The 72089-nt window shown below is 46.9% G+C and overlaps 1 protein-coding gene across 1 annotated transcript; it reads right to left on the bottom strand.

Moving 5' to 3' along the window:
* Positions 1-19639: 19639 nt before the first annotated feature.
* Positions 19640-55268, bottom strand: LOC144172818 (uncharacterized). Its single transcript, XM_077701446.1, has 3 exons — positions 54948-55268; positions 34368-35662; positions 19640-19848 (listed from the first exon to the last, which is right to left on the bottom strand). The coding sequence occupies exons 1-3, from the start codon at positions 55230-55232 to the stop codon at positions 19818-19820; spliced, it is 1611 nt and encodes a 536-aa protein (XP_077557572.1). The 5' UTR covers positions 55233-55268; the 3' UTR covers positions 19640-19817.
* Positions 55269-72089: the final 16821 nt, after the last annotated feature.

The following is a 72089-nucleotide window of genomic DNA, read 5'->3' as shown; positions in this document are numbered from 1 at the left end:
GTGAGATCTTGGCACTTTTTTCTGCGTGCTGACAAATGGAACTGCGGATAGCTGTTTCATCATGTTTGCCTAACCCTGGCCATCATACTTCTCTCGTAGGCATTGTTTGGTTTTCACGATACAAGGGTGGGATTTGTGAGCCAGCTGGACAAAAGTCGCTGTGAGTTTGACAGGAACTACGATGCGCTTAGTACGGAAGAGCATGCCATCAACTGCTGTCAACTCCTTTCGGACTTCATAGTATGGAGTCAGCTTAGGTGCCCGATTCTTGCGGGGCGGCCACGATGTCTGCACGTGACGGGAAACTTCTCGGAGAGTGTTATCCTCCACTGTCGCTTGTCTCAGTTCATCTTGATGTACAGACGTCACCAGAGACTATTTCTTCAGACTCGCGTGGTTTCGTGGTGGGCGGTGACAACTTGTTTGAGTGCTGTGGATGCATTTTGGGGCCTTGTGTCAACGTTTTACTTGGTTTGTGTCAATGTTTGGCCATAGTAAGGCAGTGTAATTTTGTGCCCACAATCTGGAGACCGAAAGCTTGTACGGAATCAATACCCAGAAGTGATGTTCCACCTTGGGTAATGTGGAAGGTCACTACAGCTGTTTCCGATTTGTGCACAGTGAGGGCAGGGAACTGTCCACGCTCAGGAATTTTTCGACGTGAAAAATCCAGTAATGTTGGTTGCGATTTCTTCAGCTCAACTTGGTCTCTGAATAGGTTTCGAAAGCTTTGTTCTCCCATTATCGATACAGCTGAGCCAGTGTCCACTAAAAATTTTATGATCCGCCGGGGTGATGCCAGAGAAACAGGTTGAACCCCGACATAAAAGTAGACACCCATACGCTTATTATCAGTGTGAACAGTAAGAATGTTCATGACACTCTCAGCGTCTTCCTCTGGAACAATTTCGGCGACTCAGGCCGGGCATCTTCCACGCCCGCGACGCAAACTTCGACAGTACTGTTGAAAGTGACCTCGAGGTGGCCACACGTGAAGCAGGTTCAACCGCGGGCTACGGAGGTAGACAGTTGTCAGGTTTGTGCGCCGCAATTTCCACACGCGGCTGTGTTTCCGGAGTACGGGATGACAGCGCCACTACATAGGACACTACAGTAGTATTCTTTACAAGTTATCAAAAAGGAACCAAAGACATTGCTGGATTTGGACCCCGTCATTGCAGAAATCTGAAAGTATGTGGCCCCGCGGCATTACTTCACGTGTTTTTGATAAATTGATTTTAAAAATCCACATACACGCAGTGTTTTATTATGCCTGCTACGCTGCTGGTTCGTTGTTCCCGTCGCTAATGAAGGTGGCATCAAAGGGGCTGACTAAGGGTGTACTGATCTCAAATTGCCGTTATTTTGTTGGCAGTGTTGGATTCTGTCTGAAGTGTCGTCAGCTATTAAAGTTATTTTGGAATTGTGCAGTGCATTTCTGAGGAATGAACCCAGCAATTTATCTTTCCTTTATTTTTCTTCAGAGTTTGTAGAATGACCTTCGTGAGCAATAAAAATGTGCTTTTGAAATTGTGCTTCATAGTGATGGCTGGAGTTTCATGATTACATTTTCTTGTGCAGTTTAACAGTAGAGTATAAATTTTTCCAAAGGAGTTTACAAAGTGTATTGGCAAACAGTCAGGTGTCCAGCATACCCTTACAACCATAGAGCCATTATTCTACCAAGTGGGGCAATTTTTTCAGAGACTTTCCATAAATCTTTAGTTTGTTTAGATTCAACACCTCTTCCATACACTTGGAAGTTATTATTGTTCTAGCAACTATGACGAGTTGGAGGGGCTTCAGAGTGCTGTGTCACTGATTTTCAAGCATGCACAGTTGCATCTGATTATGCAGCTGCGGTAAGAATAGAAAATGATGCGGCATATCAGAATAGTTCAGGACCTTAGCGCTTCATGTTGCTGCATTTCAAGAATATTCTGGCTGTACAGCTGCAGTAAGAATAGGAACCAGTTGCCCAGCAGGTTGCAATGGTTTGATGTCAGTCCTTCGAGGTGCTAATGTTGCTCCTTTGCAGAGGTGGGCTGTTGCTTCTGACTAGAAGGCTACGGCAAGAATTACAGACTTATGTAGTACGCTGGAATGGATTCATGTGAGGCCCTCGGGCTGTAAAGCCGCTGCTTCTCAAGCACACCTCTTGTTTACAGCCATGAAGCCGCGATGAGAGAACATGCCAGAGACTGTGAAGTTGGTGGTTCTCATGAACACAAGTGTAATTTTTGTATAGGACCCACACCTCCACCATGACCTTTGCCAGCTCTCTCAGTATTGGCATTTTCAATGTGCGTGCACAGCCTGGACAGCTTTCATGGTGCGGAAAACACTACTCGAACACTGCGCCATGAAATAATTTTCTTTATGTTGTGCGACGGCTTATGAAGATATGGCATCACTTTCACCTTGTTTTCATCGGGCCTCTGCACTTTCGTTGTGCCTTTTAAACTTGATACGGAGGCAGTCTGCAACCGCCTTAAGCACTGGTGTCAGAAAACCCTCTGCAGAAAACCCTATGAGTCTGGCGGTCAATGTGTTCCTGGATTACGTGGACACAACTTTTCTGCAGTGCACTGCAGAAACGTAATGTGGCTATGCCTCATCAGCGATGGCTCAGAGGTACTGCACTCGCCTCATATGGGGGAAGTACTGGGTTCGAATCTGCGCACCGCCGGGCACCCTCTGGTTTCTTTAATGGGTACAGGTGTCCCTGGTCGAGTGCGGACCTTTGAAAGGATAACTCACGCCTGGAAAGCTGCCTTTACCCTTGCGAGGGGCTTCCGATTTTTGTGAATCTGGTTGGGCCTCGGCCTTCTACAACACCGCATTGCCGAAGGGAGGAAGAGTCTGGCGGAATGTCCTACCACAGGCGGTTACTGAGTAGAGTGTGCAGCGTAGCTGTGGAAGTCGCCATGTGCATTCGTGTGCCTTGGTGGTGCCGGGAACCTATTGAGAAAATAGGTACAAGCCTGGTGCTCGGCCCTTCTTACCACTAGAAGATGCTCCTGGCGTGTGACTACACTTGAAAAGTTGACCCAGCTTGTACAGGAAATCAACTCTATGCAATGAGGTGGCTGGAAAGTGCAATTTTTTTTTGGTTTGTGTTCCCACACGATTGATCAAATCAATATAAGAAAAAGGGACTGCTAGCACACATCTTCACCTCAAAAATTGCAATTAATGGGACAAAAAGTCTATGCAAATTGTAGCAAAAACTGGAAAGCGGCAATAAAGTACATAAGTAGTTTACTGAAACACTGGCACTGTCGCCAGTTACTGAAATTTTAGAAATTGGAGCTGAGCTGGTGGTAGATAGTGGCATTGGAGCTGTAGAGAATAAGTGAAAAAAGTTGTCAATGGCACCTGCATGATTTCGGTGACACAGGTTTTGGGAATTACATTCTCACATGTACGCTATAATTTATATTTTAAGCATCTGCCATGCAGCCTACTAGGAAATGGTGCTATGAGATGCCCCATACCCTACACTGTACCAACAAAATGACGTGACTCTGGTCTCTGAACCACTGTTAGATGGTACGGACAATAAACAAAACCGTTCGCAAATGACAGTCAACAGGTGCAGTTTAATTTTAACGCTCTCTTTATATACTTTTGCTGCTAACCTTCCAATTTTGACACATACGCGTTCTGGGGAAATAGATATTTCGAGAAATGTGAGCACGGCCCCTGCAAAAATGGTCCCAACTCAGATGCTGCAGTATTATTCCAATATTATTCCTGCGATTATATCACCGTTTGTTAGCTGGCTGAGAAAGAAATCGTTGAATGTACTTTCCGCCCTTGCATTTCAGATATACAATACCCAGAACTACAACTTTTTCGGAGGCTGTGTTTTTGTTCGTGAACTTGACTAAAAATAGTTACTACAGGTGCAGGATGCGCTCTTTATCAAGCGTAGACAAGGTGACGGGGATTTCGAGAAAGCCCTTGCTGGCGGAACGCCAAACAGCGTTCCCGGCTCACAACTCGCAGTGAAGGCAGTCTGTGTGCATTTTTACCATACCGCTACCGCTCACTGTTAATTAGCAAATACCCTGAATAATTACATCGCTAATTACAGGTTCGGCGACGGGCCTCGGGGCAAGCAACCGCACTGAAATGGTCCATGTGAAAAGCTTGGCATACTGCTGAAAAACAATGCGATCACAACCATCACAACCATTGTCACTCGAGAATGTAAACACAAGCAGCGCGCCATCGCCTCCTGTACGATGATCGCGCTCGCCCACTGTTTATTATTATTATTTTCTTGATAACTGCTACAAACACACAACACACCAGCAACAAATGAAGCCAGGACGTTCTCGGCCGGAGTAGGTGACGACGCTCCGAGTAAAAACAGCCCACCACGACTTCCTCACGTACAAATGACGACTTGGGAAGACACACACGGCGCAGACGACTTTAGAGCCTTATGATGCACTACATTCGTAACAGTTCCTACACAAACTTCGTGGACAAATCGCACACATCAGAAAACGCCATTGTTTCTTTTTTTTTTTTTACGGGTGCTTTCAACCACTAGTAGGCGCTCGTGGCACATCCGCCCCACTTTCGTTAATGTGTGAAACGTTTCGATGCAAATGCTTACACGCGCAGCAATATTTTTACTTTTTATGATTATCCTTATTACTACTTAATGCATAGACGGCTTCTGCGTATTTTTTTTTTGTTTTTTTATTTTTGTGTGACGTCACCGGAAGTTTTGGCGTTACAGCGTTTTGGAGACGGAAACACGCGCCGGCACCACCCAGGCGAGTTTCCATGAAGAAGGACGTTTGGACCCTTCGGACTCCATTACGTGTTTTGTTTGCGTGTGTGTTGGGGTGTTTCCAAGGTCATAGCGTCTATCGAGCGTTTTTTTTGTGGGTACGAAACTCCGACTAAAACTCATAACATGGCGGCGCCCATGAGCCGTCGCAGTGTCAAGAAATGTCACTGATTCGAACTGGCCAATGATTGTCGCGGCGGCAGGGAACAATAGGAGAAAAGAGTGCCGACACTCTAACCGTATGTAGTGACACCAGGCGTCCCATCAGGAAGGAGCTTTGCGCCGATCCTAACTCTGTTGCATGCGGAATCATGCGGACAACCATTAAAATTCGGAGTCTGATATCTCGGAGCACAGACGTGCAAGAAGAAGTCTTGGAACCTATACTGCGTATACAAAGAAACCGACTGCCTCGAACTTAGCAATACAAACATACCAACTTACTGCAGTCAACAAAATGTTATTTATTAAATTTTTGCTAATCGGGCTGCTGGCAGAGTAATAATCTCACTGAGTCTCCCCCTGGCCATCTACCTTTTTTGCACAGGTGATGTCTGCGTTCCTTCCATGCCGAATTTTAAGAAAACTATACAGCTCAATTTTGAGCACCCGTATAAATTTAAAACGCTCTGTTTATTTTTCGGCTTTACCCAAGGAGGCGGGTTCGATTCGCGGCCGCGGCGGTCGCGTTTCTCATGGATGCGAAAAGCAAAAACGCGCGTGTGTTCAAGATTTCGGCGCACGTTAAAGATCCCAATGTGGTAAAAATTAATCCGGAGCCCTCGACTACGGTGCGCCTCATCGACTGAGTCGCGTCGGCGAGTTAAAGCTCATACTGAAATAAAAAAAACTCAAATCAATCTTCCTGGTTTTTTTAGGGCGCCGTAACGCAGTCCAGATGCTTATTGGAGCATATATAGTTTCTTGAGGGCATTTCTTCTGAGTAAACTCGAGACCAAGCGCCGGCCGCCAGTCACAACTCTTCATTTCGCCGGGGTGCAAAATTCCCTAGCGAAATTAAAAATGTTAAAAAAGCCGCATGCAAGTGAATGTACAGTTGCAATCGCAGTTTGGGAAAACAGGAGGGCATGTTTAGCTTATATAACCAAGGTTCAAATATACCCGGCGGCTCTTTAACGTTAGAAATGCGCGTGTCCATTCAGTGAGGAAATACCACCATTTAAATATGAATTCACAATGGATACATAGGGTTTGGGTATGGTGCAACGGGGAATAAACTTTTGAGACATGTCTACCGGTTACATAAATCAGCAAAAGACAGTCCGATGTCTTGACCCGAACGGAAAGATAATCTTAAATCTTTGAAAACAAATTTACATCTTAGTTCCTTACGCTTGAAATTTCCAAAACCCAGCGCATAAATGAGGCAGAAAGAAAACACGACGTTTGCACAGTATAATATTGGTTCCCTCAGATCCGTAACACGCAGGTATCTGAAAAGATAGAAAAATCATTCCCTGAATCCATACACTAACGTCATTGCCTTCTGCTACTCTTCAAAAGCGGGGAAAAGCGCCGCAAGGTGGTTACACCCTTCCAAGCATAGAAAAGGGTAGTGTTGCATTTAGTGGTTTTTGGAAGGTGGTCAAAGGGCTTTGAATAAGCGTTTTGTATGTAATGTAACACATATGTCTTATTGCGCTTCGCTTCACTAGTACTTTAAGTTTTTAAGTACGGCTCAAGACTAAGAAGCTTTTGCAAATCTGCATGCTGTCATTTATATGCCAAAACTACAGGTAAATTTGCTTTTATTTTTGGCCAACCCCTCCGACTCCTGGAAGTGATTTTAGGTAATTGGCGATAAAGGCAAGAGGAGTTGACGTATTTGTAAGGTTGCTACACGCGTTATATTTTATTTGCATCCGGAACGACGTCAGTCGCGCGCAGCCGCAGAGCAGAGAGTACAACTAGGTCTACCACAGTACACCGACTAAAACTCATAACATGGCGGTGCCCATGAGCCATCGCAGTTTCAACACATGTCACTGATGCGAACTGGCCAATGATCGGCATAGAGATATGTAGCCAGGGGGCACAAAGTGAGATGATAATTATCGTTATCAGTAGCAGAATTAACTGAAATTGAATATGACTTTGTTGACTGCACTAAGTGGGTTAGAGGCAGTCGCGTTTCTACACAGTTTCAGTTGAAAAAATTCCAGCGTGTCTATGCCCCGAAATATCCGACTGCCAGTTTTATTGGTCGTTCGCATGATTACATGATTGCGCATGCAAGAGAGCTGGGATCGGCGCGAAGCTCCTCCCTGATGTCACGCGGCTGGAGCATGGCATATACTCGGTCAACCCATGCGCTTTGTTGACATGCATACTTTATTTGTGATAAAAGTAGAACTATTGTGAGTGTTGAATGAATTATATGACGGAGTCCCATTCAGCCGATCGCCACGGCAAATGTTATGCCATTCACAACGAATGTCCTGCGCTCGACTTACACCCTTTTCTTGACGCGCTGCTACACGGCCAAAAATTAAGGTCATTTGCAAATGATGGCATAGAGAAACTATTTTAGTTAGCACTTCAATATTTCCGAAAACTGAGAGAAAAGAGCTTAAACACCTTTACGGCATTTTGAGAATAGTTGCAGCAGCTTATTGAACATGATCAATAAAAACTGCTGCCGCACCAGCATCGAGTTTATAAAAGAAACCAGCGGCCACCGGATTAGGGGGCCTGGTAGTCAGACTAGCAGTTCTTTTGAACTCTGTTAGGTTAACAACATTGCCCGTAAACAACATTACCCGTACAATGTAAGCTACATTGTTATGTCAACAACATTTCCCGTAAACTGAATATCCCTGAGGTCAACACAACAGTTATAAGCCGTACACAGGCTACCCTCAAAGCCTCATTAGCGGCATAATGTGCTCGTGCAATTTTCTTCGCGTGTATCTGTTCTGTTGGTGGCGGAATTGACGGCGAATGAGCATGGGTACCAGTACGTCTGGCACAATAACGGCAGGGTCCTATTGTGTAAAAGGCAAGGCGAGCAAGTGCTTGAGACAAAGAGAGAGGATTACCTCTCAAAAATCACATAACAAGCTTGGTTGATAATTCCGTGAAATTTTGTGGCCACCGCAACCATACCATGCACATAGAATGGTTCCGATTTAGGCCGTTCTATTCTTGGTATCTTGGTAAGATGAAAGGCTTGCGGGATTTGCTGTCGCTTCTTTACCCAAACGAACGAAGCTTACGCAATAAACACGAAGAAATCGGCATATGCCTAGACCACTTGAAACATGAATTTTTAGTCCCTGCCTGTATGAAGACGTGCTTTTCGAATGAACACAGCCTAGTGTCACTTGATAGATATAACTGTGAGAGCCCGTTCCGCCATAAAAACAAGGCGACGACGGAGTAGCCTGTTACATTAAGAAATCCATCTCGCATACAATTGTTTGATAACTGTTGACTCAATGAAGACTATGAATCTCTGGCGGCTAAATGTCGTTCTTTCACTGTTGCAATAAGCTACTGCCTCCGGTTGGTTCCATGGAGCTATTTATAATTTTGGGGGGAAAGACTTTCCGACACTTGTTATCATAGAATGTGCCAGTCGTTATACTAGGAGACTTCAACATCGACATGCGGGCATCTGATACTTCTCCTGACTTTCCCGAAGTAGTATACGAGAAGGGTATATCAACGTCAATTATTTTAACGACCCGTGTAACGTCGGGCAGCCAAACCCTAATTGACCTGTGTCTCACACGTTCCTTCGACGACGTTAAGACATCTCGTGTCTTTAAAAGTGGTATAAATTATCACCTGCCCTTATTCTGTTTTGTGCCAGTTAGGATTTCGCATTGGCATGAAGATTTCCGATCCTAAATAGATATATTTTTGTTGATGGTCTAGCCCTTTTCTGCAGTTTTATTTCCAGTGTTACATGGGATGACTATCCAGTATCCGAGAGCCCCAACGAAGTGGACAATTTTAATGGGTAGCATTCTTTGCCGAGTACCCCCACAGCCAGAACCGTGTAACGCCCTGCATTTAAACAAAAATGCAGATATCGGAGAAGTTCTACCTGTAATCGCTATAGTGCCGTAAAGAGAGATAATGGGTCTCACGAAGTTTTGAAAAACTAAAAATTAAGAATATAAAATAATTTCGAAAACTGGCGAACTGTGTAACGCCCTGCATTTCTACAATAATGCAGATTTCGCAAAAGTTCCAGCTGGGAATCGTTATATTAGCGTAAATGCAGACAATTGGTTGAACGAAATTTCTAAAAACTGAAAATAAGAATATAAAATAATTACGATATCTGGCGAACCGTCTAACGCCCTGCATTTCCACAATAATTAAGATTCCGGGAAAGTTCCAACTGTAATCGTTATGGTAACCTAACTGGGGATAATTGATCAAAGGAAATTTTGAAAAACTAAAAAAGAAAATAAAACATTTACGGGAAATGTCAAAACGTATAATGCAACGCATTTTCCTAATAATGCAGATACCGCCAAAGTTTCGTGTGCAATTGTTATATTAGCGTAAATGGAGATAATTGGTAGAACAAAATTTTGAGCAAGTAGAATAAGAAAAATATAAAATAATTACGAAAACCGCCGTACCGTGTAACGCCCTGCATATCCACAATAGGCACCGGTCACTGCTCAGAGGGCGCGACGAATAAGTGCACCCAGCGCCGCCCCGCGGAAGCTTGAGCTAACTTTGGGTCGGTCAGAGGCAGACGGCGGCCGCACGTTCATATATTCGGCACCTCTCGGTTTGTTTTTGCGATTCTGCAATTGTTTTTGAAAGGTGTCTAGACCTTGAAAACTGTTCTGGCAGATAGTTTCCCCGTGCCTCAAGTGCTTCTGCGTGATTTCCGGAATATTACGGGGCTGAACTATTACTGTCGGCCTCGCGTGCGCTAGAAGTTAGAGATTGTACGTTCCCGCGCACGTGTGCGCCGTGAAAGAAATTGACGGGACAGACATCGTTACGAAGTCCCAGCCCCAGCAAGGGAAGCTTATTTACAGCGCCAATTCAGGTCAGTAGCTAGCGTACACAACGGCGGTCTACGACAGAAGCGTGTTTGTGTTATTGTTTCCTCTGTTCGCGCAACCACACTACAGATACTTTCTTGGTTGCCCTTCTGCAGATCGGTTGGTGTTGTCACTAATTAACAACGCATTCCAAACGTTATTAGCTGTTGACAAAGTAAACGCAGTTCCACACAGTTTGAAATCTGCTGCGGAGCGGCGGATGTCTTTACGAAAATTCTGTTTAGTTTCTGCTTCTATCTTGTGAGTTATGTTCGAGTCGTCTTAGCGGCTTATTGTGATACAGTTTTTTCAGGCCGTTCGGATTTCTCAAAAAACGTATTTCCTCCTCTTCCCCATACTCTGCTTAAACAATAATAACCTCAACTTCAGAGTACGAAAATGGCATTAAAGAATTCTCGCCCTATCCTGTGCTTAAATAATAATAACCTCAACTTTCAGAGTACGCAAAACGCAATAAAGAAGTCAGCGCGAGTGAATGCAACCTTGCCTTTAATAGCTTTCCACGCCCTCGCTTGGAATGCGTGGCCGAACTATGTACACTTCGGGGAACTAAGTAGGGCAGTAAGCGAGATGCGTATTGACCGCCTTGACATTGCTTTTGGCATCACCCGCGATGTGCTGGGAATGCATATTCTTGTGCCGCCGTTTAGTACCGATTCGGTGATGTGAATGTCGCTAAAACAGGTTACTGCTGATAAACCAATAGTGGCGGAAGCCGTAATACCTTGTGTTATGCAAATAGTACGACGGTATGCGATTCATCGCAGCGGGTGATGTGTATGAGCACTGAAAGCAAACGTTTTTGTTTTACGGCCCTTCGTGTCTGCGCTGCGCATAAACGGTACTAATCGTACTCACAAGTTTGCTCCTTCCACCGACAAAAAATGTCGTGACTTTCTTACTTCCTTGACTTTCTTACTGCTAAAATCATTTCTTGCGACGCGTATTCCCCCACGGCTGCCCGAGCGAGAAACCTGTACAGAACGATGGCAGGCTGCCTTTCGCGATTGTGGCTGTCCTTCGCGCAGCAGTAGCGGCGCTGCCACTAATTCTTTCCTGCAGCCTTTTGATCCTTTCGGACCCTGCAACTTGCAATTATAACTATGTTTCTTAAAAAACTTCCGCTACACAACGCCGAACCGCACCCAGCGCGTGTGTTTTTACGTGCGCTGAACGCCCGGTCGCGACATCCACCGAACCAGAGTTGCTAAGCGGTGGCGAGAGGCGGCTCTGGAGTCGTGCGCAAACTGCAGTGTCCGGTGCCTATAACGCAGACTTCGGGAAAGTTGGAGATGTAATCCTTATAATTACGGAAATTGAGATAATTGGTGGGACAAAATTAAAAAAAAAACTAAAAAATAAGAAAATATTGAAAAATTATGGAAAATAGCAAAACGTATAGTATAACGCATGGCATTTTCACAATAATGCATATTGTGCGAACGTTTCCCCTTTAATTGTTATAATAGTGTAAATGGTGACAATTTGTCGAACAATTGTGAAAAGCTAAATATTAAGACAAATATAACTTGAAATAACTCCCGAAAATCGGGAACCGTGTAAAGCCTTGCATTTCCGCGATGATGCAGATTCGAGAAAGTTCTACTTGTAGTCTTTATAATACGGTAAATGGAGATAATTGGTCGAACTAAATTTGGAACATAATAAAAACAAAATATAAAAAATACGAAAAATCGCGAAACGTTCAACACTAATTCAAATTTTCCGCGAGTTAGACCTATAATCATTATATTAGCGTAAATTAGATGATTGGTACAAAGAAATTTTGGAACACAGAATACGAAAAATAAAAATATGGAAAATTGCTAACCGTGCGAAGCCCTGCATTTCCACGATAATGTAGATTTCCCGAAAGCCCCAAACGTTAGTCGTTATAACAGCGTAAATGGAGGTAATTGGTGAAACAAAATTTTGAAGAACTAAGAAATAAGAATATTAAGCAATTACGCAAAATGGCACTCCATATAACGCCCTTGATTTCAACAATAGGCATATTTCGCGAGTGTTCCACTTGGAATCGTTAAAATAGCGTAAATTAATGTAATGGTGGGACACGATTTCGAAAAACCAAAAACTTTGACTGTAAAAACTCACACTCAAGACAAGCGGCATAACAATGATACGCATTTGTAGATAATTCTCTGAATTTCTGCAGATTTTTTTTTCTAGTTATAGATCAGGACCGCATTCCCGAATAGATTAGTACATGTATAGGGGCCGTAGGTGTTGGAAACTATAGATTACGCGAGATTCAGAAAAAATCAATAACCGAAACAAATCATTCAATGGGACCACCAAGACGAAAGATATTGCTATACTTGAATTATAAAAAACAAGCAACAAGTTAAATTCTAAACTGAAAACAACCCCTTCAAACTACTACAAAAAGGAGTTTTCCGGTCTGTAAAATTCCCTACAAAAACATGGGCATCTATGAAATCAACTTACTCTCACAAGCGTCATATATACCCTCACGAACTAGCCTGTGATGGTACCATATCTTACGGGGGTTTCTTTGGCGACGAATGTATTGGCCACTTTCTAATATTGGGAGCACCGCAGACGATTCACTGCAGCTTTCATTTCACAAACTAAGAAAAAAAGATCGAACTCGGTCTTTCTGGTATCAAGAACGCCCCAAGACATTGAAACCGTTACCAAGATACCTAAATGCGCAGGCGCAAGCGGTTATAATGACATTTCTATCCGTCCTGTGAAGGCAGTGTCGGATATCTTAAGCACTGTTCTTGCCCATAGCTAGAATTTTATTCTCTGCCACGGCCTCTTCGCGGAGAAAATAAAAATTGGACGAGCGCACGCCAACCTTAAGGGAGGTGAATGAAGAATTCTCGGAAATTATTGCCCTGTATCGACTTCAAGAGTTTTTTCAAGGATTCCTGAACACATAAACAATTGAATCTGTGGTTTTGTTGTTAAAAAAAAGCAACATAGCAAAACCACAATATGGGTTCCAAAAAGGAAAATTTGTTGAAACTGCAATAAGCTGAAAACAAATTATTTAAAATTCTAAAAATAAACTATAAACGGTTCGAATATTACTAGATTTCAAGACGACTTGATTCGATGAAACGCACCAGACTTTTCGACCAGCTGGATCGGCACAGCATCTCCGGAATACGACTTCATTTATTAAAATGTTACTGTCATAATCGTTTTTCTGTTTCTCCGGTTCAAAAACGCTAAATCAAGCTAAAAAGGAGTACTGCGAGAAACCTTTGAAGGCGAGATAACTTGGCCGAGAGATTGGTCTGAACGCACATCTGCAAAATATAAGCGGCAAATACAGCCTAGAACACATTTAAAATTGATTTTAAATGTGTACGTTGGTGGTACGTTGTGATGAGTTCCGGGTTGCATTTCCCATTCACGATCACTGCCTTGTGATCGGTGAAGTGCAGAGACAGTGGTTCTTCGAGCGAGGCTATAGATTGCAGTTGGCACAGACTAGGTCTACGCACGTTCCCCTGATGGTCGTCGGTTGTTTCCGGAACGCGCTTTTATACGCAATGCACCGCAGCGCCCTCTCGTGTAACACTCTGTAGTCACTGTAGTTTTTACTGTAATTGCAACTGCTCTTTTTTCGCGGATTATGGTTGACAGATTATGGTTTTCGCTTGTTGTGCCCATTGATATTCGCGCTCTTTGCTACTGCAGTTTGCGGCGCTCTCCCCAGATGGCGCGCGGATGGTACTACAGTCTGCGCCGCCTCCGATAGATGGCTTACAATGCTGTGCGCACAGAACACTCCAGACAATGGCACGGGCATTGCGAGGTCCTAAAGTGCTTCGCACTTAAAGGAGCCATAAAGAGAAAACACAAGTTTGGTTCACTCAAAAGATTGCCTTGTTAGAATCATACTGACACCACCGTTCATGTAAACTTCGCCCAAATAAGCTACATTATTAGGAGAAAAGGGAATGGCCATGCGACCCACTAACCTCATGTCCGGCAACAGAAGCTATGATGTCATACCAGACAACTCTGCGATTGGTCAACGCCGCGTGCGTAAACAATGCCTAACGCGTCGCCCGCTTTTCAATGGAAGCGGTAGGGACGTTTAGTTCAGGCACCCATCCGCTATGTGGCGTGCGCCGGCGGACGTCCCGCCCTACGTCACTGCTCGCGAGTGGCGAACTCTGCACCCACTTCTACGACGTGTGTCTGTCAGCTTGCCTGTAGGGTTTCAAGAGCCGTTTCGCTCACATCTTAGCCGCGAAGGGGCGCTAGTTTGGGGGCGTTCTGGGGATCTCGTTCAACGTGTCGCTCACTTCACACCTGCTGCATTTTTTGAAAGAAGACTGACAGAGGTAGAAGTGAAATAGTGTAAGAACATAATGGTCGAGTAGACAAATAGCAAACAAAAACTATATTTTGGGATGGTGCAGCCATTATCTTACAGATATTTATTTCTCTGGAGGATTTATTGATGTATAAATTGCGCGCACATCTTTTGTTGAAGCGCTCACTTCTACCATTACTATCCAAAAAAATATCCCCTGATCGTAAATTTCAGGCGATTATAGAAAACAAAAGGATGAGCAGCTGAGGATCCAGCGACGCTGTCTGGTCGCTTCTACGGTACGGTTCTCAATTTTAGAACTGTGTACCGGTGCGGAGTGCGAACAGCGTGGACCGAACAAGGCCGAAATGTGGAGGGCATAGAGGGGGATGCCCCACTCCGAAACTTTTGCGGCACGTGATCCAAGTAGGTAAGCGCGCAAAGCCGGCATCAGCCTGTGGCAGCGTAAGTGTTTTTTCCGACCGCCGTGACAAAGGCGGTTTTATCAGCGACAGACCAAGACAGACAGGCATGGTGCGAGCAAGAAAGCGCAGGAACACCGCCTGGGGAAGGCACGTAGGAAGGCACGTAGGAAGGCACATGAAGGCACGTAGGAAGGCTACGGAGCGGGAAAGGGTAGGAGAGAGCCATAGAGTTTCTCAGAAAGTATACTAGAGAGGAAACTGCGCCTCGTAAGCCATGTCATCGTGGGGGTTCATGGGAAGGCCCCTCTTTTTGACTTTGGCTTGGCATGACAATTGGATTGTTAAGCGGTTTTTGGGATTTGCTTTCTTCACTATGCATTAACACGTTTACAAGCTACAAGGAAGCCGAAATCCTCCCTGTTCTGTGGTAGCCCTGTTCGGTGAAACAGCAGGCGGTGCGTGATCGCACCTGACGTTGCTCATGCCGCAGTGGAAGAACGCATGACTGAGCGGGTAATATGCCGCCGCGAAACTTGTAGCCGACGAAAAGAAGAACAAAACGTACTTCGACAAAGACGACTTGCTGTTCCACCTCGCAAACTGCGCGCGAGGTGAGTGCCTAATTTACGACGGGCACGAGGAGGCAACCGATCGCCTGTCAATCGCGGTACAGACTTGCAAAGCATGCTGTGACGTTGTGTTCGTTCGGAACGCATCTCTGGATTGTTTTGAAGTTCAATAAAATGTATGCATCAAATTAGGGCATTCTGCTCAGGGCGTTCTGTGCGATTGCACGAAAGTAGTTCCGCGGGACTTCAACGCATTCTTTATGGAACACACAAAGGTAAGATAATATTCATATCGTGTTATGGACGTGTTGTATTCAATACTAACGGGAAAGAATTTGGTTGCACATATTTGAATAGTTGTAAAATCACCAAGCACTACAGCACTCTGCTGGCAGATCAGCCGGCAGGTCGCATCGTCTAACATTCGACACATGGCGGCGTATGCATTAGCGTGTCGCTACGGAAAACTGAAGAGACGCTCTAAAAAACCTTCTCTCGCGGTTTATACGTAGCGGGACGCGAAAATCTAGCGTTTAGCGTACGCAGAGGTAACAAACGCTGTACTAAAACTTCCTAATGGCGGTTTGATTTATCAGCGCCGTATGATGGAGTGACAAGGCAAACACAACGAGAGTTGCCGCAAGCGCAGTAAGCATTGGCTGCGACGGCCGTCATCTGCTAGGCTCTTCTGGGAGCTGGACCCAGGCCCCAGTCGTTTCCTTCGCTTATCACACTGCTTTGCATACTCGCCGTCTTTGTTCGCGAGAGGGCCCGTTGCGCCAATGCTTTATAAATGGCTAAAAACCGCACATTTCGAGATGTGCTCGTGGAATGCTTAGGGTGCTGCTATTAGTCACACTTGCCCTCTTCGCGTTGTTAGCGGATGTTCGGCAGACAGTCTGATAGGCGAAAGAAAGAATCCGAGGCAGCGTTCTGCTCTTCGAACAGCCTAGCAGACGACAGCCGCCGTGGCCAGTGCTTAGTGCGCATGCGGCAATTCTCGACGAATTTGCGGTGTCGCTCCGCTATACGGCGCGGATCCACAGATCGGTAGACGGTCCAGTGATACTGACGAAAAAAAAAATGGCGGGTGTACACCTCTGCACACCAGATACACCCTGTACACCCGATACATCTCCAGTGCGCTCGAGGTGTATCGGGTGGTCACTACTTCCTTAACACAGGCTGCTTGAAACAAGGGAGTAGCTAGAACTTGGGCCTTCTGGAATAGCACCCCTGACTTGAAACGTCATGCCTTATTTGGCATGAGCAAGGCTTGGGCGAGGCGGCTTCGCTCGCGACCACTCGCACATCCTTCAGTGAGTTTGTTCGGTGCTGGGACCAACAGCGGTCACATCAAGACTTGCTTCCGTGGAGGTTTTGGATGTTTCTGGGCTCCAGAACCCCACGAATTTCTCGCCAACTGCATGGCGGTTCGGCACTTTTTTGGCCTCCGGAGCCGTACCAGGGATCGCGCGGCGATACCCTCCTCGTGCGCGCGGGGCATTTCAATTATAAACCCAGTTTTTATTGCGTCTTAAAAATGCTTCATCGTCTGCTGTAAATACGTGTAAATAGACTTTTCTTTATCATCTAACTCGTGCGTCAGCGTCATAGGATACTTTCATCCCTTCGCGACCACCCCAGCCACCTCTACAACGAACCAAACTTTACTCTTGGCTTACACGGGCGTAGCCAAGGGGGTGCTTCGGCGTCGGGACACTCCGACATTTTGTGAGTGGCGCATCTCATCCTCTTCGAACCTTTCTTCCCGCCCACGACTTTTACCCACTTCATCTATAACATCATCACCAGCCTATCTACGCCCACTGCAGGGCAAAGGCCGCTCCCATTATTCTCCAATTACCTCGGTCCTGTGCCAACTGTAACCAATTTATCCCCGCAAACTTCTTTATCTCATCTGCCCATCTAACTTTCTGCCGCCCCCTGCAACGCTTGCCTTTTCAAGGGATCCACTCTGTTACCCTTAATCTGTTACCGTTCATCTATCAATGTAGACGAAAAACTAAAGTACGATATGGAAACAGAAACAAGATATTGTGTAGACAGAAAACATCTCTTTTAAGGTTTTTTTACCTGCGAGGTATAACACCACCAGTAACATAATACTGGCTACTCCATTCTCCGCTTGTGTCGGCGGTATAGAAAAGTACGGTAGCTCTTATTAGTTTAGCTAAACGCGATCCGTATATAGTAGTCAATAGCATGATAACGCTCGTTGGAATTGTCCGTACGTGAGGAACGGCCGGTATCACGGCCAGGACTTCTCAAACACGAGAAATGTAAACGCATCGAGACGTGCGTAGTAGCGGTCCCGCTTGGCATGGTGTCATTTGCAATTGCTACCGCTTGCGGAAGTGGAGGAGGAAACTTAAAGAAAGAAACGTTTTTCAGATGCGACGCTGAGAAGAGCATCTCTTGCCGGCGGCCCTGTCCTTCTTGCGTCGTTGTCGTCCGCGTCCGCACAGCTGCGTCTCTCCTCCGCTCGCCTCCTCTGCTCTCTCCGATAGCGCCGATAGCGAACACTCTCTCCCAACAACTGCGCGCGGCACTGCGCGCGGCGCAAGCGCGCTGTGCGCATATCCAGCGCCCTCTCTCTCCGTGGTCTCCTCTCCTTCGGGCGCGCTGCACTCCGCTACGCGCCTGAGTGCGCTGCACTCGGCAGCGCGCTGCGCTGCCGGAGTGCCGCGCTCCGGCCGGTCTCTCATTCGACGGTCGCCCGCGCTACGCTTGCTTTCTCTCTCTCTCTCTTCCTCTCTCGCATTACCCGACGATTGCTCACGCAATTCGAGTAATCGACCCAACGGAAACGCACAATGGAACCCCTTTCAGCGTCGCATCACACCAGGGTTCCCGCGACGGGAGGTGGGTGTAATTTTTTGCATTTGGTGAAAGACACACGTGTGACACGCTCTAAAACGCTGCCGTTTTGGGGGCCAATGTAAGGTTGGCAATAAACCGGCACTGGGAACAGACTCTTTAATGAAGTTCAAAGCCTTTCTGGAAAGGGTAAACAAATATTGCAGGAAACACCTCGCAGTAAGAACGTAAAAGGTGCCGACTACCTCCTTCAAAATGTTTCATGGCGGCTTCGTACTAACTTCACCAGTCCAGACAAGCCAAAAAGGTAAACGAAAACGTATTCGCGGTGGAATAACGCTTAGAAAAAGTGGATGATGCGTCACTTCATAGTTGCGCGGCGGAAAAGGAATGTCTCTTCCTTGGTTTGACAAATGCCGCTTATACAATTACCGTGAAACAATATATCCTTGTTTTGTTTTGTGCCGCGATGGGGTGTTTTCGGGGATGTTTTGCGAAGAACTGTCAAAAAGGACGTGGACATCAGCCCTTATACAATTCGGTTCTTGTCTTTTGGAGATGCTACGGGAGTGTCCTATGATATGTGATGGGATTGTATAGCTTGTGGAAGTGCAGCATGACTGACAGGCATGCGGTGGCCCTTCGCCCAATGAAGACGATTACGACGCAGTATTTCGCCTTTAGCTGCATAGCCACCCGGCACGTTGAGCTTACACTGTCCAACTTGAAGAGGCGGAATTGTGTTCGGTGGCTTGGTTTGTAGAGCATACCCATTGTTTCACGATACGACCACTATAAACCGTAACAATAAGTAGCCAGGTACAATTCCTGTGAAAAAACATGGCGAGTACGCACAGCGGTCCTGAGCCAAAACCCTTTGTCATGGGCAGTATCCTGGCGCCATCACGGAGGAATGACGGTAAATAAGGTGTTTCAGCCACGGCCGGACTGGAGGAGTGGGAAACGCGTACTTTGTGCGCTCGGCGCTCCTCCAGTCCGGCCGTGTTTCAGCTTTCTTGCAGCCCTTCTTGGCGTTCGCTTCCGTACCTGCTTTGGATACGTCATCACATACGTCACGAAACATGGATTCAACGCGGAATCAAAATGGTTGCCTTATCTTTGTAATTTTTGAGTAGACATAACATTGGTTGCTGCCCGACCAGCGCAAAAGTCTTTTTGCGGCGAAATTGTGCCGTGGTCAAAACAGCGCCAACAGGCTGTCACATGGACAGGCAGTGTTTGCGCGTCCCGAAGGTGGACGGGATGAAGGGCAGGTGTATAAAAATGGTTAGTATACGAGTGTAGCCCGGCCGTTAATCAAAAATTTGCCGAATTTCGCAACAAGAAATAAAAATGGCGATTTTAGGCGGAAAGTGGGACAGAACGCTGAAAACGAACCTGTATTTTTCAAGGCCGGCGAGAGCTGTGCGCAGACCAACTGTCACCACTATTAGCGAAGTTGTTCACACCGGAAATTGTTACAACGACACAGACAAAAAGTACGCATTTATTTTTTTCTTGCACACATTCTTTCCAACGAAAAGAAAAACAGGCAGAAAACACAAAAAACGGAACTTTTGGTTTTTGAGGAATTAGTTTTTACCCTTGTGCATCTAACCACACAAGTTTTTTCTTCCGGAACTTATTATTTTCGGACGCTTCTTAATCGCTATCTATAACTCTAGCCTCGATTAGATTTCTTCACTTAAGAGTGCCAAACTGCGGTTTTCATGTTTCAAAAAGATTCACTCTTGAGTTGTCGGCTTCGGTCTCTGAAGGCCGTCTTCATGGTTCCTAGTCAGCCGGGGGATCTTCCAGTGACAGCCTGCAAAGAAAAAAAAAAAACATGCAGCTGGTAGAATACCCATGAAGCAGCACTTGGACTAGCTACCTGTAGGAAACCGGCGGACCACAGGCTCCATGCGACCCGCTGGGCAGTACTATGCCCCTCCTACCAGATTGTCTTCAGAAGCCCTAGATATACCCCTGTCAGTTTTTATACCAGGCCGACATGCCAGTTTTTACTTTAAATGGGGTTAGGCGGCAGGCAAGAACACAGAATAGGTCGCTTCCTGTTGACATTGAACCCCATCTTCACACTAAGCCAGATTATTGACAATTTTTGTGTAATACTGCTTTCAATTTGCTGAATTTCTTTTCTCTGCCTGCATAGCCTACCCCCCCCCCCCCCTGATTTTCCTTTCGGCCCTCCTTACTGTCGGCTCCATGAAACTTGGCACTCCCCCTGAAAAGGGTACCGACCGCTGCCCGAAAGTACGGAGAAAGTTCCAGTAAGATGCAGTGGTTGGCGCTGCAGCTTCCGTAATGCTTTTTATGCGGTATTGTGTGGAAAGCCTCACATGGCCAGCAACAAAAATTCCGGCGTCGAAAGTCCGCATCTGGAACGTCTCCTACAGAACCATCACGCGGCGTTTCCCTAGTGTGAGCTGAAACACGGTAGTAGCGAGATGTCTTCCACACCAGGGCACCGAAGTTTGAGCGGAAGTACCAAGCCCAGCGAGCCCACCCTAGCACCGCTGAGCCACGGACGTGACAATTCCCCAGTCCTGTGTCCGCACCTCGTAACCTGCCAACACCAGTCGGCCTGGTGCGACCGGTACCGACGCTTACGACGTTCCCTTGCCCAGTTTCCCGACGCGTCTTCAAGAGCTTGGAATGCTCCTTCGTTGCGTCGGTGGGTGCAGTGTTGTACGGAACGGCGTTCCAAGGAACGGCGTTCCTGGAACAAGTTCCTTTATGGAAAAACGGAGTAACGCCACCGTTTCATTAAGGGTCGGTGGAACTGTGACGGTAGCTTGTTAGGTTTAAGAAGGAACGGCAGGAACGGCGTTCCTTCTGCAAACATTACGTCGCTAGGATTGGCTGTTTTAGATGCAAAGGCTCGAGGAGAAAAAGCCACAAGTCGCCACTGTGCTTCTCTTTCTATAAGCTCGCTAAATTGTCCACTTTTTAGCTTAACGTGGTTCTTCGAAGGTCAAGGTCAGAAGAATAATCACGCAGCGGCCAGTAGCTTGTGTTTACTTGCATGTCGATTTAGCTTACGGCGTGGCGTTCGACGGGTGAATATTGCTGCTGCGAGAATGCTTTTCACCTTTCATCGTCTGTCGATCTGGGGAGGCGAGGATGCGCGCCTAGCCGGTAGAATTGTTTCCTGTGGGGGGGGGGGGGGGGGAGGTTGTCTATGTCCAAGCGGCGCTGCAGGTTAATCGTGAAACCCCTGTATTTTTACATTGTCAGGGGGCAATTACCACAGAGTACGCGCGAGGCGCGGGTGCGTTGTTTTCGGGGAGTTGCGCCCGCTGTGAGGTCATTGGAAGAATCACCGACAATTCAATAGAGCCATGGGCGCCCCGCCGTACCTCGGGATGTTGTACTGCTCCAAATTAAAGATTACGCGTAGTTCGTCATGGCGCGGTCTTTCGCCCATCTGTCGCGGTCTGTCGCCGAGTGCCAGGTCCGCACGCGTCGTGTTGACAAAGGACAGGAATTTCGTCATTGTTTGGCATAATTTCGTCGCACGCCATATAAACAATACCCCATATAGCCCGCCCGAGGGTCGACAACCAGCGTTCAGAGTTACTTTACTTGGTTGGTTTCAACATCTGTTATACGTGTGCTCTGATGAATACCTGGGAGTACGAGGGAGAGTGCGGATTACGTGATTGCGTGGAAATCTTTGGGTTTTGTTGACCTGGACAATCAGCGGCCCAGTGTGTGTTTGTAGGTTTTCGAGGCGTGGTTTTGTGCAATAAAACCGAAGTGTTCGGCGTTCTTGGATAGTCAGAACGAGAGCTAGAAAAGTCAGTTTAGGGAACCTTGAGTCCGGTGATTTGACCGAACCAGAGTGAACTACGAGCCCTTCGTAAATTAGATCTGTTTACCTGAGATAATTCAAGCATTTCTGTGTCTTTATGTGAAATTAGTATATCAGGGGCGCAGTTAGACATGTCTGGAGTTTGTCCAGTGCTCCCTGAAAAAATTTGTCGGGGAGCGTTTCTTTGGATTCTTTTTATCTCCAGATAATGTGCTGCTGCCGGTCTTCATATTCCTGTAATATATCTAGTTCGCAGTGAGTCTTAATGTTTTCATTTTATTTCGCCCCAGGATTATCCGACACCATATTTTAATTTTTAGAAATAAATGTAACGTTATTGTAACGACCCGTTCCTATGTTCGAAGTGGAACTGGAACGCGTTCCTTTCGCAATAAAGGAACTTGTAACGGGAACTCGTTTCGAAATTGGGAAGGAATGAGGAACGAGCTTTCGTTCCTGTTTTAGAGGAACGTGTACAACACTGGGCGGGTGTCACTCTTCAGGGGGTGTTGTTTACCGAATTCCCCACCGTCATGCGTGCTGGCAATAACTTCCCTGTTTATTTTTATGTCATTTGGTCATCACCGCACATGTCTAATTATTGTATCCTTGATGGGCGATCGCCTCAGACGACACAGAAATGTACCAAGAAGCAAAAGAAGTGGACAGTGGCGAATAGCACCAGGTGTACTCACCAATAAAGATCTAGAAGCAGTGCATAGAACGGACACTATGCTCGTGCCCCATTGGGCGCTTGCGATACATTGCATATCTTTGTAAATACATTATAAGTAACCATACCTCCTGTCCCCTTTGTACTGCCGCCACGTACGAATATAAAAGAAAAGTTATAAAAGATTTTTCGTCAGAAGTCTTAAAAAGCATCCTGCAACCTCAACTGGAAAGGATGATGCTAATGTTGTTCCGGTGATTCTTTTCGTTTCCCACGAGACCTAGCAACGCGAAACAGACAATATGATTCAAACTTCTTCAGTAAACCGCGTTGCGGCGATAATTTTAGCGCGGATTTGACACCATGACTTGCTTCGGCGGCGAGCGAGCAACCGAAAATGGCGGCGCCAGCGTATACGTGTCTCTACTCTGTACGGCGGATGCGTGAATGAAGGTACTCTAGGCTGCAGAGCGGTCGGTTCCTGTGATGTCATTTGGGGCCACGAAAACGCACGATTGAGCGGGAGAATCAAAATTTTAACCGAAATTGCTTAATTTCTCAGTGAATAAAGCACCGTTTGTATCCGGACAAGCGCTGTGGGCACTATAAAACACGAAATCTTTCGAATAACACCAACTTGCATTTTCTCTTCATGGCTCCTTAAAAAAAAAAAGAAATGAACAAGTGTATGCCAACAATGGTAGAGGTTTCAGAAGTGTCAAAGGCAGTGGGGCTCAAGATCATCGCTAATGACATCGAGGTTTTCCAGGCTTTAGCACACCATTTGCTCTGTTCTCATTTTTCTTCCACTCAGTTTTGATGTGTATACCAACTTTCAGCCTTTTGTCCACCTGCTTGAGGGTCTAGCTTCCATCAACACCAGAAGATCAGAAAATAAACTCAAAAAATCACTCCACAAAGTGAACACCTTCTTCCAAAATGCTTATGCCGAGGCCCATACTCTATGAAAGAGAAGATGTGTCATCTCTTGTGCTACTGCACGCAGCATGCAGCCCAACACGAAACAGCGAAAAGAACTCTTGTGCGATTGCTACGAAAAAACTTTACAGAACTGAATCACTTTAGTGAACTTTGGCAGTCACGCTGACACAGTGCTAGGGACAAAGGCTCTAGATTGGTCGAGGTCCTATCCTCAGATCTGTTTTCCTACTACTGCCATTTTTTCAAATGTTCCTGATTTATTTCATTCTCCCTCTTATTTATTTTTCTACGTACTCTTTCCACGTTTTTTTTCATTTACTGTGTTCACCCCATCTCACGCAGCAAGCAATGCCATTTGTGGGGCTGTCTTCAGTATTCATTAAAGCTTTCTCTCTATCTCGAATCATTTATTTAGCATCACTATCATCATCTGGGAGGCTCCCGTGCAGTTACAGCTTTCAGCCCCATTTCATGCAGCAATGGCCTCGGTCTGCCTTGCGTGGTTCTTCCACTACACCCTGTTGCACTAAGCTCATGTGCTTGCGCTTCGTGTATAAAGTAACCGACAGGCGTCCTGAGCTTGAGAATGCCTTGATTGGGCTGTGTGTCTAGCTGCCATTCCAAGCAGCAGAAGCACAAATGAAAGGGTGTAGCACTTTTGTCTTCTGACTGGTGCCAAGCGTAGGGAGAAATGGAAAAGGGCACTAGAACGGTAGGAAGCTGACTGTTTTAGCTGATATGTTGATATTTTGACTAATTCAGTACGTCCAAGCCACTTATAACGGACTCAATTTCTGCGATGCATACATTATATGAGGGCTTGATATCTTCAATGGTAAGAATGACCTTATTGCAGACAAAGGTACATCTCGTAAACTAATTTAAACTTGAGGCTGCTGCTTAATGACATTGAAAATAGTGCTTTTTACACACGACTTCGTGTGAAGGTGCTCTAGTATACTTCCTTCAACGTAAGAGAAGTTCCACAAAAAACATTAGAGCAACCTACATACCTGACCCAGTAGCAAATGTTTGCAGCTTAGATGAATCACCTATGTTAAATGTGTCTGCCTTGTTATGTGAGGACACAATACACACCACACAGCGTGGATTACAAGTAGACGTCTCTGTACAGGCAGCGAGGTGAGTGACTACGAAGGAAAGTTTGACATCCACCTCACTGCACCTGTACGGCTACAAAGGATAGCCGTACAGCTCTCTCAGAAACTTCGCAGTTGAAGAAAAATTAGTCCTGGTCCAGAATGTGGTGTGTACCTATAGTGGTGTGTGAATATAGTGTGTGACTCACGGGAACAGGCGGCGAACCGTAGCTATCAAACAGGTAGGGAATTTGTTACTTTGTAGAGGAAATATACGGGATATTAATGCAAATGATTTCGTTGCTGGGGGTTATTGAAAAACCCTACCAGGTTTTTTGCACACGCCCACTCGTTTGAAAATGACTTGTGTGTTGCACATGCATGTTATGTACAAAGCAGCGCATTGGGCAAGTCATTGAGCTTCTGTTGAACATGGTGTTCACGTTTCTTAAGGGAGACAGACAGTCAGAACATACCAGTTCTTCCTGCCCTCTTGTGACCAACGAAAGTTGTGAAACAGGCTTAACTAGAAGCTAATAAACCAACGAGATAAAACAAGGACATTTTGAGCTACAAAAATTTAGCATATCTGTATCTTTTTTAATTGAGTATATGGTATTGTTAGTAGGTGTCAAAGTTTTTGCACGCCACAAAAACAGAGGAAGTGCAGCGCTCAACGTGGTTTAATCTGATTGTCCACTTTTCTAAGCCATTGTATTGGTGTTGAGTGCATACAATTTTTACTGAGTACAAGAACATAGTGTATGTGATGATGCTCAAATATCAATTTATAGCGTGGAAATTTGGGCTTGTTGGTTCATAACTTACAAATATGTAGCGCAGAAGACGAGAGACACAGCGCCGTGTGTATCTACTTGTCTGTATCAATTTATACTTAAGGAACCCAGAAGAAGAAAATTATGAATGGTGCAAAATGAATGGGTTCAACATGCATGGGACTACTTGATCATTATGAGTTGTGTGCCCATTGATGAGATGTCAATAAAGCGTGCTGCAGTTTAGCATCATCTAGTGCTGATCTTTTTTTTTTTTTTCAAGTCTGCATTAACTTAACTTATTGTTGTATGTAGTCTTGTTCACTTAACGTTGTGTGTTTCAAGTCTGTAATACTTAGTACGTTTGGTAGCTTTCAACAAACACGTTTTGTTGTGCTTTTACTTGCCTAACTTTGGCTGAAAGAGGCTTCATTTCAAAACAGCAGGCAGCGTTAAAGGTGGAAATTACGGAAATGAATTTGACCTTTGTATCTCATTGAGACATCACTGTTCTTAACAAAACGCAGCCATCTTTGCTAATAACTAAGCTTAATTCATGTATCTATAGATTTCTGCGGCCTGTTTGTTTTTGTACATAGCTGTCTTGTTTTCAAATAAAATTTAATCTGTGAGTGTCATTTTGTGTATGGTAAACACGTTGTGTTCTGCCGAGAGCCTTCTGCAATTAGTGCGAGACCAATTTTTCTTCAGCACCTCGAGCTGCCCTTGTCACTCATTTTTTAAATTTTTATTGAAGTGCATACTGCAAACCAGAGGCCCAAGAAGGAGGGGCATAAAGGTGTCAAGATCAGAGATACCAAGAGTTCAGGATACTACATGTGGCAGCAATGAGAAGGTTAAAATAAACTTGGTAAATATTCAAATGAATCAAGACATATGTTCAGATGTATTTTTTCAGTCTATAATACATGTGGAAAAAAAATAAACTTTAAACCGGTGTGTACAACGGGTGAAAGAATGGCAATGGTAATGAAGAATAATATTTTGGAGTATGCCGTGGTCTTGTATCGAGGCCAAGTTTGTAGGATAACAACAGCAAAAATTTAAGGCATTAAGACCCTTTTTCCCCTAGTGCTTGAATCACACCAGTTTGCATGAGCTCAGAAACAACCCGTGCGACCATATTGTGCGACTATAGCTATAAATCTGAACAGTAAAGAAATGTAAGATGTAAAAACTTTCTCTTTGACTAATATTTGAATCTCATCAGCTTACGTGATCTCACAAACAGAATTTGTGCAATTATATTTAGAATAAATAAAGTCAACAGCCTTTCTTAGAGTCTTTTCAAGCAATTCGATATTATTTCCTCTGTAGGGGTTTCAGACCATGCAGGCATACTGAAGTTTCCATCAAGTTAAAGTAGGGTACAAAAGTCGTCTAACTTTTGTTGGAGCATTGGTGAGTTTATACTTTATAAAACAGACTTCACGACAAGATGAGGAAACATTGTTTTTATATGGGACTTCAACTCAATTTGCTAGTTTATGCAATAGCTAAATAAGTACATTTCTGAGCTTCGGGCGACAGTGTTCCTGAAAAAGGGTAAACAAATGTGAGTGTATTCTTTTTGTCGACGATATGAAGGGAGATTGGATCATCCGGTTTTAATCCCGTAGCCCATTCATGACTCCAGGACGGGATATTATCAAAAATGGTGAAATTGCGTGTATATAGCCAAATCTGGATCGGCTAATTTACAGTGGAACCAATTCATTACAGAAAGTTTAAAGAAAAGACCAAGGGCGTTACCATGGGGACCATTAAAAGTAAGAGAAGGGTGTCAGCTCTATTCGCTCCAATCCAAAAAACAAGCAGCAACCCAGGCTACAAAAAGAGCGGGGAGGGTAGGAGGCAGTTTGGGAATTAATTTTTTGAAATTAATTTGGCCATACGGCAGGAACCACCAGTAAAGTGCAGGCGGTGGGTCCGACCTGCATCTGTGAGTGATTAAAAAAAATGCCATTCTATTGTATGAATCCTTCATGCGTTCAGGTATATGGCCACCATATGCAGGCGTGTACGGGCACCTTTTTTTATAAACACTGGGCCAGGTTCGAAGCCTGTGCTAATTTGCAAACAAAATATGTATTGTCGGAATCAGCATAATTAATTGTAAACAACTGTACTGGAAACATGCAGAAATTGTTAAATGCGCCTAGTTGGGTTTTCTCTGAATGTTATTTACTAATTAAAACTATTGACCTGGTTGGGAGCCTTCGTACAGTCGTCCAGAAAAGGAAATCTCGTTGTAGAACACAAAGATCAAAGCCGGCATCGCCATTAAAAAAAAAGAAAACACCGCGGCGTCGGTCGGTGTTTTTACCTGTTACTAAATAGGATCGCTGGCTGCCCGTTTTGAGGAAGTTGTGCATGTGGTTATGGGAATTTTCGGCAAAATATTCGGTAGTAGGGGAGAATGCCTGTACAGGTGAGGAGAGAGGCAGGGATTTTAGATGAGACAAGGGAAGTCGCCAGGTGAAAACCGATTTCAGCAGACAATTCAAGAAGTCGAGATAAATTTTTTTTTGTCCAAGCGTATGCCACTGCTGTGTGTTCAAGTATTTAAGTAGTAATTTCCTGGAAGGCTTTGTGTAGTCAAGGGTTTGCAGAGGTGTTGAAAGCAACACGTTTGCTTCTCTGTAGAAGTATCTCCGAATTACTTAATTAGGCAATGACCAATTGTTATACCTGAAACTCTCAAGTTTAAAGTGTATCTAAGGGCCCGTTCACAGTTGCGACGAAAGCAAGCGAAAGTGGTCCCGACCATTCGTCAAGAACTATCGACGCGTGAGAAAGCGACGGAATTCCCGTCGCTTTCGTCGCACTGTGAACGGGCTTTAATGTTGAGCGCTTTAAAGCTCAGATAGAGCGAGAGCCTTCATCAAGGCGGAGTTCTGACCAAGTGCTACAGTCGGCGCCGAGAAGAGGGACAGCGACGAAAGCGACAGAATTCACGTCGCTTTCGTCGCAGGGTGAATGGGCCTTTAGAATGATAAGCTCGGTTATTTTTGTTAGGCACTGGGTCGTATACAGCCTGACCTACGCTACGCCATGCGGCGTAGATACGCGATAAATGCGATACAGCAGTCAAAAGGAATGCGAGTTGTGCCAGGAAAGCCATCGCGCGCGGGCGGAATTCGCTGGCAATACGCTACTAAATACGAGTTAGTACCGCTTTTTTTCTTCCTATACTAGATTTGCGAGGACCACGAGCTATCCGAAACAAAATATTTGTCAAACACTTTCCAGAATGAGGAGTGATGATAAGTTTCCAACCCGAAGACGCCCTATGTGATTACCAACGAAAAATGCTGGGCAGCCATTAAAAACAACCCCCCCTCCCTTTTTTTTTACATAGCTGCTTAGCAGGCAATATTTCACCGTTCGTAATTTACATAAGTGTGCACTGTTACAGTAGTAAAACTAATCAATGTAACGTTTAGAATATACTTGTTCGTTATTTTCACAACTTCGCAAAGAGCAGTAGAGTTCGGCGGTTCTCGGTGCCGCACAGCCATGATGACTATACATACAAACACTGAAGTGTACGAACTGTCTTGAGAGGCTGTGTATGTACGTTATTTGTATACGTGTTTGCGCCTTGCTTTGTTTGTGTGGTTTGTGTTTGTATGCGGGATGTGTGCTGTCTGAAATTGCGATATTCAACCCTGGTTATGTATGCAATAAACACACTCTTGCCGTTTTTTTTTTTCTGAAAGCGCCATTTTTAAAACAATTTTAACTAAACTTTCTCTCGCTAGATGGCGATGGCTACCACCCAATTCAATTTTAACTTGACTTTTTTTGGCCAGATGGCGGTGGCTACCACGCAATTCAAGCAACTGGAAAACAAATTTATCCAGCGCTTTTGAAAGCAGTGCAGTCGTTATTAGTCCAGCAGTACTATTGCTACAAGCATAGAGATAATATACTGACTCTAGAGGGAAAGCGTGCCGCTGAGCCAAAGCTTTGGACCGTACGACACACAGTGGCAGACATTATACAACGATTTGAAGGTTTCCAGCTGAGCTTTTGATTACTAAAAACGGCGAAAGCGATGGGTTGTAATCTGGCAACGTGTTACTGTGGCGTTTCCGCGTCCGGCTAGCGAAGCATGCCGGGAATAATTGTAACATGGCGGACCGCTGGCCAAGGGGATTTTGTGTCGGCGGCGTCGACAGCATTGCGTAGTTTCATCTCCTGTGGGTAGGTAACCAACGTGTTTTCGGTTTAGCGTGTAAGTTTTATGTACTGAGACTATTTGAGCAAGATGTGGCAACGCTCACTTGCGCGCAAGCTCGAATGCGACTGATCGCATTCGCGAGGACGCCAAGGAATCAGCTGATCCGTCCTGGGGCGCACAGAAAAATGAATCTCCGTCATGATCTCCGTGCATTTTTGCGCTGTGCCGCTTTATTTGCCATTATTTGACACTGCGAGTCGCTCAATGCTTTTCAAACGAAGTGAAGTGAACTGTGGCTTTAGCTGAATGTAAAACCTTTATTGACACAAAAAAAAAACAAAAAAAACAAACAAACGTTATCGCATGGGCCAACGCTGATATTGCCGGTGAGTCGCGGCCCTTTGAAGCACAGGAACGAAACAGCGCGGTCGATCGCAGGCCAACAGAGTGGCAGAATGCATGTCAAGGGAGTATGCGGGAGTATGCGAAATAGGCAGCGGCGTGTCCCGTTTTTTTTTTTCTGTCTTTATTCGTCAAGTTCTAGCTGCTTTCCACCACTTAAAAGGAAAAGTTTTCGGGACTGAATGGGCAGTAATTTGCCGCACGGAGCGCGCGAGGAGAGAACATTGACTTGTTGACTTATTGTAAATGATTAAAAAAGAAACCGCATTTCGTTACCTATTTTTTTGTTCTACCTTCACGAACGTTTGCGCGAAAGTTCGAAGCACGGAGAGCTGTAAGAAGTTCCATGAATAAAACAGGTGGAACCGCTCGATTATAAAAGCTCCTTTTATTTCTCTTCCAACGGGAACGATCGCTGGCTGCCACTCCGTAGCCTGTAGTGAACTTGCGGTAGTCAAGGTCACATCGGAATCGCTGTTCCGGCATCAGTTCAGGGGCAATAAATAGACAGGGTGTTTAACGTGAAGAAACGAATGACAGCCTCGCAAGCGCCCGGGGAGGCACTTGCTCAGCGCGTGCATCCGAGTTGTACCAGTTGTGCAGGTTTTGCACGCACGCAGATCTAAGCTGGAGACTGCACACACACACTGCGCAAGTCAGGCGCAACAGCCTGACCACTTCTTAGCACACTTAGAGAAAATCGAAACCAAAACTGAACTACGCACTTGCTCTTTCTTCGCTAATTAGAGCTTAATTACACTAAAAGTTTTTATAGAGCTATTTTTAATTACTGAGGCAATTATTTGTAACTATTTTGCTTCAGTTCTTTGTTATAGTTAAATAATTACGGAACAACTTTTTAGAAGGCCTAATATAATTGATCTGGCAACCATGGGAATTGTATCATGTCAGCGCCCACGATTAGTACGGTCTCGGAGCTCGCTTTACCCCCCCCTGGCTACCGGCAGAAGCCACTGGAGTATTTTTTTTTTCATCCGTGCTGCCGCGGCTTGTTTCGTGCGTGTGGGTTAGGTTGGCTGTTTTGGAGAATTTAGGAGAGATCGCTTTGCTGGCTGGCTGGCAGGCTCGCTGATGGCGACTCTTGTGCGTAGCAAATGTGGTGCAGTCATGCCCAACGTTAACCATGCCGCCGAGTGGACTCGCGCGAGTGAAGTCCTGTGCAGTGTGGACGAGTGTCCGCTTAAATCCTTCCTTCTGTGCGATAACTGCAATTCATCGTCGCTTACGGCAAGTCACACCTTCTTTTAATAAAGCTCGCATGCGTGAAAAACGATCGCTGGTTTGAAAACCTTCAATATTCCCCAAGCATGCAAACGGGGTCGGTCAAGCGCGACTCAAGTCGAGAGCAATCGCGCGGTACGCCATAGACACTCGCGCTCAAACTCCCTCTCGGGATGCTGTTGCGGTGCTGATGAATCGACGTTTTAAATGCGATCCGAAGACGCGATATAGGCGTTTGACGTGTTGAACATGTAGAACGATGAAATGCTTCGCTGCTCACAATGCTCCGCTGGCCCCGCTCGCGTCCCGTCTGTCGACCGCCATATTTGTTTTGAGGGAGAGAGTTCGGTCGCTGACGGTGGCGGTTTTCCTCCCCCGCACAGGTAGCAAAGTCTCTCCCCTCGCTGTGGGAGGAAATTTCAACCCCAAAGGGCACAACATATGATACATTGCTTTTCCTCCCTCAAGGGAGGAAACGCTACTCCCTTTTTTCTTAGAGTGTAGCGCAAGATTTGACTGCAGCGCCGCTATTTCTCGCGACCGCCGTTTGGCGCACCCTCCTCCGCTGGCGGAGATGCGGAGCTCCGAAACTGTGTTTATTCTAGTTACGTTGAGCAGAACGACCTAAACGGGGCATTGTGCGCAGCCCCGACAGCGGGCCCGGCGAATCAGGCGACGCGCTTCGAAGGGTGTGTCGCCGGGGGTGTGTCTCCGGTCAAAACGCCAACTTCCGCATCCTCAGCGAAACCGCTGGACAAAAGTTATAAAGCTCTGCTTTAAAAAGAAATGAAGAGAAGTCTATCTTACTCATATGTCGCCCACCACAGGAAACAATAAATAGGCAAAAGATAAAAATAACGACACAAACACTCGTGAAAATGGATCGGCGGTGGAACGGTATGCATTCGCACAGAAACGAATTTCACATTTAATCATTCATTCGTTATAAGCGCGAAATTTAAGAAAATTGAAAAAAAGAGAAGAAATTACATTACAACAAAACAAAATAAATTTTGAGAATTACGGAGAATTACAGTACTCGCTATAGCGAATCTCGGGTGCAGGGCGAAGTGCAGTCTTCTCGGTCACGCCGCCTAGCTGCTGCATTTCAGGAAGTGATCACGTGACCGGCAAACAAATGGCGGTGCGCCCTCGTCTGTTGCAGGTTGTTGTTAATTGTATTTCAACCCCCTGAAAATATCACGTGGTTCGGATGAGCCACGCAACGAGGAGCGTATCTCACTCGGTCCCCTCACACATTCACTAAGAATCGCTGCAGACGAGCGTCTCGTGCGGGCTCATCGCACTGCCTTCTCTTCACACTATCGCCACGCTTCCTTCCGCCGTTTTCTTTGTCTTCGCTTGTTCGGTTACTACGCAGTTATCGCCGCCAAGCCACAGCAGCGACCGCCAAAGTGCTGCGCATTAAAACTCAGTGTCCTTGCACTGTTTGAAAGAGGGTGACCAGGTAAGCTAGGATCCGCCTGAGTAGCGCAGAAAAGAAAACAGCCTTGTGTTTAATTGGCGATCGAGCATACGTCGTGCTAATTGGCTAAAAGAAACTTGGAAGCACAAGGCTTTATTCCAGCGACAAACACTAAGCTGTCATTTTTCTTCCGCGTCGTGCGCATCTCATTGTGACACACCGACTCAAGCAGCTGCCTTAGAATTCCATGCTTAAATCTGCGCCAGCAGACCGCGCGTGTCACCGGTGAGTGCGAAATGGATAGCTGCGTATGTATGCTACCGACACCCTTCACCCCATGTACGTATTAATCGGAAACAACACACCGTCGAAAATGTCGCTTCGGAAAACGTCCAAGCAGGACGCAGCAAACACGGAGAAAAACGTCACACTGATCCCTTCACAAATCTAACACATAACTCTACCTCTTGTGTTCGACACACTTCCTGTCTACGATGATTTATTGTAGAATATGTAGAAACCTAGGCATATGCAGCTTCGTTGGAAGAAAGTATGACAGTGAAGCGCAACGAAATCTAAAATGTGAAAATTTTCACCGTCCACAATATAAAAATAAATAACTGAGTGTCCCCGAAAAAAAAAGAAATTTATGAGTGCGTACCAACAATGTCACGCCCTGATTTACAACAAAAATGCATAATTGGCGGAGCCAGCATATTGTATCCTTATTAACAGCTTAAATGGATGCTGTTCGTCGGATATAATATAGAAAACCGCAGCAATACAAGATATAGAAATGTTAAAGAAAAACACATAAATCTTATGCATCCCTTGTAAAAAAAAAGACTGAAACATAAAATACTTAAAAAACCACAGAAACACGAATAAAATAAGTGTAAAAGCGAAAAACCGTTCAAGAGCAGCATTTGCCGAAAAATTCCTAATTGACTAACACGTTAAATCCCTATTATCGCGGTAATGTAGGTCATTATTTGTTCTAGGACATTGCGTAATGAGTGGTTTCGTATTGAATGCTTTTGGGGGTAGAAACAAGGCCCAAATGTTTATAATTTAGATACTAAAAGAACTCCACAATATTATGGCACGTCGGACGAGAGCGGAAAAATTGTTTTGCAAGTTTTCTACGACTTTCTACGAAACTTTATATTCTACGACGCTTCTAACATTCTACGACGCTTTATATCTTGCCGAAACGGACAAATTTGCAACGTGCCTGCGTAAGATGGTCGTAATTATCAGTATAGCCCAACTGAAGAGAATTTGCAGGTTCAATATCGTTTGACCATAAAATGTATATGCGTTTTTTTAGAACTGGGAATACAAAGTTTTTTTGTGAGAAGTACTGATGCAGGAAATTTAAGAATTTTAGTCGCACCCTTACTGCTTACTTCATTCTAGATATTTGTATACCAGAAGAGAACGCAATCGTGCTTGTAGGAGGGATTTGTTTCGACAATATTGTTCAGAGGGGAAGAATGTGCTTCCGCTAAAATGGGCTTTTTGGGGAGTTATGACTATTGCTATTAATATGCGCGCGCTTGTAAGCATTACTCGTTAGCCCTCCTCCGGAAAAAAACCACCCCGTCTAAGTGAAATTGCAACAGTATATAAACTAAGAATAGACTAAGAAAAAAAGGCACTAGCATCTCTCTGGATGTGCGAATGAGCCAGCGAACAGTGAGTGAAGTGGAGAATTCACTCGAGGTGGGAGAGGCCTCACCTGAGGAGCATTCGGCCGTCCGTGGTGAAGCCCCATTCCTCCAGTTCATCTGTGTTGAAAGATGGGCTCACAGTTATAACGAAACTGTCGCTCGCTTCCAATGGTCGAGAAAAGGGGTCCTCATAATATGGAATTCTACTTGGTGTCAAACAGTACTCCAGTTTCTGGTTTGCCTCTGGGTGAAGGATGCCCAACCTGATTTGGAGATTGAACGGCCACTCGAGATAGCGATCCAGTTTCCCTGTGTGGAGTCTCAATAGCAAAATGACTTTATCGACATTAACAAAACAAACGCCTGCAGACACGCAGTAGCCTCTCAGGTGCACCGGCTCCAGCATAATCCTGGAGTAGTGTTCGGATTCTGCTCTTTGCCTTAGCGACCGATATTCCTCAAACGTCCACGTCTGCGTTGTGGCAGCTGGAATGATCGAAGGCAGGATAGCCAATGCCTTCTGGCGGTCTTCAGCTGAGCTGCTTTGCGCCCAAGCAATCTTAGACGCATCCTGCGCCAAACTATTGCTGTGCGTCTCTGCAGATTCTGCAGAGTTTCGCGCCCGTGTTTCTCGACTGCCATTGGTGCTTCGAATAAGTTCCCCCAATCGATCGTTTTGGCGATCAATAGCTTGTGCAAGTCGATCCAACTCGGCGTTAGTTTCCCGCTGTCGGTCTCCCATTGCTTCCCTGAAAGCAGCGAACTGTGTAGCGAGCTCACTCTGGTCTATTGAGGAAATCGTGTCGGTTATACTTTGCTTGAAGGCCTCAATTTTTTCCACAAAGCTGTTATAAAACGTCTCCTGTTTAGCATACGCATTCTGCGTGAACTCGTCAAGCTGATCTTTTAGCTTGGCCTCGCGAGTGCTCATTTGGCTTAGACTATCTTGGAGTAACCTTGTTTGAAAGCTTCTCTCATCCGCTTCTTCGTTCCGAGGAGTCGTAGCCGTGACGGCGATTTCCATATTGCGGCCTAGTTTTGTCATCTCGGCTTGAATCGACGACATGGCCGTTGAGATGGTGTTGTGTATCCGCTGAAAGCCATTGGAGAGGTCGGACCTTGTCGCACTGAGACTTTCTTCGTCTTCGGAAGCGTTTGTTCTCGCATGAACGGAAGCTGTACTGGGTTCCCTGGAGGCGTCACAGCGAGATTCCAGATGTGCGCATACGTCGTTGGCAAGGATTTCCGCAGAGCATTTGGGACACTTTGCCGAGTGGTGCCCGCACTCATAGTGAAAATGTCTGGAAATGTCCGCAGCAGTCGTGGCGACATTGCAGCCATTGCGGTGATTCCAGCATCGAACCTGCAGCAGAGAAAGATGAAAATGGTTAGGGCACGAGGTCTCAAGCTCCCTTCGCCATTACGTTACTCGCTACAGGTCTGAGAAATTCGTGCGTACTAAAAAATAAACAAAGCTTTGAACGCCGTGTTGAGGTTAATATGTATAGTAACAAATAAGGAAAGATTCATAACGCCTAGTGTGAACGCGTGGTACACAAATTGTACACACGCACTTTGATATTAGACGCAGACACGTGCAGAATTATCAACCTAAAAATCGGAGCGCACTTGATCTGCACGAATATTTAAGAAAACCCCGCAGCGCTTCCAGGTTCTCGGTTATTCTGAATGTTGCAGGGCCAGAGCACCCGTCGAACTCCGGGTGTGGCAGTATACCCAGGTGTGTAAGAGATACGAGAAAACTTGAGAGCGTGCAAGTTGCAACTAAACCCAGAATTGTCGGATGTCGCATTGTTTGGAACAAACCTCAGGATTAGTTTGTCGTGATGATGCACGTTCGATTTAGAAGCGAAATCCCGTTTGATATAATATGAATTGGCCTGTGACGTGATCAAAAATTTCTGGAAGGAACAATTCGTGCCTTTGTTGTAAAACTCCAAACCACCCCCCCCTAGCTCCCCCCTCTCCCCCAATGGCTGAATCAAGTAGTCGATACGCACACGAAAGTATATATCTCGCGAAAAATTTGTAGATCTTAGTCTAACCGGAAAAAAGTCCCCCACTTTAGGAGCAGTGTATAGATTGACCTGTGTTTAGTTCGCACGGAATAACAGGAACGTATGATTATGATGGCTGGGTTTTCTGGCGCAAGGCAAGCTGGGACATAGAGCGCCACTTGTCGCTCGAATAACAGAAATGTACTCTCGATCTTTGAAAACCTTGGGGCCCAGCAATGTCGGCAACGATATCACACCCTTTCCGTGTTTCCTTCACTAGCTATGTGATTTCTAGAACCCTACCCCATTTTTACGTTTGTGCTGAAACAAAATCGTGAGAATGTGATTGGCATTTGTTCGGGGCTTTTTCTGTAAAGGAACATCATTGGATAAATTAAGAGGCTAAAAAAATTCGGCCCCAATTCACGCTTTGAAGCTGGTTGGACTGCGAAACTGTAAACAAGACTCGCAACAATTACTCCTGCGACGTCACTTGAATTGACACACGTGGCTCATCAATGAGTGAAACAAAAACCGACCGAACGCAGCCGCGACGGAAGAAAGAAAACGGAGAGGAGCATCCGGCGAAGGCGGCAACATAGGGCAGCACGCGTACTTTTAGAGTCATCTCTCTCACTGCCTCCCCCTCTTGTTTCATGCGCGACCGCCAAAGAGCGCCCTCCCCATCCTGGCCTCCCCAGGCGCTATTCCCTTCGGCGGTTATCCAAACCATGTGAACGCCGTGATCATACTTTATGCAGTTTGCACTTCACGCGAAGGTTTCGAATGAGCGAGGCTTGTAGACCCACCTCTGGGCTCGTTAAGCCTACCGTCTGTCTTCCTGTCTCCTCGTGTGGGCGCAGCTAAGGGGGATTCTGTTTCAGGTTGCGCTAGCGCATGAACGCAGAATGTGATGCTCCGCCCAAAAAAGCGGGTTTGGGGGGGGGGGGGGGGCACTTCGGCCAGCGGTAACAGGATTTTCGTTCAGCATGACGAAGAGTCAAGTTCTTTTGCCGCAGTTTCCTACAGGACAGTCTGTTTTGAACATGGTGTTTCTTCACGTGGATATGCGTGCGCGTCCTAATCGCATGGAAGATTTTCGTGGTACTTCGACTCGTCTGGCGCTGCTCCCCGATGTTTTTGCATTGGGGACGTATCACATGAGTCAAGTCTGGGCTGTTTACGTCACATCAGCGGATGGCGCTGCCTCGATGTCGACACCTTTAAACCAGGAAGCCCGCAGAAACTTCACTGGCTTTTGCGGAACGTGCCGGACGACGCCGTCCGAGCTGCGCTTACGGTACACGGGCGCGTCGGCGAGGAGAGCAGGTAGTCGTGGCGGGTCGACGGCATCGAATACAAAGGTTCTACGTTGCGTTCGGGCACCGTGAAGTTAACGGCACGTGTGACGGTGGACGACTTGCTACATGAGCTTCGTGTTGAGGGCGACGTGACTCTCGCCGTAGTTGCATGCCGGGCTCCCCAGTGCTTGCGTTGCAACATGAAGGGACACATCCGTCGCGAGTGCGAAGTGTCCCGGTGTTCGTCGCGCCGATGCTTCGTTCACGAGGCCAGTGGGAGTGTCAGGTCGTACGCGACTGTCACCGGACCTGCGAGGGACGAAGAGCTCCGTAAAAACCTCATAGACGAGGCGGACACGGAGGAGATTGCAGCGGGGACCAGTGGTTAGGAGGTGAGAGAGCCTGCTCCGGTGGTACCAGTCGTGTCGAACCTCACCGTAGCGTTCCTCCAAAGGAGGTGCTTGGTCAGCCGAAGACGCCAACACCACAAGACACCTCGAGCCAGGACAGCAGTACCAAGGCGCCCAGACAGGCGAAGGGGACGAAGAAGACGACGCCAACTCCTGCAGTGTCCGTGCCAACTCACGGACATGGAGCTCGGGAGCGACGGGTCTGGCGGGGCCGAGGCAAAGCGGCAGCGTGGAGGCAACGACACCAGCTTTTGTCGCAGCGGTTGAAGCATGCGGTCAAAAGTATTTTTGAAGTGCCAATGACACAGACTACATTCTTAAACGGGAACATTTTAAAGCAGAAATAAATGGATAGCGCTGGAGATATCGTGCGTCAAAAAAGCACGACGAAGGGCAAAATAAAGGTTTGTTATGAAGTACCCTGGATGTAGTGGTAAAAAAACCACGCGGAAAAAAGATATTCAAATTTTTATAGCCCAGCTCGAAGCTCTTGATAAGGAAAGATATCGCGGTGCGCTTGTACGCACGAGAAGAGTCCAACGTATTTTTCTCGGCGAACCGCCCACCAAAAGATTTTTAAGCTCAGAAAGAAGGTGCGTTCGAAGCAATGCGATAACTGTAATAGAGAATGAAAGTGTCGTGAATAATGACCAGGGTAGCATTCGACATAGCTTGTGGGATCAATACGAAAACTTGTTCGCGCGTCATAGCGTTGATGCGGCTAAATTTAAAGATGAGTTTTTACGCTTATTGCAAAGCTTGGACAAAGAAATGTAAGAATATATTGCAAGGGATATTATTGCTGAGAGGTGACAAAATCTATCAACGAGCTGAACCCCGGAAAGACTAAGGGCCCCGATGGCATAACGGCAGTTTTCTACAAAACGTTCTAGGATGGCGTTAGTCAAGTATTGTGTAAAGTGTACATACAGTCATATTATGATGGGCTCTCCCGCCTTCATTCCTGGAGTCGCACAAGATTTTCATTCCGCAATCCGACGACGAAGCAAAACTCTCCAGGGTACCGCCCAATCAGTCTGACAAGTGTGTACTACAAAGTTCCAATTGTAAAGCGGGTTTATTGCCTTGACAGCGCAAGGAAGGAGGGGCACTGAGAAGTGGCAAACGGATCGGTCGCCCAGCCGGCAGAATGTCTCGAGCACTCCACGAGCTTCATGCCGATGACGATGCCGCTGCAGTGGCTGACCTTGTTGCCTCGTCGTCTGTACAAACCAGGTGGTCAATCCCCTCGAGCGGGCATACGCCAATCACAAGGACAATGCTGACTGTTGTGGCCGCGTAGCAAATCAGTTGTTCGTTAGTGCTCGCAAGGTGGCTGCGCGCCACTTGCTCGTCTTTCGCACTACAATTACCCCCACGACGAAGGGAGCCACCCTGGCGACCTAAGGGCACGTCACGACGGAAGGGTCGTAGTACGGCTTGAGGCGATGCACGTGTACCGTTTCGCGTCCGCGGCAGCGCAGGTCAGGCGACGGGGTGAGCGGCTCCACAACGTAATTAACGGAGAAGGTTCGTTCGAGTACGCGGTACGATCCATGGAACTTGGAAAGGAGCTTGCTAGAAAGTCCAGGTGTAGTGGAGGGTACCCAAAGCTATACGAGGGAGCCGGGAGAGAAAGTCACTTGTGGGTTGTCACCGTCACGCCGATGTTTTTGGTGGAATTGGTCTTCGGAGGTAAAACTGCGAGCAAGCTGACGACACTCCTCAGCGTGGCTGCATAGTTGAGAAACAGGCGTGTATTCGGAAGCGTCGGGCCGGTAGGGTAGAATGGTGTCGAGAGGGCAGGATGCTTCACGGCCATGGAGGAGGAAGTAGGGCGAGAACCCTGTAGTAGTCTGCGTCGCGGTGGTATACGTGTAAGTCACGAAGGGGAGAATCGCATCCCAATCGGAGTGGTCAGCAGACACACACTTGGCGAGCATATCACCAAGGGTGCGGTTAAATCTCTCCGTCAACCCATTAGTCTGGGGATGGTAGGCTGTAGTGCTGCGGTGGGTGACGTTGCATTCTTTGAGAAGAGCCTCGACCACTTCTGACAAAAAGACACGGCCCCGGTCACTGAGAAGTTCCGGTGGTGCGCCATGACGCAGGATGAAATGGTGCAAAATGAAGGTTGCCACTTCGCGCGCTGTGGCAGCCGGTAGCGCGGCAGTCTCAGCGTATCGCGTAAGGTAATCGACGGCGACAATAACCCAACGGTTGCCGGCAGCAGTCAGGGGTAGAGGGCCGTATAAGTCTATCCCGACCCGGTCGAAAGGGCGCGCGGGGCAGGGCAAAGGCTGTAACGGTGCGGTTGGTGACTGCGGCGGAGACTTGCGACGTTGGAATTCGCGGCATGATTTGATAAACTTTGTTACAAAGGAATACATTCCTCGCCAAAAGTAGCGCAGCCTCAACCGCTGGTGGGTCTTAAAGACTCCTGCGTGGGCGAATTGCGCATTCGTGGGAAAATTAGCACATATTGTAGAGCGCAGGTGACGAGGGATCACCAACAACCACTTGCGGCCTTCGGGGAGGTAATTCCTGCGATACAGAAGCCCATCACGAATGGAAAAATGCACGGCCTGACGTCGCAGTGCCCGCGAGGCGCAACGTTCCGTAGGGTTCGAAATCATGTCAAAAATGGAAGATACCCAAGGGTCCTTGCGTTGCTGCCCTGCCATGTCCTAAAGTGGTTCAGATGCCTGTGTGTAATCAATGGCTGTAATCTCGGGCGCATTAATGAATAAAGGTGAACGAGATAAAGCATCTGCGTCGCTGTGCTTGCGTCCAGACCGATATATCACTCTAATGTCATACTCCTGAAGGCGAAGAGACCAGCGTGCCAGGCGACCGGAGGGATCCTTCAGCGACGATAGCCAACAAAGGGCATGGTGGTCTGTGACCACATCGAAAGCTCGACCGTAGAGGTAAGGTCTGAACTTTGAAATAGCCCACACGATGGCCAAACACTCTTTCTCTGTGACAGAGTAATTAGATTCCGCCTTTGTGAGAGTGCGGCTCGCGTATGCGACGACGTACTCGTCGAATACCGCCTTCCTTTGGGCAAGCACTGTTCCCAGACCTAAACCGCTTGCGTCGGTATGGAGCTCGGTGGGCGCGGAAGGGTCAAAATGACGCAAAATGGGAGGTGACGTAAGTAAGCGGCGTAGGGTTACAAAGGCTTCATCGCAATCAGGGGACCAGGTCAACAAGTCGTGACTTCCGCTGAGCAACTTCGTCAGAGGCGCAATGACGGACGCAAAGTTGGGCACGAAGCGTCGGAAGTAGGAACAGAGTCCGACGAAACTGCGCAGAGCTTTCACGGTAGTCGGTTTCGGGAAGTCGGCAACAGCTTGGAGTTTAGCAGGGTCGGGAAGAACGCCGTCCTTTGAAACAACATGGCCCAAAATTGTCAGTTTGCGGGCAGCAAAATGAGACTTTTTAACATTCAGCTGCAGCCCAGCGTCGGTAAGGCACTGCAGGACTTGTTCCAGGCGTCTGAGATGGGTGTCAAAATCAGGCGCAAATACAACGATGTCATCTAAGTAGCATAAACAGGTTTTCCACTTGAGGCCACGCAGAATGTCGTCCATCATGCGCTCAAAAGTGGCAGGCGCATTACATAACCCGAACGGCATCACGTTGAATTCGTATAACCCGTCGGGAGTAACGAACGCGGTCTTAGGCCGGTCTTCATCTGCCATCGGCACCTGCCAGTAACCCGAGCGGAGGTCTAAGGAAGAGAACTCGGCGCCTTGCCGATAATCTAATGCGTCGTCGATGCGTGGCAACGGGTAAACATCTTTCCGGGTGATCTTGTTCAGTCGCCGATAATCGACACAAAAGCGAACAGACCCATCTTTCTTGCCAACAAGAACGACCGGTGAAGCCCACGGGCTGTTAGACGGCCTAATGACACCACGCTGAAGCATTTCATCAACGTGCGCTTCGATCACGGAACGTTCTTTGGCTGATACGCGGTATGGTCGCTGCCTCAAAGGTGGATGAGAGCCAGTGTCAATGCGATGTGTGACTGTCTGCGTGCGGCCCAGGGAAGTGCGCTGGCAGTCGAAGGTGGATCGGAAACGGTGAAGAAGAGTGAGCAGCTGGTTGCGCTGGACAGAGTCGAGGTTGTCGTCTACGGAGTGAACGAAGGTGGCCGAATCAGATGCACGGGGAAGAGGCGGGCTTAGCGAGCTGAGCGACAGAACGTTGGATGCATCCGGGAAATCGTTTATGAGGCGAGCGTCAATAGCTTCGACGCGTCCAAGGGACTCGCCACGATGCACGGTTAAGGGTGAAGAGGAGGTATTGCAGATGGAGATCATGCTAGCACCATTTTCGATTTCAAGATTGGCATAGGGGAGAGGGGCGCCCTGGTGACGCATAAACAGATTAGAGGGGGTAAACACAACAGTTGCGTCTAACACCATATCACAGATTACCGGCACAATAACTGCAGAGGCTGGAGGGATTGTGGAGTCTTCTGCGGCGCACAGCTTGAATGTAGTGGTTACATTGTGCACTGCAGTACCACACAGCGGAAATAGGAAGATCTCGGCAGGGGCACAGTCAATAACAGCGTGGTGACGCGACAGGAAGTCCCACCCCAAGATAATGTCGTGGGAGCACGAGGAAAGAACGACGAATTCGATTACATACATCGCGTTTTGTACAAAGACACGGCTTGTGCAAACGGCTGAAGGCTCGACGTTATGCGCCGTAGCTGTGCGGAGACGGAAACCGCATATTGGGGTCGTCACTTTTCGTAATTTGCGGCAAAGTTTGGCGGCTATAACGGAGATGGCTGCTCCCGTGTCTACAAGGGCGTATGTGGTGATTCCATCAATAACGACTTCAATCGCATTCGTAACAGACAGGCCAGGGCTTTGGTATTTCGACGGCGCCGCAGTTCGTGCCTCCGGAACTGCGGCGATTAGTTTTCCTCCTGGGCATTCGGACGACGGCGCAGCGGCGAAATGGAACAACGACGTGGGGAGAACGACCGACGGGCATCGGGAGCTTCGCGAGGGGGCAAGCGATAGGGCGGCTCGACAGGGGCATTGTTGGACGAACGCGGAGAAGTGTACACGTCAGCAGCAAAAACTGGCCTCCGGTAAGCGTCTCCGGGCGGCGTAACTCGACGTCGGCAATAACGCGCTACGTGACCAGAAACTCCACAGAAATAGCATATCGGCCGGTTATCGGGCGTGCGCCATGGGTTGCTGTGGAGCGGAGCCGGAGGTGTCGGCAAAGCCGGAGGAAGGTAAGGCGGTGGCTGCGGGCGGCGTAAAGGCACGTAAGCGGTAGGCGGAGCTTGCCGTGCCGCAACTTCAGCGTATAACGGCGCCGCTACAGGCAACGGCTGCGGAGCAGCTGGCGTGGTCGGTAGGGCTTCAGCTACTTCTTCCCTAATAATTCGACGAAGGGGCGACGACAAGCAAGGATCTGGTACCGGTGACGATGGCAGGGATGTACAAGGCAGGAGAGAGATGTGCCGCGCCACCTCTTCACGAAAAAGCTCCTTGAAGCGGTTCAGTAGCGACAGATTTTCACCAACTCCCAGCTCACAGAGCGGCTCCTCACGCTCCAAAGGGCAGCGACGAGTGAGGCGACGCTGCCTGCGCAACTCGTGATAATTTTGTAACAAGCTGATGCCGTCTCGGACGCTCTGAGGGTTTTTCGCCAGCAGCATCTGGAACGCGTCCTCATCTATTCCCTTGAGTATATGCTTGATGGTGTCTTGGTCAGGCATGGAAGGATCCACGCGCCTGCAAAGGTCGACCACATCCTCGATGTAGCTGGAAAAGTTCTCGCCGGCCGCTTGAGCTCGCTCTCTCAAAAGCTGCTCCGCGCGAAGCTTGCGAACCGCTGGCCGGTCACATACCGCCTAAAAGTTCGTTTTGAATGCGTCCCAGGTTTCGCGATCAGATGGGTGGTTGAGAAACCATTTTTCGGCAAGTCCCCTCAAGGAGAAACTGACGTTATTCAGCTTCATGACATCGTCCCACTTATTGTGTGCGCTTACCCTCTCATAAGACGAGAGCCATTCTTCGACGTCCTGGTCGTCTGCGCCAGTGAACATCGCCGGCTCACGCTCACGGATCACCCCGGAGCAGATGACAGCCGATGGCGAAGGCGGCGTCGTGTTTCGGGCGTTAGTAGTCATGGCTGACTCAGCGGTAGAGGGCAGGGTGCGACTCCAGAGCTCCAGGCTTGCGGGAACACTTGCGGGGGGAAGCTGAAGAGCAGGACGAGGACGGAATCCGCACACTCCACCAAATTGTAAGGCGGGTTTATTGCCTTGACAGCGGAAGGAAGGATGGGCACTCAGAAGTGGCAAACGGATCGGTGGCCCAGCCGGCAGAATGTCTCGAGCACTCCACGAGCTTCATGCCGATGACGATGCCGCTGCAGTGGCTGACCTGGTTGCCTCGTCGTCGTCTGTACAAACCAGGTGGTCAATCTTCTTGAGCGGGCATACGCCAATCACAAGGACGATGCTGACTGTTGTGGCCGGGTAGCAAATCAGTTGTTCGTTAGTGCTCGCAAGGTGGCTGCGCGCCACTTGCTCGTCTTTCGCACTACAATTAAACGTACTGGCTTCCCGCCTGCAGGCTGTCACTGAAGATATTGTGGGGCCGAAAAAACATGCGGAATAAAAGAAATGTCGATAGTAACCAATGTTCACACAGCTAGACGCGTTTTAAAGTGTTGCGACAGCATTCGGGGTGCGTTAGCCATGCTCAAAGTCAACCTGGCAAAGGTGTTTGATCAGGTGTCGCGCAAAACTTCTTTTAGACGTGTTAGAACATGATAATGTAGGGTCCGCTCTTCTTGAAGGTGTGCGCATGGACTCTACCGGGGGCGTGACTGCGCTTATTGCCAGCAAAACAATCGGCAAACTCATCCCGGTTCAAGGCTCAGTGCGTCAGGTTTGGTTGCCCCTTGTCGCCGTCGCTTTTCTGTGTCTATATTGAAGCATTTTGTTTGATCATTATTAAAAGTCAAAGACCAGTGGCTTTCGATCAGAGCAATTCGATATCCGTGTTCTTGCCTATGCTGACGATATTGCTCTTGCGTCGATAGGAGGAGCATACGTGTTGCTCTAAATATGTTAGCCTTTCCGTAAGTATAGTGCCAGTGGCGCAAACTCGCAAAATGTTTGAGTATTTGGCTTGGCCACCGGGGTAGTACTCCAAGAGTGGTTTAGTGCATCAGTGGGCAGACAATTCCAGCGAAATACTTGGGAGTGCGTTTGTAAATTATCCGGACAGTGCTCCTCATTGGCGCAGGCGGGCTGTTGAACTGCGCAAAAGAACCGAGAAATTGAAAGGCACTGCTATTTCAATATTTGCGAGGGCGGCAGTGCGTAATTTGTTTTTAATGAGTAAATTATGGTACGTGCTCCTAGTAGTGCACTGGTCGCGTACAAATGTACAGAATCTGGACCGCATATGTGCAGTGTTTATTTGGGAATTACATGGGAGAAGACGAGCTGGGTGCACCTGTTTCGGCGAGTGCGTCTCGGGTTTTTTATTTAACCAATGTATTACTGCAATAAGCGGTTAATCGTTTTTTTTTCTTTGTGAAGTAAAAGGTCCTTTTCTACGGACTTCCCGTCCGATGAAGTTGTCTACGGCACTTCCTGACTTTGTAGTTGCGCCTGCGTGTTTTTATGTTGTAGAACATAGAGGTTATTTCAGTAAGGTGGTACAGGCCACCAAGTTATTACGCGCCTGCGTCACGCTAGAGAACTTGTCTAGCATCACGCGGAAAAGATTGTATCACGACCTTGCTGAGAGGGTATTGACTGTTTTGCTGCACAGATCAGGGTATCTGTGCACAAGATTTTCTGGACAAGATGTTCTGAAAAGAGCTAAAAAAATGGCGGTTCCGCCGCGGGTGAAGACGTTGTCTTCAAACTTCGCGCGGTCGTCTTACCCGTGAAAACTTGGAAAAAAAGAAGTGTCTATACCTCCCATGGGGTGTTGACTGCTTCCTGTGTGAAAAAACCATAAACTGTTGAACGCGTGTTCCTAGAGTGTTCGGATGGTTTTTTTTGTTTTTTGTAGCGTGAGTTACACTGCCCGAGGTTGAGCAGTTTTGCGTGGCCCCTGGAGAGTCGTACTGCGCATGCTCGAGGAGCAGTGACGTCACACTGCGCACAAAAAGTTAGTCGCTGCCCGACGTCTCTCACACACCCCACGCACCCAGGGTCTTCGCTGACCTCTGTTCCGCACGTGGCGGCGGTCCATTTGGTGATCATGCGAGGGGTGGCCGGGTGTGGTACCGATGGCTCGTGCATCGCAGCAACACCGGCGTGCGCCTGTGGAACCACCTTAGCTCCGGGGTGATTGGTGACGCTGCGCCGGAGCCACTTGATAAATGTACATGTGTCACATAATGTGTATACCGTGTGCGTGTGTCATCGAAGCAAGAGTAAGCATGATAATCAAGATAATCCGAGACAGTCAGGAATGCTAAGAATAACCCGGTGAACCTTAGCTCACCCGTCGTATATCCTGGCGTAGCCAAGCTAAGCCGCTGCTAATTTTTTTCGGGGAACTGCTTCAGTGGACCTTGAAGAAAGATTTTCCTCTGGATGCACATGACATCCGGTTCATATCCATCGAGAGCGATGACGGGGTGTCATATGACATTGTGATGGCTGTGGCCCTGCATGACATTTGGAAGTCACGTGTTGCTATACGCATCGAGATGTTGATGCAAAGCGTTCTAAGGGACATTTTTCAGCTTTCGTGAGATTGAGGATTGAAGTGTGGAGGGCTCAGCCTGTACCTCCAAAGTGGCTGTCCGCCAGGGAGGCAGACAAAGCTTAAGCAGTTTTAGCCGCTTTCTGCTAGCAAGGTTTAGGCACGCCGATGTTACTCTTTTCAGTTTCGGCTGTACTATTCCACTTCTCAACGTAGCGGCCCAGGCAAACACTCCTGTCACTTTTTCTCTCTCCTCCTCTCCCCGGTGTGTCTGGGGGCGCGCATGCTTGATAACCATCTTCTATGGCGATAACTGTTGCCGGTGCATCCGGTGCTGTAAGGCATAGCGAACGCGTGCGTCTCATGTTGTGGAAGGTTTCTCGTGCGTTCTTTCTCGGACACTACGGTGCAGAAAAAGAGACGCCAAGAACACCAGGAAATAACGCAACAAGAAGTCTTTTTGCATCCTCTAGAGAAAGGCGAGCAACTCGTTCGTATGCCGTGAAGCTCAACTGAAGACTAGGGCTTGTGTGAATCCGAGGTTACCTTTAACTAATTCGTTTGATTTACCCGCTCCAAGTCGCAACAACGCAGAGCATGCAAAACACTTCCTCCCAGTGTTTTTCCATCTCTGCCTCTTCCTGGGGCGAATGGAGGTGCGCATGCGCGACAACGGGATAACGGTTGCCACTGCTGCCCGAGCAACAGCGTTGCGCTAAGGAAACTGCGGGGTTTGCGCGCGCCGTAGCGTAGTAGAAATTTTGTGCGAGTGTTCTCAAGCCCAGAGAAGAGGGGATGCCCCATAGACAGGAACGAATCGCAACTAGAAGTGATTTATCTTCGTGTTAGCAAAAGGCGAGACACTTATGACAGCACTGGTGTCATGCTAAGAGCTGTACGACTAGGCGTACCGTGTTTGATGTGAACTTTTGGTATGTCGTGTCGTACATCAGTGCTTATGGCCGCGCACTGCATTTGTGCTCGGTCGCATTTTCGTAACATGAATGAAGAAGTGCGATATCCGCTGCCGTCTTAAGCCCGTTCTACACGGTGCGATTTTCCCTGTGATTTCGCAGATGCGGCGCCGCTCGTGTGGCAAAACGACCTTTTGTCGTTGCTGCGGCAAAGTGCCAAATGTTTGGAACGATCGAGCATCCCCGGCGAACACCGCTCGTGCAGCGTAGAGGCGGTAGAGGGGCCGGAAGTTGGTGGGCCGGAACACAACTTGGTGAACGTCACGGCCACGTCACGGCATCACCATTTGCACGCTTAGCAACCAGATGGCGCTGCTTGCATACGCGTGGCGTAAGCGCGGCCGCACCAAAACAAACGTACGTGAGTTCACACGTCGCGTGCCGTTTCACACGTCGCGTGTCGCGTGCCGTGATGTCCGCGCATGCCGCGGACATCACAGCAGTTCGGTGAAGTACATAAGAACCGAAGACGTCCCGTCCGAGGTAAACCAAAACGCGCTATGCACGCGCAACAAGTGAACCCAGGGTTGCTTGCTGTGTTTGTCTTCTCTGCTATGTGTGCGTATATCGAAAAATAATTGCTAATTGTTAAACGAAACCGCTAATAAACTCATATCTACTGCAAAAAAACATGAAATAACTGCCCCAGAAAGTACAAAAAACGTATTTTTTAACATCACAACAACCTTTGATCGTGAGAGACCTAATACGGTCTGCACACAATGTGTTTCTGAAGTGCGAAAATCGGGACGTTCGCAGGCCCCATGTAGACGATATTTCTAGGCATTGCGAACTTCACAAGAGCGAATGTTCGTTCCACCGAATTCGCAGGCGAAAAAGCACCATGTGGAATGGGCTTTACTGGGCGAGCAGCGTAAGTCTGCATGGCTGCGCGCCGGTGTCAGCCGCAGGCCTAGCGGGTGCCGCGAAGGGCGTGGGGCCAGCACCATAGTGACAGGGAGAAACGAGGGGTCGAAAGCAATAGAGAGTTTTAGCAGTCCGTCTGTTCCGTCGTTTGCGTAGTTGCCGTGTTGAGCGGGACCCGACTGCGCCTGCGCACGCGGGAAGGGCGAAGAGGCACACCCACCTTGACGAATGCACGGGCATGACGAGGGCCAGCCCTGCCCTCACGCTACCGCGGCGAATGCGCAAAGGCCCAGACGGGTCTTGGTCAACACGGTAAGCACGTTCAACATGGAGCATACGGAGTGCCAAACTTTCTATTAACACCCCTCCCCAGAATCCGCCTCCCCGCTGTGTTGCGATGACAATTCGTCGTCATCATCATCATCATCATCATCATCATCATCATCATCATCATCATCATCATCATCATCATCATCACCAGCTTATCTACGATCACTGCAGGGCAAAGGCCTCTCCCATTATTCTCCAATTACCTCGGTCCTGTGCCAACTGTGACCCATTTATCCCCGCAAACTTCTTGATCTCATCTGCCCATCTAACATTCTGCCGCCCCCTGCAGCACTTGCCTTCTCTAGGGATCCACTCTGTTACCCTTAATGACCAGCGGTTATCTTGCCTTCGCATTACATGCCCTGCACACGTCCATTTATTCTTCTTAATTTCTACTAATATGTCTTTAACACCAGTTTGCTCCCTGACCCACTCCGCTCTCTTCTTGTCCCTTAATGTTACACCTATCATCTTCCGCTCCATTGCCTGCTGAGTCGTTCTCAATTTAGGTTGAAACCTCTTAGTGAACCTCCAGGCTTTTGCACCGTGGGTGAGTACCGGTAAGATGGAGCTGTCATACACTTTCTTCTTCAGCGAGAATGGTAGGCTGCTACTAATTATCTGAGAATGTCTGCCATATGCACCCCACCCCATTCTGATCCTTCTAATTATCTCTGCCTCGTGGTTGGGATTTGCGGTCACAACTTGGCCTAAGTAGATATATTCGCTTACCACTTCCACTACCTCGCCACCTATCTCAAACTGCTGTGCTGTCCCGAGGTTATTGATCATTACTTTAGTTTTCTGCATATTAATTTTCAGGCCCACGGTTCTACTCTGTTCGCCCAGTGCGGAAAGCATGCTTTGCAATTCGTCCCCCGAATTACTTAGTAAGGCAACGTCATCAGCAAATCTGAGGTTACTGAGGTAAGTGCGGAAAGCATGCTTTGCAATTCGTCCCCCGAATTACTTAGCAAGGCAACGTCATCAGCAAATGTGAGGTTACTGAGGTATTCTCCATTAACCCTTACTCCCACCTGTTCCCAATCTTACGTTCTGAATACTTCTTGTAAGCATGCTGTGAATAACATTGGAGAGATTGTGTCTCCTTGTCTGACACCCTTCCTTATTGGTATTTTACTGCTCTCCCTATGGAGGATGATGGTAGCTGTAGACCCATTGTAGATATCCTCTAGTACTCTTACATAATGCTCCTCTACCCCCTGGTTCCGTAATGCCTGAATGACTGCTAGGGTTTCGACCTAGTCAAATGCTTTCTCATAATCTATGAAGGCTATAAATAGGGGTTCAGTATACTCAGCGCACTTCTCTATCACCTGATTGATCGTGTGAATATGAAGGCGATCGTGTGAAGGTGTGAAGGCGGCATGAAGGATTTGAAAAATTACAGGCCGATCAGCTTACTGTCAGTCGTCTACAAGGTATTTAACAAGGTAATCGCTAACCGAATCTCTGCAACCTTAGATTTCAGCCAACCTAAAGAACAAGCAGGGTTCCGTAAAGGTTATTCAACAATGGACCATATTCACACGATATTCACACGACCATGACAATTATTACGCCTTTAAGCTCCAGATGCCGGCGGCGTTTCTATGGCAATTACTAAACCGTAATGTTTTCCCAGGCTCACCAGGGGAGGATGTGGCGCTAGTACCGGAAGCAGCCCGGGCGCTGGGTTGAAGGCTGAAACATCGTCCCCTGGTTTTTGGCTAGCAGTTTTATTGTTATTGTTTTGTTTGATGGTGCAGTGCTGGGTCAAAGTAAGGCAATAAAGAATAAAAAGTTGGCGGGCTAACTCGCTAAGACGACGGGCTGTCGGTCCGTTACTCTATTCGGGAATAGGTTCGATTCCTGGCGGCGCTGCAAAGTTCAATTATTTAGCCTGAGAGTTTTCTGGTGGCGCAGACACTTAAATTTCCTTGGCTGGTTGAGGTGTGCTGCTTCACAATAAAATATTTTGGAAGCTCTCAAAACAAGTAGCTTATCCTTCCCCATAATTAATTAGCCCCAACGCGAATTGGTTGGGAGAAAATCCTCCGAAAAGCTTTTGGGCATTCGTTTACGTTACTTACATAACCAAAAACAAGTTGGACAACTGACCAGTTTTATAAAATATAGGGGTATCTCAATGGAGAAAAAATACTTTTTTTACTGTCTTGGCGAACGGATTTTCTTATATCTGTAAATATCAGGCTTTACAGTGTTAAAATTCCCTCTTAGGACTGTTCCCCTTCTTAGATGTGTAATTAAAATAAATTCTTCTCGCCTCTGGTAAATTTGTATATTAGCCTTGCCTGCAAAAAATCAGTTCGATATACCAAGGGGTCTAACATATATTATGGGATTTGAAAAGGAACCGTCACAAAAAAAAAAAGGTCGCGGAGCTTACTATTAGAACACAACCCAGTTACTTGTCACATAATACACTAGCTACTCAGTGCTTTAAATAACTGGCCATGGTTAACATAGCAAAAAACTATGCGTGACAATCTGGACAACGCCGCCTGTATTAACATTGCCTGACGCGTCGCGCGCTTTTCAATGGGAGGGGTAGGGACGCTTAGTTCAGGCACTGATCCGCTATGTGGCGCGTGCCGGCGGACTTCTCGCCTGACGTCACTGCTCGCGAGTTGCGAACGCTGCACCCACTTCTACGACGTGTGTCTGTCAGCTTGCCTGTTGGGCTTCAAGGGCCGTTTCGCTTACATCTTAGCCGCGATGGGGTGCTAGTTCTGTGGCGCACTGGGGATCTTGTTCAACGTGTCGCTCGCTTCATACTTGCTGCATTTTTCCAAGGATAAAGATGGAGGCAGACTCAAAAAGTGTAAGAACATACTGATTGTCGGGTGGACATATAGCTAACAGAAGAACGATATTTTCGGATGGGGCAGCCATTATTTTACTGATATGTTTCTTTTTGGAGTATTTAGAGAAGAAAAACTTGCGTGCACGTTTTTTTTCAGGCGCTCACTTCTACGATTACTTTCCAATAATATCACGTGCTTGTAAACTTCAGAAAATTATAGGAAACAAAAGGATAAGCAGCTGGGATCCCGCCACACTGTCCGGCCGCTTCTACAATACAGTCCTCAATTTTAGAAGTGCGTACCGATGCGGAGTGCGAACAGCGGGGTCAAAACAATACCTAAATGCGGAGGGGATAGAGGTGGGATGCCCCACTCAGAAAATTTCAGGGCCTGTGATCCGAGTAGATAAGCGCGCAAAGCCGGCATCAGGCTGCGGCAGCGCAAGGGATTTTGCTTTGTGACAACGGAAGTTTTATCAGTGACAGACCAAGACAGACAGGCATGGTGAAAAACAAGAAGGCGTAGGAGCGCCGCCTCGGGAACGCTAAACAAACTTTTCACTATATTGCATAGTTTCCGAGAAGCGGCGCTGGCTGGCGGACACGAAAGCACGCTGGAAGGCTACGGAGCGGGGAAGGGTTGGAGAGCGCAACAGGAGAGTGGCTGTTTGGCCATTTTTCGCTCACGCGTTAGGCAATGTTTATACAGGCGGCGTTCACCTGGATAATCTCAGCGCCCAGTTCGACATAGGTTCATTCAATACGCACTTATAACATTGAAAGACAACACATAAATTGAGCAAGAAAAATGACGGGCTCCACAAGCAGAGTGAGTATAAAGTACTTTTTTTAAAATACACCCACTGTTCTTGCTTTTATAGCCAGTAGGGGAAAGTAATCTCATATAGATAGGGGGCTTGTCGCCAAAATTAAAAATTTTAGTGATAATTTTACGATTATGCATTTTATTGTGAAAATATACGTCAGCATGTGAATTTGCAAAAACTTTTAATCTTGAACTCGAGTTGGAAAAGTGCTGTATGTATTATGTTCATTGAGTCAAGGAAATTCGTTACTCTCAGCGAATAGCATCAAAGAAGCAGCCGTTACTAAGTGCACGGTCTAGACTAGTAACGATTGCCTTTAGGTTCCATGCTTAGTGGCAGGACTTACCTACCATTCTGTGTGTAGTAAAGGTCTTAAGGAGTTAATAAACACAGCCCGTTACTATCCTTTTACTATAATTTTGTTGAGTGCTGGCATTTACTCGCCCACTGAAAGCCGTTTCTTCATCACGGAAAGAAAAAAACCGCAGGGCATCCGCTTGTTTCGCTGCAAATAGCGACAAACGCCAATATTCGTTAACGCGTGCTTTGTCTCTCCCTCCTCTCCCTCACACCCTTCCTCTTCTGGTACTATTGGTGGCCGGATCTCGAGATTCACGCCGCAGAAACGACCGCAGGAGCTTAAGACGAATATTATTCGAGACAAGACGAGTTAACGAAACGGACGTTACAGTGACGAGAAGATTGAGATACTACTCTCCTAAAGATGCAAAGTTCTCTATGGGCAACCAAGAAATAGTAAAAGTACGCACTTCAGCCTAGGAATCTCCCCGTCATAGATAAAGCGTCTGACGTGTTGAGGCTCACTGAATGCTGAGGCGTTGGCATGCCCAGCTTGTCGCCGGCTGTTGGTAGGTCGGTAGGTCGAACGCCACGTCACACAGTCGATGCCGGCGATTCAATGCGTGGCTGTCGACGGCCGGCTAGTGGACTCAGCAGGCATGAAAGCCAGGCAGTTTTTCCAGGTGTCTTCAACGACGGCCTCGGGGAACCATGGCTACCGCGTCTTGCGGGCAGCCCTAAGAAGCCTTGCTCCTCCGAATCCATCCTCTTGCGTCACCGGCCGTGACCTCGTCCTCTTCTTCCGACATGACTTTTTTCTTCTGTTAATCCGCCGGCTATTCTTGTGAGGACATTCTTACAGGGCACATATCCAGAGAGGGCGATTGCCCACGTTAAGTCGTTAAATTCATCGTCGTCGAAGCCATCATCGATGCGCACACCACCACAGTCCTCTATCTCATTACACTTCAATAAGGTTTTCCGCAAGCTTTCACGTATCTTGTTGCCGCTTGAGAAGGGTCTTTTGTTTTCTTTGAATGGATTTACTCTGCAGAGACAGCAAAAGGCTGTCCTCTTTCGATGACATTTACTGCTAAGCGGGCAGAGACGCCAAGCTAGTTAAATGGGAGGAAAAAGAGCGGAATTGAAGGATCGTCTATGTTCGGTTTGAAGAAGTGCGCAGGCAAGCACCGGATACTCGAAAACCCACAATGAATTCAGCTTCGCTGTGTTCCATTTTTACGCAGTAGAAAGCCTGCTAATGTTGGTTTGCGTTTCATCTCGCCTGTATTCGACGCCATTTTAAAAGCGCTTGTTGAATCCGAAGCATTAGTAACCTGTATAAGTTCGGCGTCCATGGCATAGAGAAAAGACAACTGCTCAAAAAATAAGAAACAGGCAAATGAACAATTGAAACGAAGGAAGTTTTCTTGGGGAAGCTCCTAAAAATACCCGAATTTATCACTTGAAAATAAAATGACATTTTGTTCAGGGCGGATTAAAACAAGGATCCTCAGGAATACGAGAAAACATCTCGGTGATTCCAGCATACGAAGGCGGACGTGGTGAATTGACTGTAGCCTCCGACATAGAAAGGTTCGCTGTAGGCATAAGCTTCGCTGTAGGTTACATAAGTAATTTCAGCGTACTAATGTCAAAGAAGCAGCTAGAGCACGAGCAAAGCGCGTTTTATCCTCATTACCATCCAGGCGATTAACCAATCCTTTCAGCCTACACAGCAGGTTTGAACGCGCGCACATTGCCTCGCTCATCGACATAGCCGCGTGTCTAAGGTACTGCTGCACGACACCTGATAACGCTATCTAACAAAACGATTTAGCAACTCCCCCAGGTAGAGAGGTAGCGCAGCTTGTATCTGCACAGTAACTTGCCAGCTTCTTTCTATGGCGTTCAGTTACCCTGTCCCGCTGCGTAAATAAATAAACTGGCCTGGGATATCGAAGTTTTCTTGTCAATTTATCACAGGAACCGCACATATTTATGCCGTAATCGTCTCCGGGTAAGAAAATGGGCGCGGAGAAAAAAATTTCCGCATTGATATCAGCATCCGTACCTGCTTTTCCAAGATGCTTCTGGCAGGAGGGTTCATCCAGGTGACGTTATCGGGCGAGCAGGTGTCTCCGTCCAGAGGGCAAGAGACCTGTCCACTGCGCTCACACTGTTCGTAGCATGGCTTGCAGAAGAAATGTTCGCACCGGAGGAAAGCTTTGACGTTGGGCACAAGACCGCAGGCGCTGCACACTTTTGCCGAAGGAAGAGCTTCAACGAAGAACAGTGGCCTCCGGTCCAATTCCTCCGAGAAGCCCACGAGCGTGTACTCGTGGCCGCCGGACGCCATTCAGCCTGATAGCAGCAACGCCCTGCACCGAGCGCGACCGCCTTTGTTCGCCGACTGAGCTGACACGGGCCGGAGCACCTGTATCTCGGGACACTTACGTCAGAGCCGCGATTACCGATAGCGCTTATCTCGACGTTTAGCGGAATTCACTCCTGCGTGATTGCTGAGCGGTCCGCGATAGCACTCCTAGAAACCGGTCTTTTTAGTAGGTTCAGCGGTGAATGCGTGCAGTTGAGAATACACTGACAATTTCAGGGGCCATGCCGCTTCTAATGTTTGGCCTAGCCTTATTCGGTTAGTTACAACTTCTTAAGCTGTAGAAAATCGAGGGAATGTTTATTGAGGATTTTTAATCGAGGATTGTGCTTTTTTGCAAACGAGTAAGAAATCTGAGCAAAACATTGTTTTTTCGGGATGCCGGTGTTTCTACTCGCCGCATTCGAAAGGATCGTCAGTTATCAAAATTCTGCTCTCCATATTCCCTACTTCTGGCTCTTCTGATTACAGACATGCCGGTAGAATTCTTCTGTGGCGCATAGCTCTGATGCTATGGGCCACACTTGGATTTTGACATTTCATGTATCCGGAGGATAAATACGGGGCTGCAGAGTTTTTCCGCGGTGCATCAAGAACTATCACTGCGGTGTCGTGCTACGCAGGGACTTAATTTTGAAGCAGGTAGAACCATGATTGTAAAGAGAAGAATTGCAACAGCAGAAGCATACGGCATTTTTCTTTTTGTAAACCCCATAGCTGAACATCACATTCTTAAGTCCACCAATTATACACATTCGCTGAGAGTCGTCCATACATTGTCACCTGGAAAGTCATCGAAAACCACGTCATTATTCTTGTTTTCAAAACCATTTTATCAGCCTATTCTTCAAACCTTAAGGTGACTGACAGTGTGCTGGGTGCCAGGCCGCTCTGGCATCACCGGAAATGAGCTGGCGTATGAAATGGCCGCCAGCGCTGCACTCGAAAACACGGTCAACATAGCAATGCTACCTTTAGAACCTCAAGACACATAAGACAACTCTGTAAAATGCGGCAATCAGAATGGAGTGAACAAACATACAACATACATGTAATGAAGCCACACATGGGACGATACACGACTTACTCACACAACTGACACACCGAAGTGACCTTAGCAAGGTTACGGATAGGGCACACACACGCAATGCACTCGCACCTCCTCACTGGCTCACCAACACCCATGTGCAGCGCGTGGGGAGAGGGCTATCCGTAATACCCATGCTCATCTACTGCAAGGAACTTGACACAACTCGACGCAAACACTTCCCACAACTATACACACAACACATTACACAACACCCATCGTACTTTTAAGGAGACAAGTCCATGTTTCCCCGCAAAAGCATTTTTTTGTGTCTCACTTCTGTGAAATTTTTATATCTCATGTCTTATCATGCATCATGACAACCCGCCCTTTACAGCAGTCATCTTCATTGACTCTTGTTTGTTTTTAGTGTGAAACAATGGCAACTAAATTATTGGGGCGTAAAGCAGTAAGGACACCGGCTATACATCCAATGCAGATGCCACTAATAAATGTTGACAATGTTTTGTGGCCTTAACAAACAAGTACATGAATAAACAAATGCATACAAGCAGCTATCTCCTTATAATGGCCCCCGCAGGGGCACCTTGTTCGTTCAAGGTGACGGTAGTGGCGACACCGCGGACCCCGAGCCCATGTGGGTTGGACCCACCCACGCTTTAGGCTGTGCGTGGCTTAGCCGTGTCCAGGGAAAAGGGGATCCTGGTGGCTGAGCCGACACCGAGGTTGTTGTGGACCTTAGGGCCCCTTGGTGGAGGCAACACGCCACTTTGGCCCCCGCTTCTTGTAGACGGCACCCCCGGACTGACCCGGCCGAGGGGGAATCAGCCAGTCGCCCTTTCCTGTCCCCCTCTCCACTCTTTCGCTTTCCTGTCTTCTTTCTCCATCTTTCCTGTCCTCTATTTTTTTCTGCTTTCCGATCTCCTCTTCCAGGCGGCAAGGGTTAACCCTGTGTGAATGGCCACCCTAGGTTTCTTTATGCAGGGTTATAGTGGCCACGTATGGCTAACGCAAGTTTGCGTTCCCGTGTTGGGCTCCGAGGTGGGTGGCCAGCATGGCTGCTGAATGTTTATTTGCTGGTTTATGGCTACGACAAAACCTCCTCATGATCGGGCTCGGAAACGAGTTCGCACCGCAGTAAGCTACCCTGTATCAAGGGTCCCATTCCAACTAAAAGAACAAAGCTTTCCAAGATTTCTTGTTATCGAATCGACCGACAGCCAGTGCCCCCTACGAAAGGCCTCGCCATTCGTAGTCGCTAAAGAACTGGAAGCTGTCCTCGGCAGTAAATGCAAAGCTACAAAGATGTCCTCTGGAGGTATCCTCATTGAATGCGAAAACAAAGCCCAGGCTGATGCAGTGTTTGCAATGCAAAGGTTAGCAAACCTAACTATAAAAGTATCGGCTCACCGAAGCCTAAACTCGTGCCAAGGAGTGATTTCAGATCCTGACCTCGCAGACCTCACGGAGGATGAAATCTTAGAGGGCCTGCAAGAGGAAAATGTTACCGCTGTCAGGCGTATCATGATCCGACGTAACGACATTGACATCCCCACTAATCACCTTGTATTGACTTTCAACTCCACCAAGCTTCCTGAATCCCTGAAACTTGGCTATGTAGTCCATCGAGTCCGTCCATACATCCCAAACCCACGCCGGTGCTTTAAGTGCCAGAGGTTTGGTCACACACTGCAAAGCTGTCGGGGCAAAGAGACGTGCGCCAAGTGCGCGAGTACTGATCATCACGCGAACTCCTGCGCAGCGCAGGAAGTAAAGTGTGTCAATTGTGCAGGGCCACACCCTGCGTACTCACGAAAATGCCAGAAATTCCAAAATGAAAAAGAAATAATGGCTATCAAGGTAAAAGAAGGTCTGTCAATTCAAGAAGCGCGAAGACGCTTCTCGTTTGTGCAAAAAGGCACTTTCGCCGAGGTGGCGCGCCGGGGGGCCGGGCCGCCTCGGGCATCGGTAGGGACGCATTTTAGCTCTGCTGACCTGGCCCTTGCCCAGTCTCCCCCCGTGCAGCAGCCAGCACAGCCACAGACGACTGCACGCGCTCCGGCCCCCGAGGCTGTGCAACCACCGGCCCTCTCTGCTCCGGCGGAGGAGGCCATGGACGTTGTTCCCTCCACCTCGTCCCTTTCAGGGCCCCAAAGGGGCACTGGAAGACACTCTACATCTCTCCTACCCGTGCCTTCTAAAGGTACTGGGAAGAATACATCCAAGATCCCTGCAAGGAGTGAACCTCCTGCAAGGAAACCACCTGACAAAAAGTAAAAAAAAAAAAAAAAAAGAATTGTACCTCATCCAAAAAACTAAAATGCCGGTTCCCTTCATACACTGGAACTGTAGAGGTTTAATTCATAACATTGATGATATACATAAGTTGATAGACGAATATGAGCCCCAAGTGGTGGCATTGCAGGAGACAAATTTAACAAAAAAACATGATAAAATTCTCCGCAGTTATCACCTCCTCAGAAAGGACAGAGAAGAGAGCACCCGTGCTTCAGGGGGTGTGGCTTTGGTTGTGGCACAGGGCACAATTCTAAAGTCAATACAACTTGACACTACACTGGAGGCCGTTGCAGCACAAGTTTATGTCAACAAACTGATCACTGTTGTCTCACTTTATCTGCCACCATCTGATAATGTGTCATTACAGGAACTTAATGACCTTGTTGAGCAACTGCCTGCACCATTTGTTATTATGGGGGACTTTAATGCCCATCACTGCCTATGGGGAGGTGACAAAATCGACAGTCGGGGAAAACAAATCGAACAATGGTTGATGAATAACAGCCTCTTTGTGTTCAATAATGGAGACAAGACATATTTTTCTGCGGGTACGGGAAACTTTTCTGCGCTAGACCTTTGTGTTGGGTCGCCAGAGCTCGAGATGGACTTTGAGTGGAGTGTAGTGAACGATCCACACGGAAGTGACCACTTTCCCGCCTTGTTGCGAGACGTGCAGCCACTTCCAGCCCTCAAAAACTGTCCACCCCGATGGAGGCTCGAGAGAGCAGACTGGGGAAAGTTTAAGGATCTGGTCAGTTTTGAGGGATTTGACATGAGCAGTATGTCCATAGACGAAGCAAACGCCTACATTTGCGAGGAACTTGTCAAAGCTGCTAAAGTAGCCGTCCCACAATCATCTGGCCGAATCCCTAAGCGGCCAAAGCCGTGGTGGAATGATGCCTGTCGCGAAGCCCGGAAAAAGCAAAACAAGGCCTGGGGTGTGTTCAGACGGTACCCTACCATGGACAACTGCCTGAGCTTTAAGGCTGCCCGAGCTGCTGCCAGAAAAATCAGAAAAGAAGCAAAAAGAAACTCGTGGCAAAACTTTGTAGGCACAATAAACACTACCACTCCCGCAAAAAAAGTCTGGGACCATGTACGGAAAGTCAAAGGCATCTACAGACGGTTTACGGTACCACTTTTTTCTACCGACGGTGGGAACGATTTGTTGCAAACGCAAGCGGATGTTTTAGGTGCCCACTTTTCAGATGTTTCTAGCGATAAAAATTACACACAAGAGTTCATGAGACATAAGGCTAATGCTGAAAAGCTCAGGATTAAAAATACTAGCAACAACACTGAAGACTATAACCAAGAATTTACATTGTACGAACTTAAAAGAGCACTAGCTCAGTGCAAGGCTACTTCTGTTGGCCCTGACTTTATTCACTACGCCTTTCTACAACACCTAAATGATAGCTGCTTAGAAGTGCTTCTGAAGTTCTTTAATGAAATCTGGAAAACGGGTAGGCTGCCCAAAGCATGGAAAAAGGCTGTCGTAATTCCGTTACTGAAAGATGGCAAGCCACCCGACTGTCCATCAAGCTACCGACCCATAACGTTGACCAGTTGTCTGTGCAAGACATTTGAGCGGATAGTCAATTTTAGATTGGTCTTTGTTCTCGAACGTTCAGGTTACTTAGATAGGTTTCAATGTGGTTTTCGGCAGTTTCGGTCTACAACTGACCACCTTGTTCGGCTTGAAACAATGATACGAGATGCTTTCGTTAACAACCAGTTTTGCCTTGCTGTCTTTTTTGATATGGCTAAGGCTTATGATACCACTTGGCGGTATGGAATTCTGCAGGATATGGCAGCAATGGGAATCAGAGGGCGAATGTTTTCATGTGTACAAGATTTTCTTCAAGAACGAACCTTTACTGTGAGACTGGGCAATGCAGTCTCCCGTTCTTTCAGCCAGGAAAATGGAGTACCTCAGGGCAGTGTGCTAAGTGTGACACTCTTCGCCATTAAAATAAATTCCTTGGCAAAGGTTATTCCTCGACCGGTTATGTACTCCCTTTACGTCGATGACCTGCAGATTGCCTTTTCGTCATGTAACCAATCAGTCTGTGAGAGACAAATCCAGACTACGGTCAATCGGTTGCAACGATGGGCAGATGAAAACGGTTTTCGCTTTTCTCCTGAGAAGTGTGCATGTGTGTGTTTCACGCGGAAACGAGGTATTCATGCCAAACCTACAATAAAAATCAGGGATATGCTCGTTCCAGTACACAGTGAGCACAAATTCTTGGGCATCATTTATGACTCCAAATTAACATTTGGGGCTCACATAAAGACACTCAAAATGACCTGCATGAGGACACTTAACATATTGAAAATTTTGTCGCACAAGTCATGGGGGGCCGACCGTGCATGTTTGCTCCGAATTTACGGCTCACTTGTACGGTCTCGTCTTGATTATGGCTGTATTGTTTATGGGTCAGCTCGCCAATCTGTTCTTACCTCACTCGATCCAGTGCACAACTTGGGCCTCAGACTTGCATGAGGTGCATATCGTACCTCCCCTGTTGATAGTCTTTACGTTGAGTGCAATGAGTGGCCTCTGCAGTACCGTCGAGCGTACCTAAGTGGAGTATATGCAGCCAAAATAGCATGCATAAATGACCATCCTTGTGCCAGAGAATTGTTTGAAAATAAGTACAAGAAGCTCTATGAGAACAAACCAAGAGTGGTCCGCCCTCTTGCCCTCCGTTTGGAGGAGCACATGACTCTGTACTCTTTCAAGATATGCCCGACAACTCTTCTGAGTTTCTCGGACGCTTTAGCCCCTTGGGACTATAGTGCTGTCAAATGTGACCTGTCGCTGTTAAAATACGACAAGAAAGCTTTTCCACACCAGCTTTTGCGCCAAGAATTTCTTGCACTTAAGGATAAATACAGTAGCTATTGCCACTACTTTACTGATGGTTCAAAAACTGCTGGTCACACCGGTTATGCTTTTGTAAACTCGTCGGCAGTTACTGTAGCTGAGAGGATAGTTGATGAGGGCAGTGTCTTCACTGCAGAGGTTTTTGGTATAACCTCAGCTATTGAAGACGTAATAGCAAATGGACTACAAAAAGTGGCAATTTTTACAGATTCCTTAAGCGCCATACGTGCTTTGACCTCCCTTGTCCCTTCAAAGAATGCGGCTGTAGGTATGCTAAAAAATCGACTGTGCTGCCTCACATCGGCAGGGGTTAGTGTCGTCTTTTGTTGGGTGCCAAGCCACATCGGCATTCCAGAAAATGAAACTGTCGATAGAGCAGCATACCATACTAAGCATTGTGCAATAACGAAGTCCAAGGTTCCTTACCAGGACCTTCGGAACACCATACGAAAGTCCATTACAATGTACTGGCAAACTGAATGGGACAGACAGACTGAAAATAAGTTACACCTAGTGAAGCCATACCTATCTGAATGGAAAAGTTGCAGACACAGAAATCGTTTTTATGAGGTTATTTTATGCCGACTGCGAATAGGTCACACTGTGCTCACACACGGCTTCCTGGTCCAGAAAGAACAGAAACCCATGTGTGACCACTGTGGAGAACCTCTTACTGTACTTCATGTTTTAATAAGCTGCCCACACCTTGAAGCAGCACGCATCAGACATTTCAAAGCATTATACACCTTTTGCATCCCTTTACACCCTGCGCTTTTACTTAGTGATGAACCGTTGGTGGATTTTAGTAACGTTTTCCAATTTTTTGAGGACGCCGGCCTTCTACACCGGTTTTAGCTATGTGCCTCTTTGAATCCTTTTAAAATGTTTTTAATCCTCACAACACCCTGAATAACATCGTTTAATCGTCGCTTAACTATTCTACCCTGCGTCTGGCGCATTATAACCGAAAGGTTGCTGTGCCAAAAAACCACAACTTACTTACCTTATAATGGCGGTCTGAAGTTTGGAAATCGTCTTCAACGTTAAATAAGAACAAGTTTTTGCTGCGAAAATGAGTAAATTATTTCAGCATGTTAATTTTGGACGTGTCACAGCTTCTTTGCATTGACGCTGAGGCAAAGGGATATTTCTGCCTGAAATATGTCTTGTTGGTATATTCTACGGGGAAAATGGAGCAACAGCTCAACACTCAAGCAAGTGTTTCAGCACCTGTGCGAGAATGGCCTCACGTCGAAAACCAAATGCTGCTTTGAGAAAGATAAGCGATATCTGGGTTTTTATTGATCTAAACGACCTAAAGTATTCCTGAATGTCATCAAGGATTACCTCTAGATAACGTTACCAGATGTCCCACGTCGGTTACACAGTTTTGCTTCTTTTACAGTGAGTGTCCATTGTGTGTGCTTCGATATGTTCTTTTGCCGCAATTTAACTACACTAAATTGTATATTGAAAAATGCCTGGGATACATGTTGTGACTTATGTTATTTTTCAGCTGCCTATCCCAGCATTATTTTTTTCCACCCTGTACCGGCCCTCACGGGCTACCAGAAAAATAAATAAATAAATAAATAAATAAATAAATAAATAAATAAATAAATAAATAAATAAATAAACATAACTGAACAGCGTGGCAAACACCAGTGGCAAAAGCAAAACAATGGCGTAGGCATTTGTACCCTAACACGGTGTAAGAAAGCCCTAGCATCTGATAGCTCACTGCTTGTTTTGCCTACTATTTGCAGTTTAATGGACCGGAATTAGAAACTAAGCCAGCTTGAAATTCTGACTCCCCGATTACTTGGGATGTGGCTCACCAAAATGCCAATACGCGAGTACAGGAACAGGCACAGTAAATACGAACAACCAGTGAAAGAGAATAGAGGAAAAGCAATGGCTATTACGCTTAGGGCACCTACTAATAATGTGCTAAAGCTTGACCTGAGCTGTGGGGCATGCTGTGGTGGAGGGCTTGGGCATATCTTACAAATCATGCTCAAGGTCATTGTTTGAATGATTTGAATGTCGCAAAAAACGCAAATCTTTTAGCAGAGGATGCGTTGTTTAATTGGAGGAAATAATTGAACATCTGTTTGTGGAAGGTTAAAGGTACAGGCAAAGGATTTTTGTTGTGTGTATGCTCTCTGTCCAAAATGAAACAGCATCACCTGAAACACCTTAACGTGAAACGGTTGTGGCGATATGGCCCTAAAACTTTTTAAATAAACATTTTTCGATCAATCAGCCATACGTGTCCTCCCAAAAATAATGGTGGCAACAGTGACATACAGTAGCGCGGCCATATACTTTTGTCTGTATGCAAGACAAAAAGCGGCATTTAAATATTTCTGCCCAGCTGAAAATTGCGAATTGCAGGCTTTTCTATTTCTTTATGTGTTGTTGTAACAGCTAGACGACCTCAACTGCATGTATTGATGGCCTAGTACGAAATGCTCATTTTCCATGAAGGCGCCATCTGTTGGGATAGACGAGAGGCAGAATGCTTCCTCCATGTTGTGGAGGTCGGCGGTTCTATTCTCCCCGGGCGTGTATTTTTTTTTGTCTTTTTAACGCTACCGTTGGTGGTTTTAGAAAGGGAACACTCATATTTCGATAGCACAAACGCCCCTGACTCAGGCAGAATCATCAAACAACGTCAAATACAAGCAGGAAGCTCCTTCACCGGTCTGTCTACTGAACGCTGCCGTTGCTCTTGGCATGGAGGCTCAGCCAGCCACGCTGAGAGCAACCCAGAGGGGACGCGTCTTTAAAATTTTCAAAGGAATGTTTAAAAATACACCTACAATTTAAACTTATACAAATACTTTTGTTAAAAGTTTTCCAAGGAGTGAATAAACGTTTCAGCAGTTTCAAAAGCTGCAAAGATCGCAGTTCATGTAACCAGGACACGTAATTTGTTGTTACATTGGTACAACGAGAACCACCACCTTTCAGATTTTGGGAAGTTTAGTGCCAAACTAAAATGATTTCCACCACTTTTTTTATAAATTTCCCTGAGGTTACCCCAGTATATGAAATGCTGGCTTTAATATAAGCTAGAGAACATATACAAGACAAAAAATCGGTTGTCTGTCCCTTTAATAATGCCCGTCGTGTTTCTCGCTCGTGAACTTGAGGGTCAGCCCAATGCACACTCCTTGCTCTGGGTTTGGAAGTCCACAACGTGTTTCTCACGTGCCTTTCGCTTTTGCTCGCCTTAGTTGCGGACTTGGCTGTCTCTCGCACCTTTTGTTGTTCACCAGTGTCGGCATTTCGTCGACGTAATTCGCATTCCTTCCGCTTTTGCTGCCCCGCACTGGCTGCGCTCTTCATGTTACAACGTATACAATGGGCTGTGGGAGTGATAAGGCCCGCTGAGCCAATGTGTGACGGGATCATCAGCAGAGGCAGGTGGTGAGCAGTGCTTCGACTTCATGGCTCCCTAGCTATATTCACGGTCTCGAAGGCCGCGCTGCAAACCTTACGGCGTGCCAGCTGCTTCAGCCTTCACGAGCATGTATCCCGTGGCGTCACGTACCTGCACCATCTCGGCTACGTCGCCGGTCACCGAGTGACCCTACAATGGATGCTTGCACATTGCGGCATTCTCGGCAACGAGAAAACGGATGAGGCAGCTCGCACAGGCCTACAGCTGCGAAATGTAAGAAAGTTCTTTTTTCACAAAAGACGAGGCCGCAGCGCTAGCGAAGGAGCTTGCCTTAGAGGAGCGAAAACGTCTGTGGTCTTGTCCCGAAACTCGGCACCCTTTCTTGCACCATATAGACCCTGGACTCAGAATGAGGCTACCAGAGCGGATTCCACGTAAGCTTGAAACCATTTCCCACCGGTTGCGTTTCAACACAGGGCTCACGAACTCTTTCCGCGATCGTATCGGTCTAACTGCAAACCCCTATTGCGATAATTGTGGATTCCCCTAACAGTAGAGCACGTCCTTCTAGAGTGTCCGGCATACACCCAAGAAATAAATCACCTCGCAGAAAAGATTGAGTGCAACGCATCTATATCTTTGAAAGTTCTCATGGGACACTGGCCCTCTCCATCGTCCCAGAGAAAAGTGTTGGTTGCTTTATATGACTATTTACACGTAATCGGCCTCGCACAGACAACTTAGAACTTTACGTGTGAGATCGTGTGGAATTTTAAGTCACCATGCAAAGCTTCGTGTTCACTTTTTCTTTCAATCTCTTCTTTTTGCCTCTTTCTACTGCCCTACTTTTTTTAGGGCCTTTAATCCCTTCTCCCCATCCCCGCAGAGTAGCATGCAGGCGGGAACATGCGGCAAACCTATCTGATTTCATCTAATAAAGAGCTCTCTCTCTCTCTCTCTCTCTCTTTCTCTCTCTCTCTCTCTCTCTCTCCCCAGCATTGCCAGGAGTGAGCTGAAGGCAGTGCTGACGCTCTGTTCTGTTTCTCTTGGTACGAATCAACATGAAAAATCTTTCCCAGCCAGTCCGGCTTATTACTAACACTGTAGCATAGTTGAGATGTATACGTCCCGAGATTGGTTTCCTCAGTGGTTGCATATAGTTTTGTTGAGCAGGCAGCATGTTTGAATTCTAGCTCTCTTGCTTAACTGTGCGCTATCGTAGACTTCGCCAACCATGCAAGGTTCGCTCGACACTTCATTACCAGGTGTGCACAGAATCCCAGGAAGCCTATCGTCGCTTTGAAAGCACTCTTATCACTGCCATGCGCATTAAATTCGAGGGCCCTGCTGTGACAGCCACTCGATCTCGTCCTTTCGGTGCGGCATGTGGAATGCCCCTCTCCGCCTGTGAGAGTGATACATCCCTTGCACTCCACCATGGTGGCGGTTGCTCGGAAACGAAATAAGTGGTGGCCGAACTAAAGCAGCTTCATTGAAGGGTTCGGGATAGGGTAATTCAGGTCAAATTAAGGGAATCATGGGTAATGTTCTCATTTATAAATGCAGAGATGTAAGCAGCTAAAAAAAGGGTAAAAAACAGTAAGAAATAACAAGTGTTTTTCACCCAGAGTAAAATTGGAAAAAAAGTAAAAGAGCTTCTAATTTTGCTGTGATGTGACTCCTTCTGACGCACTTGAAAGTTTCTAGTTCAACTCGTAAGCGAGAATACGATTTTTGTTGCCTTCCTTTTCTCATTTCTGTTATCTATCTCGTGTGAGTGCTCGTGGTCGAGGGGGTAATGTAAGGGGCGGTGCTGACCAAAAAACAACAGTGGGGCACACCCCCGAAATTTCACAGTCACGAAATCGGTGCACAGATATACTTTTCGCTTAATCTCTCCACAAAGCCAGCCGCGACCGCTTCTTCCACATAAACGCCACTGAAGCACGTGAACCTCCCCGAGTCTAATCGGCAGGGAGGGAACCGCTTTCTGAAATCACGTGAATTCGGGCCTTTACTTTAATTCGGGCACCGATTTTTTTTTCGGATTTTTCGGGCAGGATTTTTTTTCTCCAGTGTGTTCAGTTCATTTATAATGCCACGTACATGCACTGTACTGATGTACAACCGTTAAGCTGCGCTGAACCAAATAAATCAGGGGCTGTGGGCTGGTCAAGCTGCCTGTGAGCAGCTTTTTTCTCGCCGCCCTCCCATCTACTATGTAAGATGGCAAATAAATGATTTGATTTGATTTGATTTGATTTTGATTGGAGAAGCTCTGCTGGGACTTTTTATGCAGCTTGTAACAAGGATATTTTTTTGAGTGTTAATGAAAAGATTATTCGTGGGAACTAAAGCAGCTCACAAATTTGAAGGCTTTCGTCAGCACTTATGAAAGTGATTATCAAAGATTTCTCTATCAAGGGTTCAGCGATTATCAGACTTCTCCACTGCTGTATCATGTTTGCGGCGTTCACCTTCCACGCAACACACCATAGGGTATTTCTTGTTTCATTCTGGCACAGTTTTCCATTCGTCAGAAATGAGGCTACAGTGTGGCTCTTTTTCTCACCGCAAGAATTCTGTCTCCAGTTGGAGGCGCTCTTTTATTAAGCTTGTTAAGCCAGTCTCTCCTGCAGAAGATCCAACGAACTTTTGTAGTGTGCTTTAATGCTGTAGCCCATGCAGTTTTCTTCCCTGCACATGACTGTAACCTTTACTAGATGTCACTTTCCACAACACATTCATGCAGATTAGGCTCCTGCCAAGTCAACCGCACCTTATGAAACTTGATTATCTTTTTCATGTCAAATTCCGCTTCCTATCTGCTTCTTGCACGGATTCTGAGAGGGTCTTTTGAGCTTCCGCAGCTCAGTTGACCCCATATTGTTGAACGTTTTTCTGAATTCATCACACGCTTGGTGAAGTTGTTGCAAGCGCTCGGTTAGTCTATTCTCTTTCACATTAAGACGGTTTGCGTTTCTTTTTGTCACTGCAGTATATCCAAGCAGGCCAAATTCTGTGTTACATTCTTGAGTTTTTAATCCACTTTCCAAGTGTTTCCGACCATCTGCAGATTAGCCCAAAGCTATGTTTCTTTGCGCTGGTATCTACAGGCTGTGCGTGCAACACTGGAAGGCATTTCGTTTTTTTGTCTTTTGCCACTAACACTGGTGACACTGAAGTACTCGCTTGGATGAACGGATCACGTGGGGCGCCAAGCAGAGTTTTGGGCCCCTTGGAACAAGATGGCAGCATCTAGGTTGGGTAGGACGGAAACTGAGTCGTCACGACTGCTGGACGCAGCAACTTGCGTTTCCTTTCTACCTTGTAATCACCTCTGGTGAAGCAAAGTGAACAGACGATGGTCCTGGAGACTGACTGATGCTAGATGCCCTTGTTATACTAGTGTCAGGAAAATGTTCCAGAGTCAGGCATTTTGATGGTCTTGTTTGGACGGCAGCTCATGGTAGCACAGTTCCGGGTTTCATGAGGCATCCCACTTATGAAGTGGTGCGGAACAATGTTTAGGCATTGTATGCAGGGTAATTTATCCGCAGGCTGGTAAACCTAATACGAGTCCAGGAAAAGAAGTCTGCCTTGCATGCTGACCAGATGACGGCACGTTAAAAGTGTCACAGAGTAGAAAGGATACCAACTTCGCACGACGCGGTGTAAGCATGTGCAAGGCTCATTCTTTGCCGATAAGCAGCACCCCAAACTCCCGACATCTCCTTTCATACGCCTTCTTTTGTTCGCCGGACGAAACAATGGACGGCACCAAAAGGGGGAGATTGAGTCACCATGCTTCTACGTATGAGAAAACAATTGGGCCCATCGACTAGCATGTGCAGTACTATTATGCGTGCAATAAAAACCACCCTAGAGATTTTCCAATCTTTTAACTGAAAACACGCACACAACCAGTAGCTAGATCCTAGAGTAATGGTAGCTTCCGCAAAGCTGCACAGACGGAGTTATTTCCACAGCGGCACCTCAAACCCTCTTAACATTCCTCGACATCCCTGCAAGTCTCTACCCGCTGGCTGCAACTTACATTCTGGTGGCTACAGACTAGAACCCTGCTCGCCCCCTATTTTTTCAGCCTTTTGCAGCAGAGGAAGCCACCATTCCCTGGCACCCAATGGCACCGGGGCCGGCCTTGAGCATTGGCCATGTATCTGCCTGCTGCCCTAAGCTAGCGGAACTCGGGCCATGGGTTCACTTCTGGGTGGGATAAGGCCAACTTTCCTCTTGAACAGGGCGGCACCAGATCTGCATACTACCGTAGCGGTTGCCAATAAGCTCCTGCAAGAGTAGACGGAGCATACACGGAGCCAAAAGCAGAGCTTGTCATCGCAGATGACGATTATGAAACGTGATAACTTTTTATTATTTGTTTTCATAGCAGCCTAATGGCATAAAAATGTGAAAGAAATTTGTTCAGCAACAACCGCACACGACTTTCCTCCCCTCTCAGTCCGAGTTTATCATCATCCAGGGGATTCAGTCACATTATTCGTGGACCCTCACGACACACCCACACTGTGCAACTTAGGGTACAAAGCCGAAATTTAAACGTCTAACATTTTGAAACTACGCACATCACCATTGTGCAATAATTGAAATTAAGCAAATAATTCTTAGCCGAATGGGTTTTGGCACCAGCTATGTTCCTGTGAATTCTTTCGTTGAGTGAATGGCCACGCTTGGTTGCTCCTGTTTTTTTATTGACTGACCGGCAGGAACGCTGCTTGATTCGCTCAAGGCGAGGTCTGTGCCTCACCAAGCTTGTTGCCTGAACATTGTGATTTTCTTGTATCGTTGTTTTGTCAGATGTCCTAATGGCTTCATCATTTACAGACAGCAGTGCTGGGGAAGCTTCCCTTAACACCATACGCCAAGGCAGCCTATGCAACAGTTCGTCCTCCAAGCACAAGGATACCGATGGCAGAGTACTCATTGTCAAGATAGTGCACAAGTGTGTGAACACTGTCACATAAATGTGGCCGCTGTATTTCAATTAGAAGCGAGAAAACATTGCTGGTTAGTCTTTAAGACTAACAAGTGTATTAACAGCATAAATGATCACAGGCTCACTGCCTATCATTGTCGGGCTGTAGTGGATTCAAGAGGAATAGAGCGAAAAGATCTTTTATATGAACTGCGATTTTCACTCGCGATTTTACTGAGCTCCATTCTACTTGTCATAAAGGGAAATATATGTTAAAAACGAATATGAGCATGACAATGGCATGTAGGAAACCGGTGCAATGTAATACTCACCAAAGTTGCTCAGGACCTTTTACTACAGCCCATTTGCGGCATAGACACAAAAATCAATTTAAAACTTCTGAAGAGATATTGAGGGATTTGTAAAAAAGCATGCTTCCGCCAGAGTGTGATAACACACAACGTCTGCAGCCGTGTTCATAGAGTATCGCTTGCCAGTTGGTGTAAGTTACGCAACTGTATGGGTTAATTGCAAAAATACAGTTATTAACCTCCGCTCCGAGAACTGCGTAGCCGAAATGTAAAGGGTGGATGGTACCTCGTGTGTTTCGTTCAGACTTTGTAGGCCATCCTGAGAATTGTTTGTGCTGGCCTAACCGTTGGACGCACCACTCCGCAAGGGCCACTTCCGACAAGGCGGATTACGCGTGCCTGAAGTGGACGCCTCGACGTCACTCCGCAGGCTGACGAGCCCAGAAAAATGGACAATTTCTTCCAGCGAAAGGCCGAGCGCGGCGGGAAAGTGAACTGCTGAGCAGCTCGATCACGGCAAGAGAACCGACCCGCGTCACCTAAAAGCGCGCTGTTTCGCGCATTGACCTGATGCGCCTTACTTCATTTTATGGAAGGGTTAACAATGTCCGGACTTTAAAAAGAATGTCATGCGGGCTTAGAAACTTTTCTGGCGATACTGACCAAGCGTGCCTGCCGAGCGCTCTTGGCGTAAACACAGGGGGCGCCGCCATTTGCTACCATAAAAACGGAGGCGACAACTTTGGTTGTAGATATGACAAGACGTGATTACGTTTTCTCATGGTTGTGTAAATCTTCTGTTTTTCGTGTATTTTTATGTGTGACAAGCGTATTTATAAGCGAGCAGCAATAAATTACGCTCAGTTGTTTGTCAGCGCGTGTCTGTGCTTCTTTCCTAGTCCTTGTCTTTTGCGCTGTTGTTTAAGATCGACAACTTTACAAAGTCAGTAACGGGGTCCACCAAAATTTTCAGAGAAATATACTTGCATAAGGGCTTGTTCTAAACATACATCATTGATTTAGGCACTGGTATAATAAAAACACCGGACATGACGTCTAGAAGATCTCGTGGGGTGCGTCTAGGCGGACAGGTTGGTCTTTCACACCATAGGCCATGTTATGACCAGACTGGATTTGCATAGTGTGTATGTATTTAGCACACACTAAACTTTTTTACACCTTTTTGGCCACAAAGAGTGTAGCATCAGTGGAAAAAGAGAGTTAGGAGGCCATTACACCCTTTTTTTCGATTCGCAACACCTTTTTCATAGTCGTACACCCTTTCTGTGCTGAAAAAAGTGTTGAGCAATTTCAACACCCTTGGTTTTTTGTAGGGTGTGGAAAGGGTATGCAAAATGTGTTTAAATTTTGATTGCTTAATGCCATCTATGCAAGTGTAATTGAACTGTGAAGTACAAGATATCCTTTCATACCGTCCTCTTCACCCAGTAAGAAATGTTTAAAAGCAAAAAAAAATTATTCGCGTGCAATAATCCCTTGTTCCCATATACGATGCTCCTCATTGCCCAAGTTTAGCTTTGTCACGTGAAACATCAATTTGAACATTTAAAATTGAAAAGACTTTTTCTGTGGCGAAAAGGGTGTTGACCTACTGCAACACGCTTGGCTTTCTGTAGGGTGTTGAAAGGGTGTGAAATAGGTGTTCAGTTGCAAAAAACAGTGGAGCTAGGGGTTGACCTAGCTTCTTCCGCTGTTGCTAAGTTTGGCTACGTTTTGCTCGGCTTTGTTACGTCTTATTGGGTTTTGCGATGTTTTTGCTAGTGTAGGCTAAGTGCTGAGAGGTGAGGCCAAGTTTAGCCGGATTTTACAAGGCTGTTCCGGCGTGTCCCCCACACAGGCAGTGGATACAAGGGGGAAACAAGCTAGGTCGACTCCCAGCTCTGCTGT

The sequence above is a fragment of the Haemaphysalis longicornis genome, unplaced genomic scaffold, assembly GCF_048455015.1.
Source record: "Haemaphysalis longicornis isolate Haplotype H1 unplaced genomic scaffold, Haemaphysalis longicornis Haplotype H1 scaffold_26, whole genome shotgun sequence".
Classification (NCBI taxonomy): Eukaryota; Metazoa; Arthropoda; class Arachnida; order Ixodida; family Ixodidae; genus Haemaphysalis; species Haemaphysalis longicornis.
Note: the sequence above shows the minus strand (reverse complement) of the source record. Positions and strands in the feature narration are given on the sequence as shown.

Excerpts from the sequence above, each read along its gene's own strand:
- LOC144172818 (XM_077701446.1), bottom strand. The coding sequence starts at position 55,232 with ATGGCGTCCGGCGGCCACGAGTACACGCTCGTGGGCTTCTCGGAGGAA. Across the intron at positions 35,663-54,947 it reads GAAGCATCTTGGAAAAGCAG|GTTCGATGCTGGAATCACCG; the intron begins GTACGGATGCTG and ends TCTCTGCTGCAG. Across the intron at positions 19,849-34,367 it reads GACGGCCGAATGCTCCTCAG|GCTGTCACTGGAAGATCCCC; the intron begins GTGAGGCCTCTC and ends TTTTCTTTGCAG.